The following is a 55,863-nucleotide window of genomic DNA, read 5'->3' as shown; positions in this document are numbered from 1 at the left end:
ATGGGTGATAGAAGAAAAAGGGCAATAAAATGTAAGACCTTCCAAATATTCAAACTAACAACTAATGACTGTTGGTATAACAACCAATTCTCTACATTTTCTGATGAGGACAATCTCTAGGAGTCAGGAGGAGTGTGAGAAAGAGGAATCTCAGGAACAAATGGAGGTTTGAAAAGGGAAAAAAAGAAACAAAACAAATACAGGCCTTATCTGTTTGTGTGTCGAGCTGAGTGTTAAGGGATGTTTCAGGTCCTGTCGCAGGAAGAACCGACTTCCAAACATTCATCAGTGACGTGTGTGTATATGTATGTGTGTATGTGTGTGTGTGTGTGTGTGTGTATGTGTGTGTGTATGTGTGTGTGTGTGTGTGTGTGTGTGTGTGTGTGTGTGTGTGTGTGTGTGTATTTGTGTATGTGTGTGTGTATGTGTGTGTGTATATGTATATTTGTGTGTGTGTGTGTGTGTGTGTGTGTGTGTGTGTGTGTGTGTGTGTGTGTGTGTGTGTGTGTGTGTGTGTATGTCTTAACGCCTGCTGGACACTGTGATATGATCAGACATGCCTGGTTCAGAAGTGCCAATGACTCACTCGCTGGTGGAAATGGGCCCATCAGGCCCTGTTTACCGCTGTGATGCGGTACGGTCACTATCAGCAGCCTGAGTCAGGCGAGGGAGGACGTGGCGATGGCACAGCCAACCAGGGCGCCCGGCGGGGTTTACGTTAGCTTTACTGCCCCCGTCACTCCCTCGTGCTGCTTACCCAATGACCCTGCGTGTCACAACATCCCTTACTGTAAACCCCTACTGGAATCTGGACACTGGAGCGTGGGTGGAAAAACACAAGCCCGCCCCTCAAGTGTGTGTGTGTGTGTTTATGTATATAACTTTGTTATGTTCATTTTTCAGTTGCATGCATGTTTGTACATCGCTGTTTGGTGTGTAAGTGAGGGCGTTTTAGTGAGTGAGTGAGGCCAAACAAGTAGTGAACTTTCAGTTCAACATCAAACACGTCGTACGTCTGCAGCGTGTAACTGAAACAGGAATCTCTCCGGGAAAATAAAGAAGCCCCGGATCTGTGCTGCCATACTGGTGTTGATAAGCTGTAATTCATGGTGTTTATTATCTAATGGTAGAAAGGGCTGGTCATTTATTTGCATGCAAATCTTGAATCGGTCATTAAATAACCAACCTGTAATGAATATCAGAATAGTGTGTAACAACAACAGGCGGTGCTCGACATATACTGTCCCTGTTGTCATAAACATGAGGCTTATGTTTATGTCTCCACATCTGACTACTCGTGACGAAGGGATAGTCATGACCATCTGACAAATTAGGCTTACAGGCCTAGTAACAGTAACCAAGGGGGGAGGGGCTTAGCGCAGGGTCATTCGAGGCAGTGCTCCATGAATGAGCAGAAACCTGTTGTTTTGAAAGTTCGGTTGTGTTCATTCGGATAAGTTTGGGTTCACTTGAAGTTTCTGATGTTACAGTCGTAGTCTTGAAATTACTCTCAATAGTAAAATATCAAATCACAAAATAGTGTGTTTCACCTTTACCTTTGTGTTGCGCTCTCATTGGCTGCTTCCTGACAGACTCCCCAACAAGTCCAGATAGTTATGCTATTATATGCTAAGCTATTATTTATGAGTTATACAACTCACAACTTCAAAATCTCCAACCTCACACTATAAAAGGTAGAATTGAATGCCACTCAAAGTGGGAGCTTCTACTTGTGCACATTGTTAATGTCAGAACGTCAACTAAAAGAACCAAAAACATCTCCTCGTGGTCTTCGACAAAAGTCCAAAACACAAACTGCTCTTTTCTGATTAGTTGAGGAAAAAACATCCTCCCCACCAAATTGTTCCTCATCAAGGATTTCCCCAGTGTGAGATTGTTATTCTCCGTCTTGTACGTTGTGTTTTCCCTGCGAGCACACCAGCACAGATACACACTGGGTCAATGAACTCCATGTTGTGTAAGAACAGCAGTGACCCTTACTAACCTTCTGCTACAGCTCCTGCATGTTTGGTCTCTTCTGAATGTCCACGCAGATGGAATGTGACGTGCTGAGAGAAAACATCTTAAAACGCGCAGAAAATGTCATAATAACCTCCGAAACATAGCGGATCACGGTGACCTGAGGTAAACTGATAAAGCCTGTGAAAAACACATCTGAAGAACAAAACTTTGACCCACAGACATCTGTCGACGGACATGGGACATACTATTGCAAAAATTATATAAATACATATTTTTCCCCTGCTGGCATCTCACCACACAGACAGTTTGGGGGTTTATTTGTCCAGGTTTCGAGATATCTACTTCCATCCCATTACTATGGAGATGGATGGAATTTGTGGTTCTCAAAAGTATGGAAAAATGACCAATTCATTTTGGCCAGATTTCCAATGCTCTGGGCGACAACAACATTGTTATTAATCACCTCCTTGACTCTCAGATGAACTTCATACTTACTTGCATCTTTGCAGTCTCAGCTCACTCGACTCAACTTGACTCAAGAAGAATTCAGACAAAACAAAGGTCATGTGATTTTCTAACGCAAGGAGGAAGCCGTCTTAATGGTGACCTGAGCTGAGAATGAAGTGGCTCTCCCGCTGTGTGTGTTGTAACCGAGCCTCGTCCTCGACCAAAAGCATCGTCAAGCAAGCATGGCCCCCCTCCCTCCTTTTCCCCCCACCAGGTAATCGCATGGTTTGCACTGTTTTGCTGACATAAGCGCCATCAGCTGCTAGCCGTCACCATGTTGAGAGCCGTGTAGAGGCAATCCCCCCAACCTACCATTTGCTTTGAATTCAGTATGGAGCCTTTGCGGGATCCTGACGTTCTGCCATCTCACCCTACAGAACGGGCACAAGAGTCTGAAATTAATGAATCTTTGGTAGAAATAAAGACTAAATTCTAGTGTAAATTACTCTTTCTCAATTGGTAAATGGTAAATGGCCTCATTTATATAGTGCTTTTCTCCAAAGCGCTTTACAGGTGACATTCACCCATTCATTCACACATTCACACACCGACGGCGGAGTCAACCACGCAGGGCGACAGCCAGCTCGTCAGGAGCAGTTGGGGTGAGGTGTCTTGCTCAGGGACACCAGGCACTCAGCTAGGAGGAGCCGGGGATCGAACCGGCAATCTTGCGGTTGCCAGCCCACCCGCTCTACCTCCTGAGCTATCTTCTTCTATCTATCTTATTTTAGCGGTCCCAATGCGGTTGTCTGATTTCATTTTTGTTTTATCTGTTGCCGATTTTGTTTTGTGTTATTTTGATGTTGTCTTGCAGAAGATGTAACAAATATAGTATTAGGGAAGCATCAAATTTAAGCATATAAATCAAAAGGATATACAGCCAGAACCCATCAGATGTGAGAGAAAATAAGTATTTTAGAAGAAACTAATACCTTTGTGGTGCCTCAAAGCGTTCATCTGAAGTTCATTATGCGTTTGTGATGAAAAAAAACTCCTCAGTACAAAAAAACACTCCTACCTCCTGCATGTAATTCCGCATCTGCCCCTCTTGGGGGTAATAATGTTGAAAGTGAAGTGAAGCGGAGCCAAAGAGTCAATCCAGTCAACATTACAGAGTGGAGAAGGTAATGTTCCTCACTGAATATGATCCTTCAGCCTTTACTTAGTGCAGAGCATCTTTGATGTGGAAGCTCTGGACAGGCTGCTCCATTGTAAATGAAGAAGGGATCTTCAGACACACATGTGACGGAAGAATAAGAGGAATAAAGTAACACTGAGTTCAGATAGGAAACATGGGGACATAATAATGGTAAATCCAACACAGCCCCCTGACCCATTCATGAGATTGTTTCCAGTTAACTTTGCCAAGTGCAATCCTCTGGCTGGGACTTCCTTCTTCTTCTCATTAGAGTCACAACCAGAGGGAAGAACTGCAGCTAAACACACACACACACACACACTGAGAGAGAGGAGGAAACTAAACACAATGGATGCTGGCGCATGGGAGCCTGGATTTCCTGGGTTTCCCACACACAAGTGTACAATCACAAGCTTGCAAACATATACACGTATTCAAAAACACACAGACACAAACACACATGTGAACCATCATACAACATGCCAAGACGCTGCGGCCTAAAAAAGGTTAAAACAGCGAGTGTCCCGAGACTGCTCCGCCGTCAGTGACCCCCGTCTCTGTTTTCAGTGTTTTTCTCCCAGACCTCGATCTATGATCTGCGCTGCCTGTTTAATAAGACATGGATTATCCGATTAAGGAAATCTTGTGAGAAGGAGACGAGAAGAAAAAGAACAACTTTGCTGGGGATTAGCGTCATTGTGCCCACTCACATCACATTCCTGGCTGCTGACTCTCAGCCCTGGGAGAGGACACTGTTACCCAGACCCCATCGCCGACGTGTCCCGGGACCAGAGATGACACTGGTCGACTCCCATCTGCACCAGTACATCAGCTTTCATCTCACTCATTTACATGATGCTATTTAATTTTCATGACATGCTAGAACATTCCATCTTGTTGCCAAGTGCCTCCCCAACTCATCGACTGTCCTTTAAGGATATTTTATCCAGAAATTCACCTTGAGAAGTTGTTAGTGGGTTCTAGATCACTAGCACACCATTAATAATGATGCTTTTTTTGGGTTGCTCCTCCATGGGCATAATTGGCTTTGTTTGAGCTCTTTAATCAGTCAGTAACTCCACTTTAAAGGGCTGTTCATTCACATGGACCAAAGCACATTTACTGACAACTAATTACCAATTACAAATTAATTATAACTGCTAACCTGGCGGCTTGGAAGTGGGAAAGCTCTGACATTTATATTTGTACAATGCACATTGTGTGTTAACAGTCTTCTTCTTCACTGTGTTTGTAGGTGCATTGCTGTGTTTACTGCCGCCAACTGTGGATCATCGGAACAGCATGAATAGCCGATATCTGAACTGTGCATGTGCGTCATCGTGCGTCCTCGTGCGAGGGGTCAAAAACTCCACAGGGTACCTTTAAAAAGTATTTTTTTATGAACATTTTCCTTCAAGGTTTGTGGCTGAGCATGACCTGTCTGGAGTTGTCTTCTTTGTTATTCTTCTCATATTTTACTCCGTTCAAAGTTTAGCTTCCAAGTCTTGGCAAAAGCCTTCAGGGTAACAAGTCTCACAGCAGAGATTTCTTGCCAAGTCCTTCATCTCCAATCCAAATTACTGCAGTCCTCACTGATGTATTGTACCTGAAACCTCTAACCTGGGAACTGTACCTGCACCAGTACCTGTACCTGTACCTGCACCAGTCAGAACCTGTACCTGTACCAGTCAAAACCTGTACCTGCACCAGTCAGAACCTGTACCTGCACCAGTCAAAACCTGTACCTGCACCAGTCAAAACCTGTACCTGTACCTACACCAGTCAGAACCTGTACCTGTACCTCTACCTGCACCAGTCAGAACCTGTACCTGCACCTGTACCTTTACCTGCCAATCCAGGGCTGAGTTGGACCCCAGAGCAGTTCAGTAAAACTCCATGAAGGGAGGTGGCAACGATCAAAGTCAGTAAAAAAAAAAAAACAGTGCAGAAAACAGTTCAGGACCCCGTTGGCGAAAACTGCCGAGTGCAACGATGACAGAGGAATCCACGCGCCACGCAGCCACTGAGGAATTTACCAGGGCAGAGACGAGGTGGGATGGTCGGGGCGAAGCAGGGTTGGAAGGTTTCATTCATGACTGATGAGCAGGTGGAGCGAGGAGGGCGTGGCTGGATGAGCAGAGGCGAGCTGAGTGGAAAAGTACTGGGAAGCAGGTGAGGGAGAAAGGGGACACCTGTACCTGAAAGCTTGATCCTGGAACCTGTACATGTATCTGAACCTTTACCATAAGCTGTACACTGACTGCGTTGCGACAGGTGTAATGCTTGAAGTGGAGCCTCCCCTTACGAGTGACGGAGGTACACCTGCACGTTAGCCCCAGAGACCCTCCGGGTCTGTGTAGTATTCTCACAGGTGTGCATTCTTTCTGTGGGCGTGATTTCAAACAACTCTGTTTTTTTCTGAGCTCATCCGTCGTAGATACACCCCCCCCCCCCCTTTTGACGCCCTCCGCAGGGCAAAGTTTAAATCACCATAAACCTGGAGGGTGTGCATTTGTGTGTGTACATGTATGTGTGTGTATGTGACTGTGTGTGTGTGTGTGGGGGGGGGGGGGGGGGCTTCTGAGAGAACAAGAGTGTTTTTCCCGGTGCTCTTGTCAAAGGTAAACATTCCAGTCTTGGGACGTTCAATGCCAAGCGCTGTTTGATCTCCATCATGTGACATCTGAAAGCGATGGAACCCCCCCCCCCCCCCATCATCATCACTCTCCCAAACACAAACCCCACAGCAGCCGTGTACAAGGGCTTTGAGGTTTTCCCGTCGGGGTCTTGGGGCTCTGATTGATCCCGCTGTGTACATGTGTTTTTGAAAAAAGTAGGTCTGTCCCTGACCTGAGATAACTGTGTTGTGTTTGACTGCTCTGCCTCTACACACACACACACACACACACACACAAACCCTATCAGCTACCACATGTGGCTCCACCATGAGAATACTTCACGTGTTTTAATCCCTCATGCCGCTCCTCTTCACATCAACCTGCTAACTCCGCAGACGTTCCCATGCTGGGCTTTGCATCAGCAGCCGGTCAGCAGCCAAATGAGGCCATATCATAAGGCTTTACACCGGGGGGGGTGGAGGCCTTACAAGGAGAGTTTCAGAGAGAAGGCTATAAAAAGTAGAGCTTATGGTTTGAGTGAAATGAGAATAAATGTGCTGTCCAGTCCACGTTTGCGGCTCCCAGGGGCCCCCTAGATTCTCCCTTCCCTCACAAGGACGCAGCCTTAATTCTCAGTTCAGCTGAGGACAGACGGAGGGAAACATATTTATGTGTACATCCGAAATCATACAGGTGGTCCTAAAATCAAACTTTGAACAACTGCAATGGCCTGTATTACTTTAGCAGATGGGTGAGCATTGTCTACTGTCGTATACAGTTCAGCGTTTTACTTTATGGATACGTTCTTTATTAACAGCAATATACATTTAACATTTACATAAACATAAATGTATGCAGACAACAGAGCACAGTGATGGGAAGTCATTAGCTAAGTCTATTTACTCAATTACTTTTCCTAAGTAGGCCTTAAATGCAGACCACATGTACATTAAGTGAGTATTTCCATTTTATGTACTTCTTTGTACTTCTACTTCCAATTAATCTGACAGCTGCAGTTTTTTGCTCATTAAGATTTGCACATAAAATATCAATCAATTAAACTAGCAGTTCATATTACAATACAATACACATGAGTGTATCAGCAATAATATAATAGCATATGCAATATTATGGGAATACTTCCATAGTTTTACCTCAGCAATATTCTTAATGCAACCTTAACTTGCAATGGAGTATTTTTACACTGTTTTATTGCTACTTTGTACTTAGTAAAGGATCTAAATACTTCCTTGTTATACACATACTACAATGACATTGAGCGCAACTGTCAAAGTAATGTATTGCAGTGAAAAGTACACCACTATCACAACAAATGGAGTATTTAGGTGAAATACAAGTACCTCTTCCTCCTGTTGTTTCCATGATGAGAATGGGGCCGTTGAGTTACGCATTAAAAGACTTCCTGTTCAGTGAGAGTGAGAAAAAACAAACATCTGAACATCCTGTAGGACATGTTGTATTGGTCACATGAATTATTGCCAGACTGACCCAAATAAATGCCGTAAACCTCAGTGTGCCGTCAGCTGGCCGGTCATTACGCACTCAGCATGCTCTGCAGCCCAACATGGTTCAAACCATCACAACTTTATTCTACATTATAAGCGTGATCAGACTGAGTTTGGGGAGAATGTGTGTATGTGTAAAGGAAAGAAAGGTTTATAACTGGTCTGTAATGGATGAGGTAAAACCAAAAAATGCAGTCTGGCCCATTAAGCATGTTACTTAGCAACTTGTAGCAGAAGAAGAAAAACATATTCTCTACTTAAAAGTACTAAAAAGTACTACAATGTTCAAATACTCCATTACAAGTCCTACGTTTCCAATTCAGAAAGTGTCATCAGTAATATGTGCTTTATCATTATTACCCCACTCATGTAACAGAAGCATGAAATAAGTATTCTGTGTATCAGTACTATGTACTATGTATTCATGTACTGCTCTTGAGGGCAATTTTAAGGTACTTTTACTTTACTTGAGCGTTTCTATTTCATACATCCCGATACACTACGTTGTAATTTCCATTATATGTTTACGTGAGAGCGATAGCTACTGTTGCTAAAGTAAAAATACTCACAAACATTTCATATGACTTTAGACTTTATGTCTGAGGAAGGTTTTATTGCGCAATATTTAGATATACTACCTCATTGATGCATTGACATATAAGCAACATTTGCTGTAATGGTGTCAAGTGAAATTAAAATGGACTGTATTTTATGAACTGATTCTTTTAGTGGAGTTTGTGAATTATACGTGTTGGAGCTGGCAAATAAATATGAGTCTGAATTGCAGTGAAATCGAGTGTAAAGTGGCAGAAAATGAGAATACTGAAGTAAATGAATTGATGTCTGTATTGATGAATTGTTAATTAATGAACTCTCCAAGCTGTTGGTAACCTGCACTCTGTGTAATCGGACTGAATGTACTTTCACACAGAGATGAAGATGTCAGCATGCCCATGGGGGGTCGGCGGCTCTAGAAAACGCTCTCACGCCACATCACATCACACTATAAGCTTTATTTAGCCCGGAGGCTTTGACGGATACAAATCTGAGCATCACGTGAGAGTGACACGTCGGTTGACAGATGATGCAACACTATAAAGCAATTGCATGGAGCCGATCACACGGGGCAGCCCCATTGTATCACAACTGATCAGCTGGGGGGCGAAAAGGAGAAAACTGCATGGGAAGTTCGCACTGAGATGACAGTTTTCAATCATTCAGTCATTTTAGGAAGAAAGGGAACCTCGTCACGGGCCGGTCTGGGGTCAGCGGTGACGGGACACCATATGCCACTTGCATCAAGCCGCGAAAACGTGCAAGTTGTCCCGCGTGGGTCCACCAAAGCCCCCCAGAGACTGCGGGGCACAGGGACGTGTCTGTGGTCATGTCAGCGTACAGCCGCCCCCCTATTATTACCCCAGGAAACGAGTAATTACAACGGGACATCTCCTGGACGGGGCCCAAAGCCGGCTTCAATGCGCACGTCACATACCACGAGTCCCCTAGCCCCCCGTCCCACTGGCGCAAACGCCGGCCCTCATTTGCGCAGCTATTTCCAAAAAAAAGTTGCTTTTATTATCCCTCTGCAATGCACGGATGCTTTCCCATGTCAAATTAGAGGCGCTGGTTCGCTCTCGGCGGGCCCACGCACAACGTGGGCGTGCGTAAAGCGCGCTCATTATTAGTTTCCCCCCAAAAGTTGTGCAAGAAGTTCTGGGGAGGACAATTAATGTTGAAAAAGCGTCATGAATAGGCGACGTTGTTCCTAAATAGAGGAGCTCGTTTGTGTCCGCGCGGAAAACAAAGAACCGCTTCACTCCTGAAATCGATGAAGTCGGCTCCCGAGTGACGCCGCGTGGACTTATTCTCGTCTCAACTCGCGAAAACACACAAAAGAAGTAATCGCGCTGCCTGTGTTATTGGGCAGTGTGTGTGTGTGTGTGTGTGTGTGTGTGGGGGGGGGGGGGGGGGTAAAGTAGTTTAGTGTAGCACCCGGGTGAGAAAAGGGGGTCCTTGGTTACAACATCAAACACGGGTGTCGTCACTCGCCAGCGATACGTGCAGCGCCGCCTCTTCCAAAATAAATATTGACGTGGTTGTTGTATTCAAATGACCTGACCGGACATCGGCTGGCCAATCAGAGCCCTTCCTATCATCACACCTTCTTTTCATTCATAACGCCGATGCGTCAAACAGTCACAGAGGACCCGGCTATAAATACGGCTGCGCGCAACGCACAGTTAGACATTTTCCCCAAAATCAAACGAAAGAAAGAACTGAGCAAGAACCTTGTGGGAATCCGGCTTTTCGAACCATTGATTATCCTCTCTACCTTGCTCTACATTCTATATTTAGTATCCAGCTCACTATGTTGGCCATGGGTGGATTATATTTGCGGCACGTCGTGGTGGCGGCGGTGTGCTCCGTGCTGGCCACGGGGACGCTGGGGTCCCCGGTGGTGGGGCCAGAGCCGATCCGATGCGCCCCGTGCTCCCCGGAGAAGCTGAGCCAGTGTCCGGCGGTGGCGCCCGGATGCGCCGAGGTGCTGCGGGAACCGGGCTGTGGATGCTGCCTCGCCTGCGCCCTTAAGGCTGAGGAGCTGTGCGGGATCTACACGGCGCCGTGCGGCTCCGGACTGAGGTGCACCCCGAGACCCGGCGACCCCCGGCCGCTGCACTCCCTCACCCGGGGACAAGCCGTGTGCACGGAGAGCACTGAGCCCGAGTCGACCCCAGAGCCCCAGACACAAGGTAGGCCTATATGCGTCTGTGTTCCACATCCACATCCAGCAAATCCTCAATCTACCCCCCCCCCCCTAAAGAAACGTGTCTGATTACAGTCACATTCATTCAAAAATGCTTCTCCAGATCAGGGTGAGCCAGAGGCTGAGATGGAGAACGCAGCCATCGTCTCGGACCCGGGCTCCAGCCACTACCTCCCCGGCCTCAGTAAACCCTACGACCCGAGGTCCGCCGCCGACGCGCAGGAGAGCATGAAAGCCAAACTCATCGCCATCAGGAGGAAACTGGTCGAACAGGTGAGCCATGAAACGCCGCACTACCACCGTGTGATAATCTGTGACATCCTCTGTGTGGAATATGTTACGAAAAGTTTTTTTTAGGGGGGGGGGGGGGGGGGGGAGATAACTCGTGCGCCACAAGGGGGAGCTCGTGTGCTGTTTGAGGAGGCGATGAAGAGAGAGAGAGAGAGAGAGAGAGAGAGAGAGAGAGAGAGAGAGAGAGAGAGAGAGAATTGGGGATGCTTGTTGTTACAAGTTTTATATTGATGTCAGCCCACGTGCTTGCTGATAATAAAGAGTGTTCATTAGTATTTCTGTGTGTTGGCCCCGCAGCTCAGCAGTTAACCCTTCTCTCTCCCCTGTTCCCTCCCTCCAGGGGCCCTGTCACGTCGAGCTGCAGAGGGCCTTGGACAAGATTGCCAAATCCCAGCAGAAATTGGGAGACAAATTAACCAGATTCTACCTCCCCAACTGTGACAAACACGGGCTCTACAAACCCAAACAGGTTGGTACCTTCAGGGAAGCATCCTCCGAGTGTGTGATGAGACGTGCATTCAAAGAATCTCACCAAGTTGTGTGTTGTGTGAGCCAGGATTATGTCAACCACGGCTTTAAAATGATTGTGTGAAAGTGTGTGTGATGCAGGCAGGGATTGGTTCAGCACTGTTTGCACCTCCTGAGTGTGTTGTGTGTTTTATTGAGTGTGAGTCACGATGCTGCATGACTGTACGTGTGTGTGTGACATATGGAATGAAAATGAAAGCAGTTGAATAACAGGGTTTTCTGTTTGTGTCCGGCAGTGTGAGTCCTCTCTGGACGGACAGAGGGGTCGATGCTGGTGTGTCAACTCCTGGAACGGCAAGAAGATTTTAGGTTCGACGGACCTGCCTGCTGACGCCGAGTGCCCTTAAAGAGATCAACCACTCATGCAGATCTCACAACAACAAGCAGAAAAAAGAAGCAAGCAAGCCACTGATTATTTTTCTTTTTTGATATCTGTTTATTTATTGATCTTGTCCATGGTGGTGTTTAATTCAGGTACACTGTCATTGTGGGGCGTTTGGGTCCCAGCCACCTGATCCCTTTTCCCTCCCTCCACTTTGAACACCCGTCCCAAAGAGAGAAAAAATATCTATTTTTGTTTTTCTGGAAAGAAGATTTTAATATTGATGCATTTACTTCTACTCTTCAGCCTTATTTATTTCAACTTTATTTCATTTTATTTGTTATTTGTAATTATTTCATGAGTATTTATATCATTTTTTTGTTATTATTATATTATTATTATTATTTTTATGGGTGTATAAAGTGTATATATGTATCTTGGCCCTGAGTAACTCCACCGCTGAGTTGAGCTCGCTCTACCCTTAAGGAGTTGTCTGGAGGTTTGGTTTGTGACAAACCAAGCAAGAACAACAGCACTGAGTGACCAAATGTCATTTAGAAGTATTTCTAAATGTTGTTTTTATGATTCCTTTTCACATCGTTGCCATTGTTATGTCTTTTTGTTGTTGTTGTTGTTGTTGTTGTTATTGTCTTTTTTTTTCCTGAGATGACACGTGATCAGCTCTTGTCAGTGAATGCAAAACTCTCCGTCGGGAATCCTTAAACCAGTACTCAGAAAACATTTCCCATGGTTCCATGGGGTTGCAGATAGCATGACAGGCGGGGCCTCCCTGTGCCGCCTCTCACACGGGTATTTCTACATTTACCTACCTCCGATATTTATGTGTCTGCCGTCAGTTGTGTTGATGTATCTGTCGAAAAAAAAAAAAGAAGAAGACTTGCTATTTTACTTTAGAATGTCGCTGTTCTCTCTGACCAAGAACACATGACCACAAAGAGCGAGTCCCACGACGAAACCGCGTGCGACGCCTTCTCTATATCTACATGCTGCTGTTGGAGAGAGAATTATTGTGTATGTGAGTCTATTCCAAAGTGACTAACTGCTCACACGTGTGTATGTACACTTTTGTAATTGAGATGTAATGTAAGAAGAAAAACAAGGTGATATATTTAATAAAAACATTAACCTCATCCGTGCTCTCCCGGCCTCTCTTTCACCTCAACACCGATAGGTGGCGAAACATACGGATCATAGCGGCCTCATATGGACGTGATAATGAAAGTCTGTGCGTCTCATTGGGTGTGTTTGTGTGCAGTGTTATCAGGGTGATCTAAAGTGGAGGTCCTTGTCTAACTTTAGACAGTTCCTGGGGACATGCAGCTCCACGCTGCCTTTTGACCCGCTCTCTGTTTGCCTTGGTCGGGGAACAGGAATTCGCCTCAACCTCTCATGCCCACTGCCAGCCTGCCTGGCACCACCAGATTTATTTTTATTCTTTACAAATTGAACCTTTGCTTTATCCTTATTGACACATTCCAAGACTGAGGGGAGCCTGATTGCATTCAAGGACTTCAACAGGAGCAAATTTGTGTCCCGATTGCCTGCAGGAGTGAAGCTGAGATGATCGGCCTATTAGCTGCCGGTGACAACACAGGCCTGTTTTTAAAGAAATTAAAAAAAGATATTAAAAAAGGTCATGGATGAGACAAAAAAACAAAAAACAAACACCAGAGACAACGTCTTAAAATGTGTTCACTTTTTATTTAAAAAAAAAAGACATTAAATACAAATTATATTTTGAATCAAAATCATTTCCTTTCTCAGAGAAAATAATAGCTGTGTGATTTCTAGTTTAGTATCATGAAAAGCTTGAATAAAAAGAAACAAACTCTTTGAAGGATAAACATCGAAATGAAAAACAAAATAGATTTACCCGTGAACAGAAAGATTCTTAACGTGACCAGCAGGGAAAAAGAAGATACTGATAGAAAGTGACATGATGAAAGTTTGACCCTGGCTCTGCACTGACAGACTGAGGCGGGATGGCTGGGTGTGCATGGAGAGATATGACTTATTGAGAGGCGAGACGTTCACTGGCCTTAAGAGTGAACTGTGATGACCTGAGTGCCTGACTGACAGAGATTTTGCCCCCGAGGCTGAAACTCGCCTGCTGGGCATCGGAGCTTACAAATGACCCTGCTAAACAACAGATGCAAAAAAGGTTCATTAAAAAATAAAACATTCATTAGTGATTATATTCCCCAAAATACACTGAATCATATAGACTTTGCTGTGCAATCGGTGAGTCACTGAATTGTTCATAAGAAAACCTAGTTTGGAACAGCTTATAATTCTTTCTTAGATAAATAATTTTTATTTTTTTAAGTACTGTACATGATGTCTAGTCAGACACATAGCTGGCCAGGAAATAATAATAACAATAATAATAATAATAATAATAATATATAAAAAGACACACTTACAAATATTAGGGAGGGAATAGCTTAAACATTTTGTATGTATGTTCCTCCCCGTACATCAAGTCTTTGAATAGATGGGATATAGCACCAACAGGTTGGTTGTAAGTTGCTGCTCTCTATTAAAGGAAGTGTACGGCCGATTTCATGCTACCAAGCTACTGGGCAAGCATTCTTTGTCGGCACTCTCTCCACTTTTCAAGTCTTTACACAGGATGTGGGAGAGCATCGGGCAGGAAGCTCCTCGGGGAGGACGCCGCCTCCTCCCTCAGACCCCCTACCACTTGTGTGAATGCATATTTGGTGCTGTGTCCACCTCGTGGAGATTTGTTGGCATATGATCATACAAGCAGTTTTCAAAGAAACAAAAACAACAACAACAAAAAAAAAAAAAAAAAAAAAAGAAGAAAATAGTTGCATTGAATGGAAATTTTCTGAGGGGTGTTCGCTAAGTTTTCTGTCAGAAGTCCTGGTGTAGCTTCATTGTTGTTGTTTCTTTTTTTCATTTTTTCTCCCTCCTCCCTGGATTATTATTGTTTTCTTACAGTATCGCACTGTTTCATCTGACATTACCTCTAAGGAAAGGTATGCCGATGCAGATAGGTCCAATTGTCTTTAACTGCATGCATTGACGAGTAGCGGCGCAGCTAAAGTGCTTTAAGTGCTTGTGCTTGGGCTTGAAGCATAGGGGCAGCTGGCACCTGCGGCATGGCGGGCCGGTCACAACGGGCTCGTCCCGTTCAAACAAGCGTACACCAGGTTGCACCACTGACAGGAAAGGGACCGGAGGGCGGGGCAGGGTGCTGGACTAACAGCTCGTGGGTTAGTAGGTGGGAGACGGGGACGTGATCAGGCACACAGACGAGGACAACGTTTTAGACATGTAGGGTTGGAGGACCTCAGCACCGGAGCTGCATGATAGACGCGGGACACGACGGGGAGGAGGGGACAGGAGAGCAGGTTAGAGTGGAACGGTGACATGGATGTGCTGGGGAGGAGACGGAAGACACGCTAATCTGAACTAAACTCATCCTGAAGACTGCAGGGCGGCATGTGAGCACCTCATCATAATACTCCACCAACAATCTGCCCTTTGAGTTTCAAATACCCGCCATTCACACCTGTTACAGTGGACTTGATTGGAAACCCAGTATGTATAAGTAAATAACAAAACGTCCATGGAAACTCAAATAAATCCACCTCTCCACTTTCCTTTTGCATGATTGAAAGCGTGGCCATATTTGGGAGGCCTGATAGTTAGACTTAATTGCCATTTGTTGTTTCCAATCTTGATTGGCGCATGTTTGGAAACACATATCGTTGATGTGGGGAACAATCCAGAAATCTTGAACCAGCTTTCTCTATTAAAGCTGAATTCAGAACTCTCGATACCTCATGTGTCTTCTGTGGAGTAGCGTACCTCGAAACCTGCAGGAGAAGTGGTTTAAGAAGTTCCTATGGATGTTTTCGGGGTCGGTTTTGCAGGATCATCCTTTAAGTCTTTAGTGGATGTTGTGAATCCAAGATAACTGCAGCCGCTGTCGACCACAAAAGCTGTAAGCTACCAATTTACTTTCAGAGCCACATTTCAAGCCTGTGGCAGACGATTATTTGAAACTCAAAAGGTGGATTTTCAGTGAAGTCTTCCTTTACTGGAGGACTACAGGGGGTGAAGCGGAGGGGAGGCATGGAAACGTTTGTTTTTAAGGCACTGTAACTGCATGGTTCGCCTCTGTTCCCTTCCCAACAGCAGGGCGAGGGACAGGCCAGAGGCAGCAAGAAGGGCCCTTGGAGCTGAATAAGAAGCCAAAGCCCTGCCATCCCATAATCCTTCACTTCAAGATGGGACCCTGAGCCAGAGATGTGTTTTTTTTTCTGCATTGTTTAATGGAGTAGGAGCTGGGGACGGGCAGTCTGACATCTCTAAACTGAGCTTAGAAACATACAGTATTTACACAAATAAACACTTTTGGGAAAGGTGTACACTCGCACGCCATCTTGCACAGACATGCAGCTGTGCACATATGTTATGCAAGTGCTCACACATAAAGACACACACACATACACAGACTCACGGTTACACACTCACAGACAGACACGCACAATAGAAACGGTGGTGGTGCGGTTCTTTCGGGTCACAGTCACAAACGAGTCCTTTTTTAAAAGTGAGTGGAAAAGTCCCTCCTTCCTCTCTCTCTAAGCGAATAGTGCAGATGGTAGGATACTCTCTTTCTTCCCCTTCTCGCTCAGCTTTCAGCTTCATTGTTTTTTTTGCTTTTTTTTTTTGTTTTAAAGAAAGGATAAAGGTTCCCTAAGCACAGGACAGATAGCTGTGATGGACAGGAGGCTTGGCCGGTGGCCGAGGCTGTGCTCCGCCCCTTTCCCCCCCCACTCCCCCTCGCTCTCTACCTAACTCTGCCACAGAAATCGGACCTGAAATCAAAAAAGGTCCAGAGCCCCTTCAAATGTTTACATAAAACTACATGCAAGAGCAAAGTAGGCTCTTTCTCTCTCTGTCTTTCTCCTTGTGCCCCCCGGTCCCCTCCCCCCATCCTCTGTCTTCCTCTCTCCATCCACTCGTCGTCCCTCCGTCCGCTCATTTGCTCTCCAGGTTGTAGCACTGCGTCTCGCCCCGCTCCCTGCCGTCGTAGCCGGGCAGAGGCTGCCCGTATTTGTCCACGCACCAGCAGTAGCCCCGCCTCCTGCCTTTGGATGGACGGCACTGCAAAAAAAAAAAAAAAAAAAGAAGAAGAAAAAAGAAGTGGTTGAGAAAGTATAATGAATATACTTGTTTGCTTTTACTAAACACTGTGCAAAGATGAACATGTACAGCCTTCAACAATAGTTTGCGCTGACAGGTGGCAGCAGCAAGGCGTGGACTCAACAAGCTGCGACTTCCACCTCTAGTTTACCGCAGAGACGAAAGGCTGGAAAGTAGCGGAGGACTCACTCTGAGTCGCACTGTGTGAAAACAGATTAGCGTTTCCAAGGTGAGGAATTACCCTGACACGGCTTTATCAACACCATCTCCAACGTGCATGTGTGTGTTATAAAAAGACTCTATCTCTCTCTGTTGGCTTTCAGATTTCGGATGCTTGTCAGGAGGCCAAGTCATGCCTCAGCAGAACTCCAATAAGACAAACACCTCATTGATCACGGACAGGAATGCCCTGCTGTCTGGAGCTGCCTCCCAGCTTTTTTTGTGCAGGAACTATCACAGATAAACACAGCAGACGATGCAGCTGCTCGCCTCGTGAAAGACGATAATAAATGTATCAAGATCCGAGCGGGAGGGTCTCGCTCGGGCAGGCCACGTGCAACCAGCATGCCGCGGAGTTTGTCCCTTCTATGGGCTGTTTATTTATCGGGCTCCAGACCAGTGGGGGTAAACGATGAAAAAGCAGATTATTTTCGATAGAAAGGGGCAGGCAATGAGGAACGCACTGAGTGAGAGTGAAGGAGTGTGAAGGTAAACACGGAGTTGCTAAAATATTTGCCAAGGCCAGTTGGAGGGCTGCAAGGAAACCAGCGCTGCTATTCTGGGAAACTGGCAGACACTCAAAATCATCTGGAGCTGATTATGGCCTGCGCGTGCACGAGTGCACATGCATGCACGCACATAAACACACATCAGCAAACATGCAGGCGCACACAAACAAGAGTTGTATCTACTGTACGTATGCATACCCCCCACCTGCACACATGCACACGCAGTAATATCAGATGCCCCACAGGGGGCAGTCCACAAGTATATATAGTTGTCTCTGCACACCAGAACGCTGGATTTCAATTGAGGTTTAACTGCTTACTTTGAGCATGAAAAGAACAAACTTGTGGATTTTAATTTGACTACAAATCCCTTGCTTTACCAAGGAGCCACTGGTCCCTATTCATTTCTGTACGATATGAAAATCATCATGAGACTCTTGAAACTTGCGTGACTTCTACAATCATAAAACATACACAGTCTACATTCATTCTTCTCTAAGTAACAGAAAGCATGCAATTTTCTTAAATTCATCTTCACCACCATGAAATGTGGACTTTAGAAAAAGTTGAATGTAATGGATCAGTTAAAGCATGTTTCGTGAGCAATCTTTATGTTAATATCCTACAGAGATGAAGGGAAGCCAATGGCTGCCAGGGACATTACATTGATTTTCAGGTAAGGATAGAAAACCTGCAAATACACTCGTACGTATGCAACTATGTATTGGTATTTGACAGTAGATCACATCCGTATACTATCGAGGCTGTAGGTCGCTAACAAACGACACTGGTCATTCGTCAAAATAACCAATATTCACATTGTCAAGCAACCCTCAATGCATTACAGATTTGGAAGATGCTGGCCACGGTGCATTTAAAACAAATATTTTCTCATCAGCAAACATTGGGAGCGATGTGGTTCAGTGTCATGCTTGAGGAAACTTCCCCTTGTGGACAGGAGGAGCTGGGAATCAGACCACAAACCAGCTCGGAAGTGGATGGCCGAGATACGATCAGTTAAGGAGCAAATGGGATTTAATAGCTGCTTTTCTGAAGAGCTGACGAACGCTGACACTGGGGATCAGGACAACGCTTTATGGGGACGCGCACCATCTTGTGGTGTCGTGTCAGGACGCCGCTGGTGTGTTGGCTCACATTGAAAACATCGTGTTGGCTCCGCATCTTCAAACAACAGTCAACATCGGTGTCTGTAGGGCATTGGCGCTCTTTGCAAGAATTGCATAAGTAGATCGGTCCACTCTCACGTCTGTACGTCCGGTGTGGAGCGTTAGCCGGGAGACCACTAGCCTAGCTTCGCATAAACACTATTTCCAAAGTGTAAAAAAACACGCACTCTCCAAGTCTCAATAAACTCATCTGCTTAAATGTAAAAACAACATTTTGTGGTTGTGTGCTGTAACGGTTTTAGTAACTTCCTATAGTTTTGTCCTCGCCTTAGAGCGCCACCTAGTGGGATACTGCCAGATGGTTGGATTAAAAAAAAAAGGAAAGCCAGTTATTTTTATATGCTCAAGAATTGACATCAATAAAAAAACAATCATTTAAATTCATAATTTCAGTGACCACGTTTATATCACTACATATTATCTGGTGGAGACAAACAGTGTTGCCTAGCTTTTCATTCATAATGGCAGGCGCCGATGGGTGAGGGTATTTATTTTAGTCATTACAGATAACAGCAACTCACAGGTTATTTGTTTCTCATTTATTTGTGAAGGTGGGTCTTAAGTAACAAAACTTTGAGAGCCCGTGCACTATGCTACTCCCTCCAACTCCCTTTGGAGATATTCTCCAAAATAGGCAAAAGAAAACTCTCCTAATACTCTGGGACTGCGTTGTAGGCGGCTGCGCAGCCACGCAGAGGCAGACAGACAGGCTTTAGAGTGTGACCAGGTGTCTGTTTCCGGCATAGTCAACATCCACGTGCAGCCTGAGCGCATGATCAAAGGCAGCTTTATAGAGACAGAGGCCTATTAAAATACCTCGCCAACAACTCCTGCAACAGTCTGGGGGGAGTACGCAGCCCAACACGCCCTATTCTCACACGCTAACATCATCGAGATGTTCTTTTCTGTTTTCCTCCTTCTCTTCTGTCTTACTCTGTTTTCGGTCTCTCCCTTCTCTCCTCCCTCCATTCCCCCTCACAGTGCCATCGTCTGAGTCTGCGGCCAACTTCTATTTTAGCCCTGACCCAGTGGACAAGACTGCGGAGAGGAGCTTAACATTGTGTTCCTCTGCTCTGGTTAATGATGATGGAGTCCTGCCTGTGTGTGTGTGTGTGTGTGTGTGTGTGTGTGAGGGTTGAAAAGCCAAAGGAGAGGCGGAAGGGAAGAAGGAAGAGCAAAATGTGCATGTGTGCATTCCCCTGTTGCTTGGCTACCTCTGAATTTCCGCTCAGTCTCTCTTTCATCTGAGAACTATTAGCAGTCATCTCAAGCAATCCTTTCTTTACTGCTTCAATCTACACACACACACACACGCACACACGCGCACACACACACACACACACACACACACACACACACACACACACACACACACACACATTAGAGAATACCAAAGACCTAAACGTTTTGCTAAGGAAAGGATGCCAGATTTTTTACGCGTTTTGTTGTGAACATTAGTTTTACACTGGTTTCCTTTTAAAATACAAACCAATCCTGGTAAACTGAAGGAATACCCAACCACAAACTAATCTACACTCACCACCTGAGGCTCCAATAGTGGCTTTTCATAAGTTTGTACTTTGCTTTGTACGGTGGCGATGATGTATTCCAACAGTCATCCAATATCACATGCCAATCAAGCATATTTCACTTCGCCTGCAGTGCTTTGTGTAAAAAATAGTGACAAATCACGGATGAAAACAGCTAACTGTGTTCGCAACAAATGGAAACCCCGTTAAACTTTAAAGAAGAAAATAGCCACTATTCTTTAAAAAAAAAAAATGTTTTAAAACACATAACATCAACATACATTTTTATCTCTGTAAGAATTCTTAAGAAAATTATAGAAAATGATTTTATTCTAAGAATTGCGATCAAGATACGTGGTGAGTGAGGTATCTAAATAAAAATGATCTCTGATATATCTTTGGAATTTCTTGACTACAAATGTCCTCTGAAGGCTCTGTTTGAAACACAAACAGACAAATGAATTGAAACAAGTGAATGACGCTGCAATAACATAAGTCCTTCATTGTTCTTTTACTATAAAATTGGCTTGCCTCTGGAGTTTGCGTTAGCGTCAACTAACTAGTATACACTAACTAGTATACACTCCATACACTAACTTGTTAGTGTATGTGGGGGTATTATTCAAAGGTGCTCACTAATCCGAGCACAGAGTCTGAACCGTGGATCTTGTGGCCCTTATTCTCAGCCCTACAGCCCGGACACTGGCCCTGCGTGGTCCACATGGCCGTCACTTAAAAAAGCCCATTTCACATTTATAATGCCACCTTTATGGGGTGTGTATGGGTGTGTGTTGTGTGTATGAATGCGTGCTCTTGATGCCGGTCTTTATTGCTAATAGCAGCGCTGCTGGGCTTTACGGACATTAAAAAGAGCCTGGTCTGACCACAGGATAAACACAAGTTCATAAAATGCAGTGTGTGTGTGTGTGTGTGTGTGTAAAGGGACGCACATATATGTATTTGTGTAAAAGAGGGTGCTTCTGTGTGTGTGTGTAAAGGGGCGCACATATATGTATTTGTGTAAAAGAGGGTGCATCTGTGTGTGTGTGTGTGTGTGTGTAGCATTGGGAGTAGCTGCAGGATATTGCGTTTTCTAAAAAATGATTTAATGAGAATCCCAGTGAATTCAACACCAGAATAATTTGTTGTTTGTTTTAGAAGGAGCCACCCAAACCTTAAATCAGGAGCCTACAGAATCAATATCAGTTATGACTGGAGGTGAAGAGACACGAGAGGAACTTTTTAAAATGAGACAAATTTAGTCGCAACAGAAAATGAATAAATGGCAAATCTGATTACCATCCAAGTAATTTATCAACTAAAAATATCAACTTCCCATCAATCCCAAGGACATTGTTAGATTACAACATAAAGGTCTCTTAAAGCTGGAAAGGATAATCTGGTATCAAATGACTAGATCAATCAATAATGATAGTGATAATTAAGTAAAACATACCATGATGGGTTATCAAACACTTTTTAACATAAACTGAAATATATCTGAAAAATCAAGCAATGAATAGTAAAAAGACTCTTTGATATTATAACTCCTATTTTTAAATCCTCTCACAGATACCCGTGTTAAGACACATATACTGATGTAGTGTCACTGGTATTGAAATATATGACTATTTTACAAACCAAAAAAACAACTTCATATGCCCAAGTGAGAAGGAAGGCGAGGTGGATTAGACATCCAGGGAGGGAACAGAACGAGGGAGAGACAGAGTGAAAATAGATGTCTGGGTCCCCGAAGGTTGGCCAGTTATTATAAAGCCATTGTGGTCAGTGTGTACATTTCCACAGATCCTTCTGAGTCACGCTCAATAAGTCAGTCCTTACGGGCCTGGCACTGTCAGGGGGAGGAGGGATAAGGGTACGCAGGCACCTGGCTCACATCCTTAACCCACTCTTCATCCTCCTCCTCTTAACACACACGCACACACACACACACACACTGAACTCTGAAGGAGTACACAGAGAGACGCAGACACTGTCGTTTCATTCACAACCCTTGCAGGGTGATTCCTGGCCAAACAAGGAAGGACAAGCCAGGTGGGCGGAAGGGCAGGATGGACAGAATGATGGAGCAGGCAGGCAGAACAAAAGACGGGTGGATGGCTGTAGGCAGGGCACAATGGGGGTAAGGGTGGGTGGGTGAAATGATGAATAAGAGAGAGAGAGAGGGAGAGAGAGAGAGCAAGAGAGGGGGATTTGAGGGGTGTAATGAGTGGGTCAGTGTTGGGCCTGCATGGCCTGAACTGGGATACTGGGCCAATTCATATAACTGCTGCTAAAAATAGCTTTCTGTGTAGCCGAAGTAGGGCTAACGCTGCTCAGCCGTCTCCTACAGAGCCGGGCCGCTCATATTACCAGCAACATGTACACTGAAAACCACACACATACATGCTTGGGACTTTTCCCTCGTGATAGTTGACCCTTCAAACAATATTCTACCACCCAATCAATCCTTCTAGTATTTAAACGGTAGTCTTAAAAAAGTATTGGAAAAGCGGCGGACAATTTCAAGAACTTTCCAAAACACCAATTGCATAAACAAGCGGTTGATCAGGTGTGCAGAATCGAGAAAGCTGGCCGCTCTGGAACAGCTACAAACACTTCAAACGTGGTCAGATGACACACTGCACACACCATTCGGCCCCTGGGCCTTCATCCACTTCTTCACAATCCAGCCGTTTGCTCAGTATATTGAAATAATCATTGTTTTCCTCAAAACATAGCTGAATAAAAGCATGCACCGTGAGCAGCTTAACAACCCACTAGGCCACCGTCACAAGTGCCAAATGTGGAGAGCAACAAATGACAGCAGTGGGTGTGCAGACATATTTTGGCAGAACACAGTATGCTTGCCACATACTGAGCATAGAATGCGGAGTGGACTTGAAGGAAGGCAAATTATGCTGCAGAAGTGGTTTCACAAGTTTCTATGATCATGCTGATCCTTTTTTCTGCTGTGAAAACCCATCACGACTGGAATCCATTATAACCGACATTAATTCTAATCCCACCACAGTTGCCTTTTCTTTTCCAGGAAGCCAGAAACCTTATTAGGAGTTCAGGACCTTTTTTTCTGTATTCTGACCGGATCAACCTGCTTCCAGTGTTCCCGTCACTGCCCAACAAGAGTTAGTACTTTCTGGTGGCCCTGCAACTATCGCTGCAGAGTCTGCAGTACTACTTACTGTCACAAGCTGATTAAACACAAGCCTCAAAATTGCTTCAACATCTGCCTTCATTTAAAGTAAAAGCAAGAAGTGGCTCTTATATCGCCATGTGGAGTGGGGAAGGGATTAAAACAATAGCAATGCAGCTGAGTTCCTGCACATAGCCTAAAATTTATAGTTGTTATCTTTCCTTCCTGGAACTACTAACTGGATGTGTTAGTTCTCAGTTTAATTCCTGGTACTATTTGTCAGAAAAAGAAAGGTGAGACTACTGGCCACCTTTCAACAGTTTGTGAGTATTGGGTATTAAAAGAATTTTGACGTGGGAGTCACTTAAAGATTCTACAACAGCTTGTACCATGTGTATGGTTATGGCCCTGTTTTCCTCTGCTCAGTGCTTCACCCATCCACCCCCTCAGCCCTTGCACCCCCCTCTACCCCCCCCCCCCCCCCCCCCCCGGCTGCCTTCTTTTCACAGTATTGTCACCCTAGACGGTTCACACGGTCTCCTCTTCGCTGTGTTTCCGGTCATAAATCTCTGCAACACACCGTGAAGGCACATCCCCTCGGTTGGATTTAACACAACACCCTGCACCCCACCGGCCCTCTAAGAAAAGGGCAACAAGACCTGGCACACTGCTGCACACATGCATACACACACACACACACACACACAGACACACACACACACATACATTTGCAGATACACACTTAGACCAGAACTGACACTTTTTCCTGGTGTGTTTGTATTTGTTGATGAAATCCAGGAAAAGAAAAAGGAAGTGTCTGATTTTAATAATAATAATAAAAGTAAATACGAAACCGCACTTTGGAGACTTTGGGGAAAGAGTGAGGTAGGAATCTGAGAGGATGATTTTATTGTGTGTGTGTCTGTTATGGCTCGAGTTGGTCTCTGACTCATGGTGCTTTTTTGGTGACTCATGTGTTTCTCAGAACGGGCTCTAGCTCTGAGGAATCCCTCCGATAAGGCTCCCGACCGCAGAAAACGGGATGGCGGTATTTATTTGACATGCTGTAAGTCTCAGCAATGCCCCGCCACACCTCCCATCCTCCATGCACCCCCCCCCCCCCCCGTCTTACAAATGAGCAGGCTATGGGTGGCCCAAGTCTGCTGTACCACGGACAAGAAAAACTAAACCAGTGACAGCCTGTTTGTTTTTTTTACCTCACCAACAGCACCCCACACCTACACACCCTCACCAAAACTACCGCCATCAAACAAGCGCCATACATACACTCCCCTGCTGCCACATCTACCGTGCCACACACACTCCCAGACCACATTCTTACATCCCTACCCCCCACACTCTCCCACACCACACACCCACAAACACACCTGACCGACTTCATTTCCTGTGAGGCATGAGTCAGACGGCTGCAGTGCATTTACCGGAGTAATACATGGTTATTAGCCATTCTGATAATATAGTGGTGATGTGGCTGTCAAGGCAACCTGAGCTGCAAAAAAAAAGAGGGGTGGGAGGGGGGATTGTGCATGTGTAGGTGGGTGGGATGAGTCGGCAGGGTTCTTTGGAGGTGTTCAGGCATGCGGTGGGTCTTTTTGCCTGTCCGCAGGTGTGTGTGTGTGTGTGTGTGTGTTTAAGTGTGTGAGGGAAAATAATAGATGAAACAGCAGGGAGAGCCATTCACCTGTTTTTTCTTGTAGAAGCCTTTTCTGTCACAGTTGGGTATGCGGAAGCCTCTTGGGTTGAGCACGTTGCTGATTTTAAGACTGCTCAGGATGCTCTCCATCTCCCGCCGACACGGCCCCTAGCAACACGGCAAACACACCACGATGACGCCAGTGTTACACACTCACCCTTACACAATCACACACACAAGGAACATGAGGAGTGCAGTTATAGAAGTTAATGGTGAACATCACTCTATAAATGTCAACCCCCTGGACCCTGAATGTCCCATTAACTTCCCCCCTTTTAAAGTAAGAAAAGCATTTTTCCCAGTGTATGATCAAATAATTTGTTCAAACACATCCTTTGAGCAATACATATATATTTATATATATATATATAACTGTGGATTCATGGCTGTGACATCATATCAAAATACATAATCTTAACATATCTTTTTTTATGCAAAGTCTGGTATTTTTTTGTTAACGTTTTTTTTTCTTGTGAACAGCGCTTCAGAGATGAATGACCCCACTGAGGTTAAGTCCTAAAATTAGATGTCAACTTTCTGGAAAACATGGTACCTTCTTTGAAAAAATACAACTATATTTATGTTTTTTTAAACTAAAACATAACTTAAAAGGCACCCTGTGGAGTGCTTGTCCACAAATTGCTCTGCAGAGCAATGTTTTGTTGAGCGCTTCCCCATACTGTTTGTATCTTGTCTTTTCCTGCACACTGCTGCACGCACGCCACCTACCACATGTTGACAGTAATATGCATTCTTGCCAAAAGCAGTCTGTAAGGTTTAATTCCAACACATGAGCCTTTTTCTCAGCAGATATTTTGACTTGTCAAAGTAGGAAAAGCACAGATTTAACTAAAAACACCAACAGTGGCTCTGTTCTATTCAGGTGTCCAAGTGGGAATGACAGTGAGCCAGCATGAATAATACCAGAGCCCTGAAATCAAAGCAGCTTTTTAAATGTATTATTTACACCTGCACTTTTTCCAACTGTGACTAATCAAAATGTCTTCTGTGAAAAATGCCACTTGCCTCAGCAGGTGATTTCACTGAGTTCCCCTTTACTAGGAGGGCTAATCACTGGGTGGAGTCTCGGGAAATACAGAAAACCTGCAGCCTGATTCGCCTTGTAGTTCAGGTGCCAACCATGAACAGTTGCAACAGCCAGGGACCTTTGCTGCATGTCATGTCTGTCATCTTAAGACAGCCATAAACATGTTGTGAACCTCTGCATCTTCACAATTAAAATACCACTTATACATTTTCAGATCCCTTTGTAATCACCAACCTTGTGATTAGTAATTGTAATTAGATGTGTGTCCCCCTCTGTAACAATTACATGTATTCTGTAATTACATAAAGTAACTCCATTACATACATACGAGTAACTCCCCAATACTGCACACAGTGCAGTGCGTGGGTTACCATCATGTTATGTCAGTTCAGTGGTAGCGCTGTCAAAAGTATCCTGACAAGACAGATACACGAGGCTGCACTGCGTCATAGTAGACGTCACTCAAAAAGGTCAACATTTGTGAAGGTGGCAGCTAAGGTAAATGCTCTACAACGTTAGTTAGTTAGCAAAGTAGCTAGCAATTGAGCAGGCGAAGTTATTAGCTAGCTAGCTAGCTAGCTTGCTTTTAAGTCACTCATTGTGAAACTCTTCTTTATACCGGTTATGTTTGGTTCGAAATGTACATTTTCAAAACACTAATGGTTTCAAATTTGATTTTTTTTTAACAGATAAATGTTGCCTGCAAAATACAAGGTAGCTAGAGCTAACTAGCTAGCATGTCTTCTTTCAGCCTCTCAATGACTCCCTGGGGTCACTATCGCTATGTGATTTGCGTCGAGCTTTATTAATTTAATGTTTAACTTTCTCCAAAGTTAAACGTAGCCAGAGAGCTAGCTTACTTCCAAAAATGTATTAGCGAGCTAACGGGTTTCAGCCAAGACATCTAAGTGACTTCTAACGCTTGTTGGGCTCATATAACGTGGTTGGTAACGTACGTAACGGCCTTTTTTAACCAAGTGACGCAGGTCGTTTATTTTATTTCACAGTCAACAACTGTCTTTATGAACCTGCCATTAGCCTTCTAAATAGCATCATTATAACATTTAAAACAGACATCCCATTGCCTCTTGGTGTGACTTACATACTCGGTCTCCCTCTTGTTCTCCAGGGAGAAGTTGTGCATGTCCATATTGGCTCCTCCTGACACCGATTCCACCTTGTAGCTCTGAGTCTTCTTATTCTGATCCTTCTGGATCAGCTTGTTGTGCAGCGGAGGCCTGGTGTCCATCGAGCCCCGGCTGTGCCCACCCTTCACGGTCGCCACGCCGGGCAACACGGTCACCGGCGCTTCAGTCGCGTTGACGCAGCCGTCTACCTGATTCCCAGCGCTCTCTGAAGGGGGAAAGGTAAGCCATCAGTTTCCAGATCACATAATATAACTGTTTTAGGTGATTGTCTGGGTCTCTTTTGCATCAATTTTAGTAGTGAAAAAAAATCTGATTAAGCACTTTATTGTATTTTTTGCATTAGACCAGGTCTAGATAAAAAAAAAAACACACACGCACACACACTGTAGTAACATTTGTCAAATCTGAACTAGGATACCCTTATCTGTCTTTCTTCGATCTGAATACAGAAATAATAAAGGTTTTACAAATCTTAAACTCTAGAGGCTAATCTAGTCCAGATTTGGTGTGGTTTTTTTAGTCTTCAGTAGACTTGATTAACAGTAAAATCTCCCATCTATTTGTTTAGATGGATAAAATAAAGCTTTTATAAATCCTAAAATGGGTTTTTAACAACCTTAAAGGGAAAATGTGCCACTTTTTTATGTGGATGCCCAGTCAATGTTGATGGTAAATGTAGTCAGCTGAAGCAATAAATTCCTCAGTGCGTGCTATATTGACTGAGAAAGCTGAGTGCTCCTGCTCAAATAGTCATACCGGCAGTGCCTACGTGTACCAGGATGCATTGCACACAAGCTTCTGATGCCAGGAGAATCCCTGCCAGCTATATCCTCTTGCAAGGCTAATGCAGCTGCAGCTGCAGCTTCTGCCTCTTTCTGCTGCATTTCTTCAGCTGTATACTCAGCTCTAGTAAATATGGCTGATTGCCTGTAGTCAACTCAGCTTTCTCGGTCAATATAGCATGCACTGAGGAAAGTATTGCTTCAAGCGACTACATTTACTATCAACATTGATTTGACATCCACAACAAAGCTGACATATTATAATTGTGGTATAACTCTGATGTGATGTGAATCAACACCTAAATATCATCATAACTTACTTCTTACTTTTGTATTCTGATCAAATATTTTGATGCCAGCACAGAGAATTATTGACTGACTAAGAGAGGCGAGTTTAAAAGAGGTGAAATAAAGTTAGCTCATGGCCTTGTGGCTTGTTTGGAGCCGGAGCTAAAGCCAAGTAATAAACAGAAACATGACGATTCCTTATCCGCAAATTTCCAAAATATGCCAAGCAGACCAAGAGATAGTCACAGAGAGGAACTGGGTGTATACAGGACTTTTTAACAGACACTGGGAAGAAGAAAATGGTGTGTATGTGCTTGTATGTGCCGGGTGGGGGTGTAGGGGATTGGGCCTAAAAGAGGAGGAGGTTAGGGCAGTAAGAGGTAAAGTAGGAGATGAGGGAACAGATATATTAATAGCCTGTGGTGCTGGCAAAGATTCCTGTCAAATCGTTAAAGACCGAGTGGGCACAATCTGACTGAGAAGAAGTGAGGAGGGGGCTCCAAACACTTCTCCTTGATATAGGAGAGGACCAAACCCCCCCGCCATGTGCCACCCGGATGGCCATGCCACCACCCAATTGGAGGAGGGAACTGAGCTTAAAGACATCCCGAAGAGGCAGAGGGACGATGGGAACACACATGCAGCAGCACACACACACACCCAAACACAGTCTCAAACCGTTAACTCAAAGCAGATTTTGTGTTCGAGCGCTGCGGTGAGGGTGGCAGAGGGCATGTAGGGGTGTAGCTCATGTGGGCAGGCAGGCTGGCAGCCCACCCTTTCTCCGTGACAACCTGATCAATTAGTGACGTGATGCGACTCCAGTCTCCCAGGCTCTCCGAAACTTAGAATAACAACATGGATGTCAACAACATGGACTGCAACAAGACAGCATCAGAAACCAACAGATGCTCTTTGACCTGATATAGCCTCCACACGGTTTTTCTGAACACTGCAAAAAAAAAAAAAAGCCTGTAAATGTCCATAACCGAGGACAGAAATATTGAGCCTTTTTAAGATTCCTGCAAGAATTAATTTTTATTGTCAATATAAACTTTTATATAACCTCTCTAGGAAGTCTGGGGCGTTTTAGATAAACAGATTACGCAATTTGTTTGTATAATGGCACAGGGGTAAACAGCACAAACTGCGGTGAGGTGAGCTTGTTAATGTCTGGGAGGAGAGGCTGCTCTGGAGCTTGGGACTGATGGTGGTGAAAACCACTGGGCTGTACTTACACAATCTGACCAACAGGGGCGCTTGGGATCATTTACTTCATGTTTAACCCTCTCCAATAGTGGAGATACTGGAAATAAGGATGCATTGATACCTGTCTCATTGTCGTCCTTTAATGTGTTCTGCTTTGCAGGCCTGACAAGGGCTATAAAAGGAATCTCTTTGCTCCCAAATTAGAAAGAATAATGTTAGTTTTGTCTTAAATGAGATGCTGCAAATAGAGATAAGTGCATACAAATGACAGAGAGAGAGAGAGAGAGAGAGAGAGAGAGAGAGAGAGAGAGAGAGAGAGAGAGAGAGAGAGAGACATATACAGGCTGAGTGACAGGATGTGAAAAAGTAAGACTGCAAATGTGTGTGTGTGTGTGTGTGTGCTAGTGGATACATAAGAGAGAGTGTGTGTGTGTGTGTGTGTGTGTGTGTGTGTGTGTGTGTGTGTGTGTGTGTGACAATGTGACTGGCACACCACACATTACTGTGGCCAAACCAAATAACCAGGAAGAAAAAAACACACAGAGGCTGCTGGAGGCCTGACGTCAGCAGTACCTAAACACACAACAGTGTGTATTCACATGTAGGTGGCATGTGTGCCGTTTCACCAGTGTGAGCAGCATGCATCCATTCACGCAAAACACAGTGCAGATATAAGGTCTGCATGCAATGAGCATTGAGGACTCATGACTTGTGAGTGTGTACTGCATTTGAGCGTGTGTTGGTTGCTTATGGGGAACTCAGAGAAATGATCTCCCCCTTTGCCACACACCCGAGATGTTTTGGCACACATCCTGGACCAGGAAAGCAGCAGCACATATTTTCATGCTGTGTACAAAAAAAAAAAAAAAAAAATCCACGAGCTTTACTTGAAGGAAAATAAGGACATTACAGAAGACAAGGACATGGTCTGCGCTCAGCTAAATACTGTATACTTACAGTATGTATGTGGCATTCCTTAACTATTGGTTTGAAGGAGCCAGGTCCTGTATGTGTGTGCGCGCGCGCGCGTGCGTTAGGGAGAAGGAGCAGTGTTGTGCTTTTCTTGAAACAAACAATCTACAAACCCCAAAACGACAATCTTTTAATTCCTTAAATTGAATCAGCCATTTTACGCATGATGGTCCACAACTGTGCGCGCATGGAAAAAAACGGTGGCCGCCTGGTGGGAAAGCAACGGTAAATTGCTGCATAAACCTCCGAGCCATAACTGGTGTTATTCACTGAAACTTTCAGGAGCCGATGGGATTTGTTTTAACCCATGCGAACTCATCACTGCGCAGTGTCAACCCCTCTAAAACCCCACGAACGAAAATTGTGTTTTACATTGTGGCAGGGTGCAAAACAGCCCATAGAATACATTTTACGCATGTTTGTTGTGCGCCTCAAACCTTCATTAGATCAGTCTACGCATCATGATTTCATCCACAGTAAATACAACGCACTTAATCGTTTTTTCCATGCGCAGGGAACTCCCGAACCTGGTCAACACAGAGCGACACCACATGGGTGAAGCGCCTGTCAAAGCCACTAAATAACAACAACACACACACTTCAAAAAACGCATCAAGATTGTCCACAAACCATGAACAAGCGCAACTGAAAACAACGCGTCTCACCTGCTTTTTGCGCCGGGATGAGAATGCTGTTGAGTTTTTTGGACGCGGCGCTGGAGCACGCTCCCCGTCCCTCCAACAGAGCCTGCAGGGGTCGGCTCTCCCCCGGCTGGTGCTGGCAGGTCAAGCCGGAGCCGCAGCGCGCCGTGTACACTCCACACGCCTGTCCCTCGCCGAGAGCGCACGTCATGCAGCAGCCGCAGCCGGGCTCCCTCACCCGCTCGGCGCAGTCCTTCGGCAGCGGCTTGCACTGCAGGAGCGCCCCGGCGTCGCACGGCTCGCATCGGACCACCGGCCCCACGGTGCCGGCAAGCCGGGTGAACGCAGCCAGTGCGGCGGCCAGACAAAGCACGCAAAGACCGGGCATTCTGCCGATTAAGCTGGTCACAAAGGGACAGTATGTGAGTTGTCACGCAGGCTTAAGGGGACTCTCTGTGACACAGCGAGCCGGTTAGCCTTCTCCATCTGTATTTTCATTTACGCGAACTTCTCGTTTTATACAGGCGGAAAAAGAGCCAACAAGTCACACCCTCCTCCGTATGAATAATGTAAACGGAGAGCCCCGATATGAGGGAGAACTCCGAGGAGAGAGCTGCTCAAACGTTCAACTCTTTTAATCCCTTATAATAATTTACTAAGGACTCTCATGCGCACGCTGATCCGACAAAAAAAAAGCAAAGGTGTTTGATTCCTGGAAATTTGGCCTCGTGTCAAAAGACAGGCGAGCAGGGTGAGCTGCAGATGGCATGTAGCATGAATGTGTTGGTTACTTTCCTCTTGCATTTGAGTAATGTTAATGTATTTGTGATGTTGCAGATAAGGTGCACAGATGCAAATTTCCAACAGAAGAGAAATATGCTGCACCGGGGAGGATTTCTTCTGTGTTGACTGTTCCCAAACCTGTGGAGGTTTCCACACCACTGGCCACATCCCCTGCTGACATCAAAGGTATGTGAGCGAATGCCATTGGTAGTACCCCCCACATGCAATACTGATTCCTCATTCCTCTGGGCAGGTGTGTAGGTGGCCTCCATATTAACCCACTAAAACAATAATTTCTTTGCATATAACTTGAGCATCTGTGTGACCACATGCTCAGTGGTGGGAGCAGCCAACGGGGTATTGCTTTACTGTTCTGGTTTGTAGAAGCTGCAGTGTTCGAATGCACATGTCAGTCAGGACATCGGCCTCAGCTACCCGCGCACGTGCAGGCCAGGCTGCATACCTGACCCTTTCGCCCTAGTAGTTTCAGAAGCGCTGCTCACCTTTCACATACCCTAAGCAGACCTGGTGATCTGGCACTTTGCATTGCTACCCCCCCCCACAAGTCCAAGCATCCAGACCGCCCCTGCACCTTCCCTCATCTATGCCCCCCTCGACCCCACAGGATTTCAAATTATTAGAAAGAAAATGTTCAGATTCTGCAGGCTCAGCATCGCCCCCCTGTCCAGCATATCCTCCTGTTCTGCAATAACAAACGCGAGAGGGGGGTACACACTGAGAAAATAAACCAATCAGTATCGGCCATTGTGTGATTTCTACCTCAGAAGCAGAAAAAGTGTTGAGACTGCATTATAAAAAACAAGCAAAGGGTAATGAAACACCCCCGGAATAGCAAGAAAACGTCTCCAGCTAAGATTAGTTTTCTTATTACTTGACTTTTTTTCTATTTCTGCATTTTTTCATGTCTGAAATATTCCGCTTCTGACCTTTGGCTTGTTTATTGTCTGCCTGTCCGTCCACGGTATGATTTACCAAGCACCCTTACCCTTTAAACTACTTCAGCAAAAAGACACTTTTGGGTAAACTGTGCCCCCTTTGTGTGAATACAGTACAATCCCAGTTTAATTTGTCATACCATAAAGGTGACAGGGTTCATCCTGATGTGCTGTTATTGTTTCCCTGGCCGAAGATGCTAAACCGGTTTTCAGACAATAAATAAACAGCCTAAATGGATGTGACATTCTCAAATTATTTTTTTGCTCAATCAGATATCATGCAATGCAGAATAGGGAGCAAGTGGTAAAAGTCAACCAATGGGGACGTAGCGTTAACTTTTTCCTGCATTTGGATCCTCCAGATCTCAGAGTCGCTACAGTCCCTGATAATTTGCCTCAGGGCAGTTTGGGTGTAATAAAAACATTAAAATTAAATCAGACAACTGCTGGCACACCGTGTTGCAGTTTTAGCGAACAGAAATCAGAGCTACTATTTATCTACTCGACAATCTTGTCTTCATTTTGCATAATGCACTTTTGTCTCTCACCCCTTCTGTCTTCTCCCCATCAAGGAAACTATTAAAACTTCTTTATCTATTGATCCCTCTTTCGTTAAGGCGTCTCTCTCCCAGTCAACATTCCTCTGCGTTACATTCCCACAATGCCGCACATTTCAGGCTGTAAATCATTAATTGGAAACCCAAAGTCAATGAAGGTCCTCAGTAACACTGGCACAATGCACTTTATAATTTGAGGTTTTGTGGGAACGAAAGGATCTGGACAGATTTATTTGTTTCCTTCCTCCACAAGTGATTTGAGCAGCAACTTTTCTTGCTGTGTACATGAGTTGTATTCATATGTGAGCTACGCGATCAGCACTCGCTGCACTCACTGGTCGTGTTATGACCTCCATATCTATTCGGTCAAAAAGTGGGTTGTTTACATGCATCATGTTGACCGGACTGTTATTTAGTGCTTCGTCAGTTGGAATTCTTAGATGGTCGATCTGCGAGTCGGCTGACAGAAAATTACAAAAAAATGATTTCAGACTCATGAACAAGGCCAGTAAGTTGACATTGAGTTAAGATTTTTGTCCAGTAGTAATTACTACAGAGATATTGTAACATGGTGAAAGCATTAAAAACTACTTTATCTGGACGTTTAACTGCAACATTATTGTTGACAAAGTTGCAGAAGGAAGCCACTCTGTGAACTTGGATGGATATTAACAGAGTATTTTTTAAACTGTTGCCTGCTTCTTCACATGTTTTCCTTGAAAAATATTTCCGTGCAGGATTCAGCACATTCCAAGGGGCTGACAGATTTGAAATTAATTAGACATTCCCTTAAGCAGCCAAATGGAGGCCTTTTTCTTATCAGTGTATTTTAACTTGGTAAACATCCTCATAACACGAATGAAATGTCTCAAGATAGTCTGCTTTGTGTCTCACTGCCTTAATTGTACACAGTCGGGTTGCTTTTCCTATCGGGAGCAAAATTAAAATGTAATTTAGTTGAATGATGTTGACTGTGGCTTACGGGGGAAAAAATCATAAATAATATGTTCTGCCAGCTTCGTGTAGAGGAAAATCATTTGGTGCTCTTTAACTCAGCTGGGGTGCTGACAGCCAGGACAGGCCTCGTCCGTCATGGGGGACCATGAAGATCGGCTAATGAAGCGGGGTCCGTCTTGAAGGCCGATACTGTAATTGCATCTGGGATGTTTTGGTGCCTTTAATCGTTGAGACTGTATGCATGTAGTAAATGTAAATCCACTACAAAATATAGGGATTAGTTGAGGGATTCTAGAAAACGACTCGTTCCATCATAATCAGAATTGACATCAAGAATTACCACCTAATACTTCAAACTGCTTCTTTTTTGTATTTTTTTTTACTTTAGAAGAGCAAAGGAGATGGGATATAACCATATGTAGGATGCCAACTTGGGTGGTAGACATCTGCCTTGTTAACCACCATCCTCAGACCCCATTAATTTGCCTGTTTTGAGGTTACGACTGACAGTTGAATAATTTTCCAGAAAGTTCAAGGCCTGTAGTTGTTGTTGTAACTGTGTCTAAAAATGGTTAGAATTTCCCTTTAGATTTTCTGTCGATATGAAGCAGGTAAACAACTGTGTAAACACAGCCCTGTTTAGTTTTTATGTGTTTTCCACCATGGATAAACCTGAAAGTTTCCACATTTTCCCTGGGTGACTTGAGTAGTTCCTGGAAAGCACAGAGATGACTTTTGAGCAAATATTCCAGAAAATATAAGCATTCTCATTATAACATTTGAGACTTCTGCAGCACAAGTTCAGTTATCACCCTTTTTCTAGAGATAATGGTGCAGCTTTTATTGAAATCTATTAAATGCCACGCACACTTTTAAAACCAGCTGCTCTTTATTGATTGCTGTAATGAGCGCTGCTCTACAGGAATGAACTCTTCCTGTTATATCTGTTTTCAATAAATTGATGGAATGAACATGGCCCGACCTCTCTCTTTCACTGTCTGCATGACATGGTTAGAGAAACATCTGGAGGCGAGCAGAAGAAGACAGAAAGAGAAATGTCCGGAGCTAGAAAAGTGAAGAGGGAAAAAAAGTTAACATTCGGTTTTTAATCAAGAGAGCTGCATGTGAGCTGCAACGAGAAGCGAATAGGTTAGGGTTCAAGCATGTGTTATGATGTCTTTGCGGTGAAATCTGTGCCATTTGTTTGGGCTGGCAGCTCTCAGCAGGAGGTCTGGGTCCTGCCCAGCAGAGGCTCTAATTGGTCAAACAGGGAGTGTCGTACCCTGGATTAAACTCATGCCTGGAGGCCAGGTATGGCATACTTGGAAAGATCACAGTCATGTGCTTGCAGTCGCCGACTGTCTTTGGGTCAGCAGTCCTCCCACGGCTGGCCCGGGCAGAGGGAGGAGAATGAGGAGGAGGAGGCTGCTACGGGAAGGAGGTACAAGGCTAGACAATCTCGCCTGGCGCTTCAGGTTGAGCAACTCAAGTGACACTTTCCTGAGAATGGGCCAATTCCAGGCTACTAAGAGGATCAGTTTCCCCTTCCTGTCCTGACACACATACACAGCTAGCACTGCTCACTGTTCACCAGGCACAGCCGCTTCAGACACTCTTCCACGCTTTCCAAAAGACATGCAGCCCTGCAGCATGGACGGGATCAGAGAGTGTTGTCACTGCAAAGACAAAGTCCTCACTAAGAGGATTGACATCTTAAACCTAACTCTCACAAAGTCTAACTGTAACCAAAGGTAGGCAGCAGGAAAAGGCCAGCAGTATAGTTCCTCTCCAAAAAGACTAGAATAGATACATCCATCCATTTGATCATGGTGGCTATTCGACCAGAATAGAGTTGTATGGAAATTATGTTTGATGGAATGAAATGGGATTGAGATTTGGAAAAAAGCCTGAAGGACAGAAAAGCATGACCAAGTGGGTGAGAGAGCCAGAGAGTTGTCTAATCTTGGATCTTGGAGTGGCGAGCTTGCACCGAGCCTCTCACAAGTAGATGTTGGGTATGTGCTCCATGTTCATAGTCAGTCATACATCTCACAGGCAGATAGACTTGGACCTAAGTCAGACTGCTGCTCTAGTCAATACGTTTTAATATGGATTAAATTGGCATGTTTAATGTGATATATATGTCCCTCTTGACAAACCCACACAAAGTAATTAAAGAGACAGTATGTAGTAAGGCTGTTGGAACGAACTTCGAGAATTGAATATAATTCGAATAGTAAAAAAATCAGTACTATAGCCTTCCATTACTGCCGTAGCCTATAGCATCAGCTAACAACTAGACACACAAAAAACACAAACGAATGTGACTAAAGTGCTTATATTGCTCTACAACACTGACTGTAAAAGGCAAGAGGTCTTGTCCGGGACGTCCACCATGGGCTGATGACAAAGTTCGGTAAAAGTCGCTCTCCGTGAGCTCCAGGCGGGACAGTGGGACGTGGGCGCTCCCCGGGGGAGAGCCGGTCTGCGTATGCACCCTGTGCGTCCGGAAGCGCCTCTCGCTGAAGTGATCTCCTTTCATTCACGCTGGCTCTGAACGAAATCGCTTTTAGGCATCATGTCCCTCCACGGCGGTAACAGTCTTCAAAATGGCGGAATGACATGGAAGCCTTCTGAGTATTTACCCGTTCTATGTGAATACAAATAAGACTTTCTTCACTAATGAGGATACATCAGATTATTGGCAGAGGTTTTATACACTTATGAGGACCTATTTATGACCTATTATGACCTATTTATGAATTACACACTGTCCCTTTAAGTGATTCTGCTTCGCCCTACAGTTCTACAGAGCATTTTACTGCCCTTCAGCTGTGTTTTGGTTTTACGGCCTGCAACTTTCCTGCTCTGGTTAACTCTCACTCATGTTAGGCAATCAGTCGAGCACCAAATAGCAAACACTCCGTGTTAACAAGAACTGTAGTGGTTTGGACAAGATATTTCCCTCAAGAGTTAGCAGAAACCACATTAGGGTGACCAGAAACATGACTTCAAATGAATGCTAATGTTATCCCATGTTTGCTGGATGAGTAAGAGGAACAGTTTGCCCACAAACTCTCCATTACAACTTCAGTCAAGATTATACCCAAATGATTATTTAACAATATATGCCACAATAACTACAAAATCAAATACATTTCTTTGTCAAATACATCAAAATCCAACATTTCTTTTTTTCCTGGAAAAAAAACATGACCCGTAGGTTATTTATATCAGGTAGTACGACCAATTACAACCAAAAATATTTTGACTCCTATCCATCCATCAATCTGCAACTTTTAATGGCACAGAGCTAGAGAAGGTTGTGAGCTAATCTTTTCAACCATCAAATCAAATTCCTTCCAGTCCTGTCCCACCTGCATGCCCTGTTTCACATTGAAATGTGTCGCCGTACGGAAGACTCAGACCTGAGCATGTGTACTTGACTGCTGTAAGAGTTACAAGAGACTTAAAGGGGCCCTATAATGCAAAATCAACTCTTTAATGATTTTAAACCTAAATTTTGTCCCTGGGGTGTCAATAGGCCCCCACAGTATCAGAAAAGACCATCCTCCCTCTTTTTCTCTTTCTCCATTAAAGAAATTATCTGAAAAACAACGGTTTCCCAAAATTATGTCATGGTAGGATTTCTTCTGGATCGGTGTGCCAAATAAGGGACACTAGACTCCCCTCCAACTATGTGGTTCCACCCACAGAATATCTGAATCCACAATGTGCTTTCTATGGCACCGCTACTTGTTATGTTGGCTGTAATACTCCACACAATACCTGCATACTGTCAGAGGAGGAAGCCAAGACCCGGAGAATTCACTTAATTTCTGATGGAGACCTGCATGCAGATCTTGCAAATGACTGCAAGAGCAAACCATTTCACTGAAGATGGCCTTGTCAACATGGATTACTTCAAACCTGGATCAGCCTCTAACCGGTGGATAAAGGTCATCAACAGTTATGTGTCATGGTTCTATTGATTCATTGATTAATTGTCTGAACCCCACGTAGTTGCCTTGGGCGTCTGGAAACTCTGGCCAGGGAAAACCTGTCAGCAGCTCACAAAGCTATATGCAAAATACCTGTAACGATGGTAAAAAGATGGACAAGAAGTTCTCATTAAGATGATTTATCTGTGTCTCAGACACTTTCTACATGGATTCAGTTAATCCAGGGCCGGCCCAAGCAAATTCTCAATTTGGTAGATGTGATTTCCTGTATTCTGGTGCATTTTGGGCATGGCCAGCTGGAGAATGGCAATACTATATTGGGGCCCCCTGGTGGCCAGGCTGCTTATCTCGCTTATGCCTTGGGCTGGCACTGAGTGAATCCTTCTCTATTTTTACATCACGGAAATTGTGTTATTGGGACTTCTGTGAACTTCAACTGCTGACTGATATAACAATAAAGTCTTAACAGTAATTGTAAAATGTGTCATGTTTAATATTACTGAAGTAATAGTCAAAGACTGCATGATATCTTGCATAGATGTATGTATTCACACCATACTACTGTAAATCACCATAGTTGGCTCTATATATTGGAAGCATTATGAAGAGAGAAGACATTCAGGCAGATGTTTCACCATTGTTACAACCCAACAGTACGAACGAGTCTAGGGACAGAAGGGAAGCAACAAAGCAAGTGTACGGTTGGCTAGTCAGCCATTTATTTAAACACAACACGAACAAGAGCACAGTAACTTGGCTACAGTCCGCCACAAACACACGGTGAGCTGTAAGCTCCAAGCAGACAGAACAAAAGCAGGTGTCAGGCCTGCACGGGGTTTTAGACTAGTTAGTGGCCCTCCAAAATAAAAGTACAAAACAAAACAAAACCACTCTTCAACTCGTCTAAATCCCCCCTCCCTTTCTTTGCCTATATTACCTGGTTTTCAGAAAAGAATAAATAAATACCTGACTTAACTTACCTACTCTGTATCACCTGCATGAACAAATTACAAAGTGCACACAACAGGAGGTACCACAACACACACAACACAGTAGTCATAATAGACTCTACGTTCAGAATTTTATAAAGACAATGTACGTCACAATGGTTCGGACAAGTTGGCGTGTCTGCTCAAGGTAAATCACAGATCGCCACACCTGCAGCAGGAGGAGACGGAGGCGGGGCGCAGAGGGAGTTCCCAGACACCTTCCATGACATCACGGGGATCCCTCTCATCAGGAGACAAGCAGCACAGAAGAAAAAACACACGCTATGCCCCACAACAAACTCAGAACGCCGCCAGCCGTAACACCTCCCCACCTAAGTACGAAACACGCATGTTTCTGTACCTCAACACCAAAACAAAAACAAAACTGTTACATACGAGACAGTGCATCGGCTACAATGTTGTCAGATCCCTTCTTGTGCTTAATCACCAGGTTGCGATCCTGTACCTGCAACGCCCAGCACATGAGTCGCTGATTATGATTATACATACGCGAAAGGAAGGTCAGAGGATTGTGGTCAGTGTAAACTGTCAGAGGTAGACTAGAGGACCCGACATACACCTCGAAATGCTGCAGAGCCCACAGCAAAGCCAGCGTTTCCTTCTCGATTGTTGAATACCTACCTTGATGAGTATTGAACTTACGAGAGAAGAAGCTGACTGGGTGCTCTACAGCATTTGGGTCATCCTGGAGCAGAACGGCACCAGCACCGACAGCGCTGGCGTCAACCTCGACCCGAAACGGTTTTTCAAAATCGGGGGCAGCTAGTACTGGGGCGTGACACAAGAGAGCTTTAACGCTCTCAAATGCGCGTTGGCACTCTGGGGTCCATTTGAACGGCATTTTGGGACTAGTGAGACTAGTCAGAGGGTGTACTACCTCAGAAAAGTTTCTGCAGAAGGTTCGGTAGTAACCGGTCATACCTAAAAACCTTCTGAGCTCACGCCGGGTGGTGGGGGCCGGAAACTCGTTAATGGCTCTCACCTTCTCCTCAATAGGCCGAACTTGACCTTGCCCAACCTGCCTGCCTAAATACGTCACGGTGCCCTTCCCAAACTCACACTTTGCCAGGTTTAGAGTGAGGGAAGCACGCGCAAGACGGGAGAAAACCTGTCGCAACGTTTTAAGGTGATCTACCCAGGACACAGAATGCACAATCAAGTCATCCAAATACGCGTTACAGTTGACTACACCTGCTAGAACCGTATTCACAAGCCGCTGGAAAGTTGCTGGAGCATTACACATGCCAAACGCCATCACCGTGTACTGCAAAAAATGATCGGGGGTTACAAAGGCAGATATCTCTGACGCGCGCGCCGTCAGAGGCACCTGCCAGTACCCTTTTAACAGATCTAACTTGCTTACATATCTTGCAGCACCGAGTGTATCAATACAATCTTCCATCCGTGGAAGCGGGTAGGAGTCTAACACAGTCGCCGCATTCACTTTCCGAAAATCAGTTATGAACCGCGGTGTACCATCCGGCTTTCCCTCCAACAAACACGGTGAGCTCCACGCCGATGAACTGGGTTCGGCCAGTCCATTACTGAGAAGATATTCGCATTCTTTACGCATCAGCTCACGTTTAACGGGATTGACGCGGTACGGGGCCTGTTTGATAGGACGTGCATTTCCTACGTCAATATCATGGGAAAGCACAGTTGTTTGAGAGGGCACATCACCAAAGAGACAAGGATACTCAGAGACAAGTTCTACAAGTTCACGCTTTTGGGTTTCATCTAAGTGTGCAAGACTTTCGGGCAATAATTTAATCATGGCAGAATTTGGCAGCCTAGCGGTCCGTGAGGAAGAGCGCATGGCTAACCCATCATCCTCCTCGTGGCGCACTGGGGTAACAACAACAGCAGCGGCAGCGCAACCAGATGTTTCCACAGCGGGGGAAACAGCACGGGAATGGTATGGCTTCAGCATATTAATATGACACACGCGGGTTTTACGCCGTCTATTGGGTGTCTGCACCACGTAGTCGGTGCCACTCAGCACATGTTGGATACAATAAGGTCCGGAGAAGCGCGCAGAAAGAGACGAACCGGGGATTGGAAGCAATGCGAGGACTTTATCTCCAATTTCAAACTTTCGAGGGACACTAGAGCGGTCGAAGCGCCTTTTCATCTCCGACTGGGAAGATGCAAGGGATTCTTTTGCAAGAGAACGAGCGCAATGTAACCGCTCACGGAACTGAGACACATAATCTAAGACATTACATTTTGGAGACTCCAGCGAGAGAAACTGTTCCTTTAATGCTTTCACCGCGTAAAGTGTGTCCAAAGACGAGTTCAGCCGGGCTGAATCCCAACGATTCTTGGAAACACTCTCGGGCCGCGAACAGGACAAAAGGGATGCCTTCATCCCAACTTTTGTCCGTTTCAAGACAATACTTACGGAGCATAGACTTTAATGTTTGGTGCCACCTCTCTAGCGCACCCTGTGACTCGGGATGGTACGCACTGGACACCACATGTTTAATATTAAGCGTTCTCAGGACTTGTGCGAACAACATGGACTTAAAATTTGTACCCTGATCTGTTTGCACAAATTTTGGCATCCCAAATGTTGAAAAGAATTTGGTGAGTGCACGGACAACAGACTTGGCAGTGATATTGCTCAGTGGCACGGCTTCAGGAAAACGAGTGGCAGCACACATGATGGTAAGCAAATACTGGTTACCAGACTTGGTTCTGGGCAGCGGTCCAACACAATCAACTATTATGCGTTCAAACGGCTCCCCCACAGCGGGTATTGGATGTAGCGGGGCCGGCGGAATGACTTGGTTGGGCTTTCCGGCTAATTGACAGACATGACATTGGTTGGGCAGTGTGCAGCTACGTCAGATTTTAACCCTGGCCAGAAAAAGTGTTTCAACACAAGATTGTAGGTCTTGTAGACACCCAGATGACCGGCCCATCTGCTCTCGTGAGCCAAAAGCAAAACATGCTCACGGTAGCAGGCAGGCACAACAATCTGCACCACAACACCCCAATCCACTTTCTCAGCCAGAGGAGGAGTCCATTTACGCATGAGAATACCATCATTAATATAGTAACACGGAATCTCAGAATTCTGATCCCCACTTACCACAGCAGCGAAACATTTCTGGAGGCTTTTGTCTGCCTTCTGAGCCGCAGCGAGACGGTCACGCGTCACTGGTAACCAGGAGACACCTGGAGCCGAAACACTATTACCACTTATCTGAACACATTTAGGAGACGGAGACTCTACCGACTCAGGTTTTACCATAACAGGCTTTTCATAGAACATCTGTGGAAACACACTGTCAGCTAAATCTATATCGTTCTGTTTTACAGACTCTACGGAGGCTTGTTTTGCAGCCTGAGCACACGTAATTACGCACGACGGGAACAGCCGGGGCTGTACAACAGAAGGCTTACAAATCTCAGGCACGGTGTCTAACACCTCAAGGACAGGCTCCACTTTCCCACCGGCAATGTCATTCCCCATTAACATGGATATCCCACGGATTGGCAATGCAGGACACACAGCTATAGGAAACACCCCGCTAACAAGTTTGGAGCGCAGGTACACATAATGTAAAGGACATGGAACATACCCCATCTCCACACCCTGCAGTACTGTACTGTAACCACAAGCCGAATCACAGGAAAAGGGTAAAGTTTTGGCTAAGATTGCAGACTGTGAACAGGCAGTGTCTCGCAAAATCTGAATGGATTGTTGATCATTTTTGTTGCCAGTTAAGGACACCCAGCCCTCTGAAACAAACGGCTTAAAGCACTGATCAACACTCTCCTCAGCGAACTGAGCAGAAAGTAGGTCACTGGACCCTGATTTTATCAAACCGACGCCTTTGTGATGCCCTGCCAACGCTGCCGGTGCTGATTGAGTCCGCTCCTTCCGTTTTAATGCTAAACAGTTGGAAATAATATGACCAGGTTTATGACAGTAGAAACACTCTCTGTTATCCTTACGGAGGACAGAGAGCGGGCGCTTTGTCAAAGTTACTGGGTGTAACCGGGACAGAGCGAGGCCGGTCAGAAGAAGCAGGCACAGGAAAAGCAACCCGATGAGTAAGCACATACTCATCTGCCATAACAGCAGCAACAGACAGAGACTTTATTTTTTGTTCATTGAAGTACACCAACATGCGCTCCGGTAAACTCTTCTTGAACTCCTCAACAAGAATGAGTTCGCGGAGAGCGGTAAAATCAGTCACCCCACAAGATGTCAACCAACGATCAAAGAGATTTCCCTTGTCCCTAGCAAACTCAACGTAAGTTTGGGTTGAACTTTTTCGATGAGCTCTGAATTTCTGCCGGTATGCTTCAGGCACAAGCTCATAGGCGCGCAGAACAGCGGCTTTTACTTTTCCGTAATCTAAACTGTCTTCCAAAGGAAGTGCAGACACAACTTCTTGAGCTTTTCCGTAGATCTTACATTGCAGGAGCAAGGGCCAGATCTCTAATGGCCATTTTACTTTTACTTACTACTTCAGCCTCTCTAAATTCAGGCACGAGAGCAATATACCAGCTGATGTCAACTGGAGGCAGTGAACCGGTGGGAGCAAGGGGCGTGGCTATGGTAGGGACAGTTCTCTGTGCGTCAAGCTCTAGTTGTCGGATTCTGATAGCTGTCAGGATCCCCGTGATGTCATGGAAGGTGTCTGGGAACTCCCTCTGCGCCCCGCCTCCGTCTCCTCCTGCTTCTAACTCCAGTTTTTTAACTTGCAGGCGATAATCAAGATCAGCCTGCCTTCTCTCTCTCCTCAGCCTCCATCTTGAGGCGAGCAAGGCGGACTTTTATACGGGCGTCATCTCTAGACCCTGTGGACTCAGACAGTGAAAGGGCGTTGAATTTAGGCAAAGTGAACGGTGTTTTAGGCCATACCTTAGCCTTCAATCCGTCACCCATAATCACCTTGTCCTCATCGGACTTATCCGATGCACCCTCAGTCTCACCATGCAGGCTACCCAACACATGAGCGCCTAAACCTGGAGGAGCAACAGACACTGGAGGATCAGCAGGACAGGCTACATCTAATTTAACATCAACGGCTTCCTCTACCACAAATACTCCTAGTCTCACCAGCTCACTGACAACCACTTCCCTCAGTTCAGCTTTTAACAGTTGCCTTGACACCTGAATATTATAGTGGGCTGCAATAACAAATAAATCCTCTTTACGGCAGCTGTTAAGCAGCACCAAAGAAGGATTCTCAACAAATTGAGTAAGCACGGACTGTGCCATCATTAGTTTCAATTAGATTAACACAACAAAATACAACAATTTGGCACGGGATAAGGTTATAAAGATCCCGGACGAGCCCCCACTTGTTACAACCCAACAGTACGAACGAGTCTAGGGACAGAAGGGAAGCAACAAAGCAAGTGTACGGTTGGCTAGTCAGCCATTTATTTAAACACAACACGAACAAGAGCACAGTAACTTGGCTACAGTCCGCCACAAACACACGGTGAGCTGTAAGCTCCAAGCAGACAGAACAAAAGCAGGTGTCAGGCCTGCACAGGGTTTTAGACTAGTTAGTGGCCCTCCAAAATAAAAGTACAAAACAAAACAAATCCACTCTTCAACTCGTCTAAATCCCCCCTCCCTTTCTTTGCCTATATTACCTGGTTTTCAGAAAAGAATAAATAACTACCTGACTTAACTTACCTACTCTGTATCACCTGCATGAACAAATTACAAACAAAGTGCACACAACAGGAGGTACCACAACACACACAACACAGTAGTCATAATAGACTCTACGTTCAGAATTTTATAAAGACAATGTACGTCACAATGGTTCGGACAAGTTGGCGTGTCTGCTCAAGGTAAATCACAGATCGCCTCGCACCAACACAAGAGCAGCTCTTTTATGGACCAGCAGCAATGAGGCTCCACCAAACTCCACTGACGAGCCGATTGTCAACACCTGCAGCAGGAGGAGACGGAGGGGGGGCGCAGAGGGAGTTCCCAGACACCTTCCATGACATCACGGGGATCCCTCTCATCAGGAGACAAGCAGCACAGAAGAAAAAACACACGCTATGCCCCACAACAAACTCAGAACGCCGCCAGCCGTAACACCATCGATGATACGTTCTCCTCCAGCTGCTGCATCCCTCTTGTAACTGAGTGTGAATCACTAGCACCTTTTAGACTGCCTTTTAGTTGCAGGAGTATTCTGTCATTATTCTGCCCCGTCATCAGTCTAAACGCTCACAGAGGTGGAAAGGCGTAACAGAATATTACGCAATGGAGGTCGTCACAGAGCGGCATCAGAGGCTAGACGAGGCGATATGGCATGCTATCTAAACTCTCCGAGCACCCGAGGTGGAAAAGACGTGATGGAGTGAAAACGTGTTACCAGGGCGACTTGCTGCCGGCGGATTTAACGAGCTCAAACTGTAGATCTGAAGAAGATACAATGGCAGTAGTTGCTCGTACAAGGCCGCCGTTATATGCATCGAAATGTTGTCATGTAAATATGCGAGACAAGCAAAAGTTCACCTTTCGTAGTTGTTTTGATGCATCGAGCTAATCAGATTTCCGACGCTCATCGTCTGTCTAAAAGGGGCTACTGAGTGTGTGATGATCGTTATGTTATGTGAATAATAATCTAAACAGGTATAGCCAACAGTAACATTACTGTGGTGTCTCCATGCAGCATACTATATTGTCAAAAGTATTCACTCATTCATCCAAATAATTGAAATCAGGTGTTCCAATCACTTCCATGGCCACAGGTGTATAAAAGCAGCACCTAGGCATGCAGACTGTTTCTACAAATGTGTGAAAGAATGGATCGCTCTCAGGAGCTCAGTGAATTCCAGCGTGGTACTGTGATAGGATGCCACCTGTACAACAAGTCCAGTTGTAAAATGTCCTCGCTCCTAAATATTCCACAGTCAACTGTCAGTGGGATTATAACAAAGTGGAAGCGATTGGGAACGACAGCAACACAGCCAAGAAGTGGTAGACCACGTAAAATGACAGAGCGGGGTCAGCGGACTTTCTGCGGAGTCAATCGCTACAGACCTCCAAACTTCATGTGGCCTTCAGATTACCTCAAGAACAGCATAGAGAGCTTCATGGAATGGGTTTCCATGGCCGAGCAGCTGCATCCAAACCATACATCAGCAAGTGCAATGCAAAGCGGTGGATGCAGTCGGGGGTTTAGCTCAGGAGGTAGAGCGGGTTGGCTGGCAACTGCAAGATTGCCGGTTCGATCCCTGGCTCCTCCTAGCTGAGTGCCTGGTGTCCCTGAGCAAGACACCTCACCCCAATTGCTCCTGACGAGCTGGCTGTCGCCCTGCATGGTTGACTCCACCGTCGGTGTGTGAGTGCGTGAATGGTTGAATGTCAGTCATTCCTGTAAAGTGCTTTGGATAAAAGCGCTATATAAATGAGGACCATTTACCATTTACCAGTGGTGTAAAGCACGCCGCCACTGGACTATAGAGCAGTGGAGATGTTCTCTGGAGGGACCAATCACGCTTCTCCAATCTGATGGACGAGTCTGGGTTTGGTGGTTGCCAGGACAACGGTACTTGTCTGACTGCGTTGTGCCACGTGTAAAGTTTGGTGGAGGGGGATTATGGTGTAGGGTTGTTTTTCAGGAGCTGGGCTTGGCCCCTTAGTTCCAGTGAAAGGAACTCTGAATGCTTCAGCATACCAACAGATGTTGGACAATTCCATGCTCCCAACTTTGTGGAACAGTTTGGGGATGGCCCCTTCCTGTTCCAACATGACTGTGCACCAGTGCAGAAAGCAAGGTCCATAAAGACGTGGATGAGAGAGTTTGGTGTGGATGAACTTGACTGGCCTGCACAGAGTCTTGACCTCAACCCGATAGAACACCTTTGGGATGATTTAGAGTGGAGACTGAGAGCCAGGCCTTCCCTCCAACATCAGTGTGACCTCACAAATACTCTTCTGGAAGCAAAAAATCCCATAAACGCACTCCTAAACCGTGTGGAAAGCCTTCCCAGAAGAGTTGAAGCTGTTATAGCTGCAAAGGCTGGACCGACGACATATTACGTTATATATGTTAAATTATATTAAGAATGGGGTGTCACGTATGATTAATATGCAAGTAAATGCAGGTGAGCGAAAACTTTTGGCAATATAGTGTAATTTCCTTTTCTGAAGGCATTGTTGCACAATTCCCACATGAACATATAGACATGTAGACGAATAGTGAATAATTTGAGTATTTCAACAACATGAATCTTGTTAATATGATAACCTGATGAACTTTGCTGACAAGCGGAGGTGGAGGTTGCAGTAAACTTTGAAATTCTGTAACGGTAAGTTTGGCAGTTTGAGATGGAGCACAATCACAGCACACAGCCTATAATTCAGCACATAATTCAATTAACTGGAGGACGAAGAAGACACCAACTTTACATTGTAGTCGTACTAAAACCTATTCCTTGTATTGTAGAGGATCAGGTTTTTAAGGGGCATAAAGGATGCTATTTTCATCGGTTTTTCATCTATTTAAATATAATGTTATGTTCCCATTTGGAAAACATGCAACTGTAAACTGTTAATACGGCACTACTTACGATATTGCTCGTTGCTTAAAAAAGCTCACAGATACGATACTTATAGAGTGAAGAAAGCAGCATTAGCGATCTAGCTACCATGGCCAGCGGTGCTACCGTTGCCAGTGGTGATACCGCACCGAATTATCGCCCAAAACGTTACACAAACATGTTTACTAACCATTCAGAAATGTCCATCACATCTTGTGCAGCAGCCTCTCCTTGTTCTGGGTTGGAGTCTCGGTTGAAGTGCTGTGTGTTTGTTTGCATGTTCTCGATTCATTCAGAGTATCGGACCATAACCATGGCAACAAGCTGGACGCTGAGAGCAGGGATGGAGAGACACAAACACTTCCTCAGGAGGGGGAAGTGGTTAATTAGCATAAGGCAGAATCACCCTTTGGTGAAGGACCGAAAATGAGGGTATTGAGCCCAGCAAACCAGGTTAGAAGACATCAATTACCTATTAACTATAATAACTAGCATAATAGGGCCCCAATAACTTGACTTGACAAAAACACCCAAATCTGGTATATCTACACCTACACCTTAGGTATTTAATTATCAGGTCTATATACTGAAAGGATATCTCTCACATTTAGGTGAAGTGACCTTTTAATATGTATATTAAATACATTATTAATATTTCACATTTTGCTTGCTTTTTGTCTTACTTGACAATTTTGGGTTGTATCCACGTGGTTCAATGCAGTTATTTTTTGCAAGTTGCTATGGATAAAAGGTTCAGCTTAATAAATGCAATGTAAAAAAAAAATTATTACAGGGAGATGATGAAAAGCAAAGAGAGCTTATGGATTTGAAATCAAAAGATGAAAGCTGAAAAAAAAATCGTACTCCCTGAAAAAGGGACAGGTGTTAGCGTGCAGAGTTCTGCCAAAAAAGACCAGAGTACAGCCCATTATGTATGAATGTAACCCCTGTATATTTTGACACATGTTGGAGCCTGACCTGACACTGAGCAGGTGTGAGCCAGAATGGGCTAAAAGGCAGCATGTCCTGCACACCAGCTGCAGAGTGGCTCTGGCTGAACCCTGCCGCCTGCTAAACCTGCGCCCTTGACGTGCTGTTTGGATTGTGGGTGACTGATTAGGTCGTGATGTGGAGCCCTTCAGCCACATCGCGTCTAAGCTGCTGCACTCAAGCGGCTAACAGCTGCTTTGAGCAGCACCTAGCTGTGGCCTAATGGATGGCTTCCGTGGCGTACATGTGGAGAGGCTGACAGGCTGTATAGGAAAATTTAGGTGTGGCCATGATGTTCGACATGTGAGAGGGTGTATGGAGCCCAATTTATCAAATCCTGCTCCTAAAGCAATATGTATGAATGGGGCTGCAGCCAACATTTTCCTTCTCGGTTAATCTATAGATTGTCAATGGTGGATGCCCATAACAAGCTAAAAGAGCCATCATTGCAACTGCACAAAACTTGAGGCATACTATTGTCATTATCATTACAAAACAAACTAAAGCAGTCAAAAATCATGTCGAAATGTAAAATAAATTTAGAATTTGGTGCCTTCTTGACTGAGTTAAGGCAGACAGTGACTTTTTGGCGCATGTGGCTGGAAGACATCAAGCGCGAGCGTGATTTTGGACAGAGCGCAGAGCGGCATTTTGATTCTAAAAGGACCAGTCCAGTTCCTCTCACACACCGAGTCTGAAGTGAGGTCCCACCACTGATCTGTAACAGGTCTGTAGCCTCAGTGGGTCCTGCCCCCTATAGGCGGGTTGAAAACATGAGGAACTAGTGTTGTAGCCTTACCCCCGCTAACCAAAGCAGGATCCTTTTCAGAATAGAAACACGGAGATCTGGGGAAAATTGGGGAATTATGCACGACCATTCAAAAATACTACCGGGTTCCTAACAATACCAACCTTAATGCAAATGGGTGAAGTATTCCTTGAAAGGCAGAGTAGGTCATTTTGAAAAAACTCAGACTCCGACTTCAGACCTCTGTCCAAAGCCGCTCCCCTAGAATGCCAAAACGGGAGCTTGAGATTGGCAGATGTCGCGCAATTAGGAAGTAAGCATTGACAGACAGGCAGGCCGTCCAATAATTTTCTTTGGCCCAACTTTTTTGATTGTTTTTTACAGTCCCGCCATGATTACAGATTTTACTTATATTTTATGTCAGAGCATTTCATTTATTCAATACTATTGGTATGTTAGGAGGATTTTAAGTATAGGGGCCCTAGTTTCGTGGCGCGGCGCAGGGTGGCGGAGCCGGCGTAATGCAAGTTTCGACCCGCGCAGCCTTGCGCGGTCAGTTTGGCAGTTTGGTTGTAGCGGCGCAGCAGGGGGAGGCGTCACAGATTCAGAGTGGCGTAGCGGAAGTTTCATGGCAAAAAGCCTCGCCGAGACTGCGCTGAAAGCCCGCCAGCTCCAACCTGGTCTATTCTTGGCGCAAGGCGAAAGGCGCAAATAAAGTCCATTCATTCAATGCGAATCACAGCTGGCGGAGTGGAAGTTTGGCTGACCGCGCGCTGTGCGCACACGTCACCGAGACCTCACAGGCAGGTTTCCACAGTTCTCTCTCTCCTGTTTTTTATAATATCGGCATTGTTATTATTATGATACGCACGCACAGCGCGTGATGCGCGTGGTGGGGGCAGCGGCGCTGCTTCTGTCATCGGGTTGTCAAGTGACGGATCTTGCACTGAACCTCCCCTAACGCATTAAAGGAGAGGAGAGGAGCTCATTTGATTGGTGAAGATCTGAATCGGCTGTATTAATCCCAGTCCACGCCTCGTCTCCCACTCGTCTCCCACTCACGCCTTCTTCTCCTCCCTCTTTCCCACTTGCGCCGGTGGGCGAGACGGGAGGTGTGCCTGCGCGAGCCTGCGCGGTGCACGAAACTTGCAAAGTCCAGGCGGACACACCCCGTCGGCGTGGCGCAGGTGCGCTGAGAGCTGACTGCGCCTGGTCTACGAAACTAGGGCCCTAGAGCTTAATCAGTGTTTCTGAATAGAATCACCTAATCATCACTGTATAACACCAGGTCAGTTAAACTTAATTTAGGAAGAACAAGTGATTGTGAATCAGTTTCACCTGCTTTGGGGCAAATTAAAGTGACAACAGGTACAATGGAGAGATATAAGCAAGACAACCCCAAAAAGGGAATGGTGTTGATGTTGTGATCACAGACATTTGCTCTCTCCTTCTCCTTCTCCTTCCTGACTCATTCTTCTCTAGTAGGGGTGTAACGGTACACAAAAGTCACGGTTCGGTACGTACCTCGGTGTGGGGGTCACGGTTCGGTACGGTTTCGGTACAGCGGGAAAAAATTAACAAAAGCTCACACATGTACAAGACTATATTTTTTCATTTATTTTGAGCAGACACCAATTGACTGCAAAACGTAAAACCATCCCCTGATATAAAAGTAACAAAAATAAATAGAATAAAACATACAACAAATGCATTGGGAGGGTTCTCATACCATTCATTCTGTTCATACAGAGGAAAAGAAAAAACTACATTTCTTGTAGGGCTATACTGAGGTAGTCAAGTAGCAACTGGCAACTTTGGTAACTTCATTATAAGGAAACTAACACTTTCAGTGTTGTATTGCACAGTAAAATGTAAACAATGAACATACTCTCATATTAGCAATATTTCTGATGGTGTCATCTAATGTGTGTTAGCATGTTGGATGTGTTTCCAGCGACGTAGCGCACCTCCGTAAAACATCGCCGGCATAATGAAGCCGGCGGCTCTTCCAACTCCACACTCGCCATCACTCTTCTTCTTTTGTTTGTTTTTGTTTGTAACTGTTTCTTTTTCTGTGGTAATGACGGTTGCTGGCAGCTTTTATGCTCATTACCGCCACCTGGTGAGGACTCAACCTTTTTTTTTTTTTTTTTTTTCTCACTCACTCAGACGTATTCGGCGTGTGACTGCGTGCACCGAACCGTGACCCCCGTACCGTGACGGGACGGGACGAATACATATACCGTTACACCCCTATTCTCTAGTGTTGAGTTCTGGTACGTGCAGCCCAATCAGGTTCACAGGCAGTCCAGCTCCTCCAGGAGGAAATTCCATACATGAGCTGTGTCTCCCAGCACAGACTAGAAGCATGAAGGAGATACCAGGAGACCGGCTGTTACATGAGGAGAGCTGGACAGGAGTGTAGAAGGGCATCAACCCAGCAGCAGTAGCGGTATCTGCTCCTTTGTGGAGGAGGACCAGGAGGAGCACTGCCAGCCCCCTACAACATGACCTCCAGAAGGCTGATGGAGTGCAAGTTTCTGACCAAACTGTTAGAAACAGACTCCATGAGGATGGCATGAGGGCCCAACATCCCCTAGTGGGACCTAGTCTCAAGGCCCAGCACCATGCAGTACCATTGGCATTCACCAGAGAACACCAGAGTTGGCAGGTCGGCCGGTTGTCTTCACAGATGAGAGCAGGTTCACACTGAGGTATGTTTTGCTGAACAGCTACTACTTTACTCAGACGAGGATCTAACACATTTTTAGCTCTTACTTTATCGCCAATGATATGTTGTGGTTTCTTTGTTTCCTTCTTTTGACAAATGTACTTACTGTAAGTCGCTTTGGACAAAAGCGTCTGCTAAATGACCTAAATGTAAATGTAAATGAGGTGAACTTTATGCTGCCTGTAACATCATCCAGCATGACCAGTTTGGTGGGGGATCAGTGATAGTCTGGGGAGGCATATCCTTGGAGGGTCACACAGACCTCCATGTCATAGCCAACAGTACTCTGTGAGTTACTGGGATGAAAACCTCAGAGCGTGTCTGTACACTGATACGGTGGCCCCTGGGTTTCTCCTGGTCCATTGGGCCCTGGGTTCCTCCTGGTCCATTGGACCCTGGGTTCCTCCTTGTCCATTGGGCCCTGGGTTCCTCCTTGTCCATTGGACCCTAGGTTCCTCCTTGTCCATTGGGCCCTGGGTTCCTCCTTGTCCATTGGCCCCCGGGTTCCTCCTTGTCCATTGGGCCCTGGGTTCCTCCTTGTCCATTGGACCCTGGGTTCCTTCTGATCCATTGGGCCCTGGGTTCCTCCTCGTCCATTGGGCCCTGGGTTCCTCCTTGTCCATTGGATCCTGGGTTCCTCCTGGTCCATTGGACCCTGGGTTCCTATTTATCCATTCGGCCCTCGGTTCTTCCTTGTCCATTGGGCCCTGGGTTCCTCCTTGTCCATTGGGCCCTGGGTTCCTCCTTGTCCATTGGGCCCTGGGTTCCTCCTGGTTCATTGGGCCCTGGGTTCCTCCTGGTTCATTGGGCACTGGGTTCCTCCTTGTCCATTGGGCCCTGGGTTCCTCCTTGTCCATTGGGCCCTGGGTTCCTCCTGGTTCATTGGGCCCTGGGTTCCTCCTTGTCCATTGGGCCCTTGGTTCCTCCGGGTCCTTTGGGCCCTGGGTTCCTCTTGGTGCAGTGGGCCCTAGACTCCGGGTTGATGATTTGGCTTCCAATATTTTTTACTTGAATAATTTGTTCATCAAGATCTGATTTGTGTGTGTGTGTGTGTGTGTGCGCGTGTGTGTTTGGACAATATTGAACATAAACATGAAGTGGAGAAGTGGAAACTTTTTAGAGATGCCTTTTGATGATTGTTTGACGATCAGTTTGTCATAGATTATTCATTTAAATGACCCAACATGTGTGTGCTTCCTGTATGTGCCTACTGAAACATATGCAGCCTAACTGCTCCTCACATCAGTGATTCTGTAAAGGGCACGTTGAGCCCTGCAGATTGAAGTGAAGAGAAAGAGTGAGGGTATGTGGGGGGAGAAATTAATGGCCCCCTCCGCTTATCGCTTAGCAGAGAAGCTGAGTGAGACGGTGGTGGTGTGGTGGTAGTGGTTTTGTGTGTGTGTGTGTGTGTGTGTGTGGGGGGGCAGTAAAGTAAATACATAGTGCTCCTCTTTCAGCAGTGGAAAAAGAAAGAAGAATGGAAATGTAATCTCACTCCAGCTTTTAAATCTGTCTCCCCTGCGAGACCTTGAGAACAACACGTTTCCCATCAAATGGCAGATTAATCTTGTGTAACTCATGCGCGGTCACATCTCGGTCCTCTCACAGTGCCAGGAGGCTGTGTGGGAGTCGTCCGGCGACAGAGGGATGATAGTGGGAGATGGTAGGAAGGGCTCAGTGTGCGCATCATCTGATTTGTGGGGAGTCTGGGGCGCCAGGGCAATAATAAAGATGCCGGGAGTGAAAGCAATATCGCCGTCTGAGCCAACATCCCTCTGAAGAGCTGCCTCCTATACATTGTGTTTCCATACCTGCTCTGCATTACAAGCTACGAGTTGCTGACAGGGAAGTCTAGCGGCTGGTTGTCACACAAAACTTGTGGAAACCAGATCAATGGACAAGTAGAGGTTATAAAACTGCTAGTTTGTAATAGTAGCAGAACTAGTGAGTTATGCATTTCAAAAAGGAAACAACCGAGATGAACGTTCTTGTCACAAATATCCTTTGTGTGTATAGATTTCCCAATTATGCATTTTGTTGCAGACTTTTCAATTCCCACAAATCATCAAGTGGGAGAAGATACTGTGATTAACACCGCAAACCATCCAGCGTGTCCTGTTTGTAATTGCTACAAGGAGATTGACATGACCCCTTTTTTCCACAGTTTCCAGCTAAAGTGAATCTGATGTCACGTTTATGTGACATCTGAAAACGTTTTGTCTGATTTGTGGTCTGCTCTCCATGCTGTTGAATGTGAACTGATATAACGGCCAATTTCATGCCCACACGTGCGGACATTTCAGCAATAAAATTAATTCAGCAATTAGCAGCAATTCACTATAAAAAAGAAACAAAACATCATGTTCACGAGTCTGCTGGGCAGGACATTGTCATTGAAAAAGGAGATTTCCTTTTTAGATAAAAAGGTATATAATTGTCAGTTAGTGTTTGAAATTATTAGTTGCATTAAGCTCACATTGAAGTGAGTGTTATTCCGTTGTAAAATATAAAGTTACAATCCTCAGTGTGCTGTACGAATCAGACACTTCACTGTGTTTGTAGTACATTTGGTAAAAAAAAGAAGCCCAACATTTAATTTCAGCCTCTATGAAACAGAATTTCCGACAGTGTTTACAGGGCCTAGTTGGAAAAGTGTGAAACTATTGGCCACAGGGGGCAGCAAACACACCTTGGACAGGTGGTCTGTCATAATGAATGAAGAGCGACTTGTGTTTTCAGCAAACACAGAGTGAGATGTGAGTTGTGTTGTCTTACACAGTAATATCGTAGTCATATATATGACATTTTGAAGGCCCAGTGTCAGTCGTGAAATGTGCATATTGGCCTCACGTCGAGCATGCGTCCATTACATTTAATCAACTTACAACTGACCAGAGTTGACTTGAAAGATCTTAAAAACTACGAAAGTAAGACCTGGTTACACAAATAGTCCAGTGCATTAAAAAAATGCAGGATAAACTGTTATGATTGCTAATGCATTGCGGCTGAGGTGACACAAAAATAACTCCTTTGCAGTCACAAAACCTGATTGCTTCTTTTCGTGCTGAACAACTGGTACATGTCAGATTCATATTTCCTGACCATATAGTCTAATGTATTTTTGCCACGACCACCTGTGAAATTCCTCACGTGGACTTTATTTCTTACACAAAATATTTGAGAACTACTTGACATAATGAAGAAGAGAAAGTGACGGAGAGAGAGAAAAAACACACGCTGTCATGCACGCTCTCTCTCTCTCTCTCTCTCTCTCTCTCTCTCACACACACACACACACACGTACACACATACATATCCTTTCTTGTAAAGCCACAAGTTTCTAATTATATCCTGGGTT

General features: G+C 45.2%; 2 protein-coding genes across 2 annotated transcripts; one reads left to right on the top strand and one right to left on the bottom strand.

The window, feature by feature from the left end:
• Nucleotides 1-9,998: 9,998 nt before the first annotated feature.
• On the top strand, nt 9,999-12,828 carry igfbp1a (insulin-like growth factor binding protein 1a). The gene is given in 5 exon segments (XM_084012354.1): nt 9,999-10,522; nt 10,640-10,809; nt 11,168-11,296; nt 11,592-11,696; nt 11,698-12,828. Coding segments are annotated over 5 exon segments (873 nt in total). The 5' UTR covers nt 9,999-10,140; the 3' UTR covers nt 11,785-12,828.
• Nucleotides 12,829-16,622: 3,794 nt separating this feature from the next.
• Nucleotides 16,623-31,855, bottom strand: igfbp3 (insulin-like growth factor binding protein 3). Its single transcript, XM_084011659.1, has 4 exons — nt 31,301-31,855; nt 27,339-27,589; nt 25,177-25,296; nt 16,623-16,837 (listed from the first exon to the last, which is right to left on the bottom strand). The coding sequence occupies exons 1-4, from the start codon at nt 31,662-31,664 to the stop codon at nt 16,712-16,714; spliced, it is 861 nt and encodes a 286-aa protein (XP_083867785.1). The 5' UTR covers nt 31,665-31,855; the 3' UTR covers nt 16,623-16,711.
• Between the last annotated feature and the right edge of the window lie 24,008 nt (nt 31,856-55,863).

The sequence above is a fragment of the Eutrigla gurnardus genome (genome assembly GCF_963514095.1).
Source record: "Eutrigla gurnardus genome assembly, chromosome: 6".
In the NCBI taxonomy this organism is placed as follows: Eukaryota; Metazoa; Chordata; class Actinopteri; order Perciformes; family Triglidae; genus Eutrigla; species Eutrigla gurnardus.
This window is presented reverse-complemented; position numbering and strand designations above follow the sequence as displayed.

What these genes read in the sequence shown, in the direction of transcription:
- igfbp3 (XM_084011659.1), bottom strand. Translation starts at nt 31,664, where the DNA reads ATGCCCGGTCTTTGCGTGCTTTGTCTGGCCGCCGCACTGGCTGCGTTC. An exon ending in CATCCCGGCGCAAAAAGCAG is followed by an intron (nt 27,590 to 31,300) that starts GTGAGACGCGTT and finishes TTCCCCCTTCAG; the next exon opens with AGAGCGCTGGGAATCAGGTA. An exon ending in ACAAGAGGGAGACCGAGTAT is followed by an intron (nt 25,297 to 27,338) that starts GTAAGTCACACC and finishes CCGTGTTGCTAG; the next exon opens with GGGCCGTGTCGGCGGGAGAT.